The sequence below is a fragment of the Lissotriton vulgaris genome, chromosome 4_1, assembly GCF_964263255.1.
Source record: "Lissotriton vulgaris chromosome 4_1, aLisVul1.2, whole genome shotgun sequence".
Lineage (NCBI taxonomy): Eukaryota > Metazoa > Chordata > Amphibia > Caudata > Salamandridae > Lissotriton > Lissotriton vulgaris.
The window spans coordinates 569404280-569476368 of record NC_141691.1 but is presented as its reverse complement, the minus strand read 5'-3'; positions in this window follow the sequence as shown (position 1 = coordinate 569476368).

The following is a 72089-nucleotide window of genomic DNA, read 5'->3' as shown; positions in this document are numbered from 1 at the left end:
GCCGTCTTCAGCCCAGCTTGCTTGAATCCAGTGGCAAAGTGAGCAAGGGACTCACGTCTGAGCATACCCTGCCACACTTATGGCGGCCAAAAGCGGTACAAAAGGGGGTGGTGATGGACGGAGCATCTGAATCAATCAAACACTCACACCCAGTCAGTAGATCTGGGTTTAATCCATCACTGTTCTTTAGCCCACTCTGCCACCCCAGTTCAGACATGGCTATATGCAAATCAGTCTGGCCTTGTGCCTCATGGGAACAGTCCAGCCCGAACTGCCAAGCCATGTCTTCCCTGGACCGGAAACAAGCTTCAGAGGACCGGTTTCTGGCATTGCAGCCGTCTTCAGCCCGGCTTGCTTGAATCCAGTGGCAAAGTGAGCAAGGGACTCACGTCTGAGCATACCCTGCCACACTTATGGCGGCCAAAAGCGGTACAAAAGGGGGTGGTGATGGACGGAGCATCTGAATCAATCAAACACTCACACCCAGTCAATAGATCTGCCACTTATGGCAGCACATCAAACACACAAAAGGTGATAGGAGAAATGCTTGCAATTTGTCTAACCAGTGGCAGTTGCCCGGGGTAGTATCCTCACAACAACTCATTCTTTTGCTCCCCATACCACCTCAGTTTGAACCCAGCCATATGCAAATCAGCCTAGACCCTGCTCTTCAAAGAAACAGTCCAGGCTGAACTGCCATGCTACTCTGAGCAATTGCCAAATCCGCCCGACATCGAAAACGGCCCCTTAACGTAGAGCAAAATAAAAAAAATACTAAACTACTACTAACTTAATTTTGAACTAAATATTTAATTAATTCAAATCTATAAAAAAATAAGCTTTAATAAACAAAAACCCACTTATGTTAAAATGTTTATATTTATATATTAAGTATTAAACACTACACGTTATGTATAGAAATCATTTAAATTAGTGTAATTTTTTTACAAATTAAAGTTACATTTAGTTTAAAATGAAAAAAGGTTATTAAAATATGCTATCAAAAAATATATATTTTTAATTGTTTATTTTTAACATTAAATTAATGTTCATATAAGCAAGTTTTATTTATTTCCTATTGGGTTCTATTTTAAGTCAATGTCTCTATTATTTATTATGGGCGAGTGATGCAGTAGTTAGCCCTGTGTGGTGCTGGGCTTTCCACTGCTCTTTATTTTTTGGATGTATTAACTTTACACTCAGAAATGTGTCTCCAACCCTGTTTTAGAGGGGGGAGACATGTAAGTGCACACTTGTGAGTAACTTTACATTCGTAAATGGTGAATAGCCAAAAGTAGTAAAGTTATTGAAAAGTGTAAGAGTAAACTTACAGGTGTAGATTTGCTCATGTGTAAGTTTATCTTTGCGAACAGGCCCCTATGTCTCCCCCTATTGTAATTGTCCTATTTTTATGATTGAGCAAGAGCTGTAGTCCTTTTAATTTGAAAAGCATTTGTCACTACTTGATTCCTCGTAATCACATTGACATCAATTATGGCTGCAGGGCCTCTGAACGTTTGTAGCAGAGAAAGGGGATTTTCTAAGAAGAAGCCAGGCTCACCTGAACATCAACTCAATTTAAGTAGAATTTAAACATTGTCTAGCATTTCAGAGATTCATTTTATAACAATTGGAAACACACACGTATAACATTGTGCCACCACATTTAAAATGTTCCTGCACCAGATGAGTATTTGCACCTTAAGAATTAATTTTGGGGTGTAAGTGAAGATTTCGATATTACTTGCACACATAACGTTATTATGCTAACGCTTCACCAGCTCCCAAGCACATTTACCACCATCTCCACCTGCACGAGTGGCCTGTTTAACACGATTTTGTTTGACTTATTCTTGTAGTGCTCCTGACTTACTCCTAAATTAGAGGGATTCAGAAGTTAGCCAGAAGTACTAAAATAATCCTTCACACATATTTACAGTAAACCATTTGTGAATTGGGCCCTATATGTTTGTTATAAATGTGCACATTTTACAATGATATCTCAACTGTGCTATAAAGGGTTATGCCATTATTGTGTCTTCTTTTTCACAGCAATGCTTGATTAAGCAGAGACCCATTTTCTTCTCCTGCCCATCACATAACAATATATCTATGGGAGCTATTTTCTTTTTATTTCAAAAGACAGATGTGTTAGGTCATATAACAATGAGTAAGAGTGATAAAACTCGCTGTAATTATTTTCCACATCCGAACACAATAGCAGTTTTTTTCTTTAGTTCACAGCTACACCTGTTGTTGGTCTTTGTTTTTAACTGCAATTTCTGCATTTTAAAGTAGGTGCCTTGGGGTATTTTTCCTATCATTACATCAAGAATTGGACTGGTTAATGGTGCTGCAACCCTGTGCGTCACAGATACATTTCCTGTTTCCAATAAAAAAGGGCCGAACAAGTCAAAACTTCCATACACATAGGTTATCTATGTGAATCAAAATAAAAATATATATATTTTGTAGTTAATCTTTTAATAAACATGGGCATATTGTTTACACTCCCTGCTTTCTAATTCTACGCCAAGGGCACTCGAAACTCTTTCATCGAATATTCTAACAAGAATAAATAATGCTGTCCTTCAATACTGGGTGGTATTTCAGGGTAGGTGGAGACAAACAACTGTTTCTGGAGGGCACAGATGTTTTGGTCATCTCCAAAAACACAACATGGTTCAGCGAGTTATAATATCACGTGATATCTAAGAGAATTGTAGGTTACATGTTCGAAGCAACCCAGCCTTTCATCCTGCAGAGTCCAGTAATGAGTACCTTTAAATTGGGTAGTAGTCGGGGCTTTAAGTGAGTTGTAAAATCTGGTGAGTCTCTCAAAGGGGCATGACCGATGTAATTAAGGGAGTGGCTTAAAGGACCAAAGCTGAAAACCTATGCTTACCTTAGTGGGCCACCCGATTTCTATTTTGCCACCTCTATCATTATCTCCAGCTATATATATAGCACAACATGTACCATTACACTTACAAAAAGCAAGGACTATGATGAGACTGAAAGCACTATAACAAGTCTGTTTGAAGTCACATCAAATGAAGTGAAGAGTGGTACTGCTGCAGAATTAAGATTTTTGTTTTCATCCCCAGGGTGAAGGCAAAAACTGAGAGCCCGAAAGGGACCCGTTTCCTGCTATTTAGAACTGCCGGTGCTGAGCACCGGCAAGACCTGGCCCACCTAAAGCCCTGGTAGTTGTTCATATGACATGGCGAAACAGCACCATTTAAAAAAACACACAGGGGCTTATTACTATATAGGTGCTACAGCCATCCATGTGGGTTGCATGTCAGAATAATGTAATCAGAAATATTCTCTATTCATTTATATAATATAATACGATGAATGTTGTGTGCTAAATATTGTTCACAATAATATCATCCCAGTAGGTGAATTGTTTCTATTTTAAGCCGAATCAGATGATACTTTTGTAAACAATATGTAGTGCACATTATGTGAGGCACACTATTATTAACGTCAGGTGATATTCTGGTACCACACCTTTCTGGTATATCCCTAATTGCATCACAAAGAGAGGAGAGGTTAAAAACACTTAAGTAGGCCAGTTAGTGGTAATACTATGCAGATGAACTGGGCATAGAATTCACACTACAGCTGTTTTTAGGTACGATGTATGTAACTTGGTTTGTGACAACAAAGATACATTAGGAAAATCAAATGGCAACAATGTTATTTCTGAGAACGATAAACATGGAACAAAGAAAAAGAAGCTAGCAGCAGCATCCTTTAAAAAAACGTGGAATGCAAACACTGGAGTGTTAAAACACATAGTGCCTGATTACTAATCTGGCGGATTTGCGACTGCCAGACTCGCGTAGGCGGTCCGCCGTCTGGCGTATTATGACTTTCAAAGTCCTGGGGACGGTGGGCGGCTGGATGCGACTGGGAACAATCATTCCCGGGCGATGGGGCAGGAGTGCCACAACGCAATGTGCTGAGTGGGGACTGGTGCAGACCTTCTCAGCATATTACGAGTTCCTTGATCGCTAGCCTTTTCATGGCAGTGCAGTAGCCCTGTAAGGCGCCCATGTCCCCCCGCCATGGAGATACATTCAGGGGAGCACAATATGTGCCCCATCTATATTCCCAGAATATATGATTTTACTACGATTACAAGTTCCACGCATGGCATTACCAAACAAATTTTTGTTCGCAAGTGGCTTTACCACGCTGGAATTTACAACAAAGGATTATACCACACGTAGAAACGTCCACTAAGCACAAATGACTCTGTAATAAACATAATTAAACTGATAGGCAAAAAAAGTATGTCTAGAGTTTGTAGTAACTGCTTAACAACCCAATCAATCGTTTTTTTCAACATTCAAAAACTACAAATTACCTTAGATTTATAAATTCTTTTATTTTACTGTGCGCTTAAATATATATATATTTTTAATAAAGATTTTCTTACCTTACACCTTCCCGTCTTTCACCAGCAGCCCTTACTTCCATCCACCATGGAAACAAGCGTCAAACCACATCTACCAAAATTAAAAAAGGACTGCTATTTTGACGTACACGGCACGTCTTTGGGGGAGGCACTTTCCTTTTACTTCAGTGGTACTGAAGTGCGTTTTTCTATTTTTAAGTAACCCGCTCCTTTGTTTTTTTTTGGGGGGGGAGACCCCCCAGCCCCGCCAGCCCCTCCCCAGCCCCCCCAAGCCCACGCAGAACGACTGGAAGGAATACCACGTCTCCCCCCCAGCCCACGCAGAAAGTACTTGCGTGGTAAAGTCGGTCGTGGAAGGCACCCGCGTTGAAAAGACGTTTGCGTGGTAAGTGACCCGTGGTAAACGTTATTAGTGGTAATGCCTTCGTAGTAAATGATGTTTCCCATATTCCCACAAAGTTCAAGCATGGCATGGACGTGCCATGCTGGAACTTTTTTGCTGTTTCCATTGGGGTGTCTGTTTTCCAGGTACCCCCATGGGAAAGTCAAAGGATGGCCGACCATATCATGAGTTGAAGTCGTGTAACACAAGTTCAATGCTTGATTTGGTCAGCGATCCTTTCGCGGGTTTGGGGAAGCTGTGCCGTCGTAGAGCCGGCACAACTGCGCCAAACTCATCAGTCCCTTAGTTTTAATTAATAATAATTTTATTTAATGAACTTGAAATATGCGTGCTTCAATGACATGTTTCTAAAATTCAGATACATTGCAAAGGTTTATGAATGGCAACACCACATAAAATGAATATCTAATATACTTATCAATAAGTGTTCTAAAATTCGGGGAAATAGGAATACAGCTGTAACTCACTCATATCTCTTGTTAGAGGAGTCACAATTGCAGAGATATTACACACATGACTCTACAAGTCCTTTTTAGCAGACCAGATGTTTTTCTATAATTTAGTTCTTGTTTGAGGCAGGGAGGATAATTGATAAAACCTTGATGAGATAAGAGGATAATTTAGAAAACCTTAGTAGAGGTGACAGGCGCAGTTTTATAGCAGACAAACGTTAGGATGTGGCTCGCTCAGGCTCACCTGTGTGCTGATCTGAATCTCCTTAACATGCACGACAATAGGAGCTGAAGAAGATAGAGAGGTGCATAGCGTATGTGGGCACTGCTAGGACAGTCTCGTGTCGTGTAGACGCACTACATTAAACACTTGATTAAAGGCAAGAAAGACCACATGTTGAATGGAGCCACGGGATTTTTCACTGGACTTTCAAAACGTGGTGGCCATTTTCTTGTCTAAAGTGTAAATTCCCCGGGGTCCACAGTCTCCTTGCTAGGCAATCGTGATAAATTAAGAAGAATTCACTTATCATGCATTGCTTCTACTAGGAGGTTTAGTAGAATCAAGTTCTGCACAAACTTTATCATTGATCTTCGAACAAGTATGGCATTAAGGTATTAATTATAACAAGTTTATGATTGTGGAGTTTATAGTTAAAGTACATTATATGAATTAATGTCTTTAATCTTACAGTTATTAACCTGTTACCTTGAATTTTGTCAGAGTCATTAAATGTTATCAAATAATATTACAGGTAGTTCTCTTTTGGACCAGCAAATATTTTATTTAGAGTGTGGTAGTTAACATATCAATTTTTATTATATTTAAGCTCTCGAAAAATATTGTTTTGTTTTTGAAAAGAGAGAGAAAATATGTACAGTGTCAAAAGGTAAATCATATATAATCTCTGAGTTTAATGCTAAAGTCAATCCCATATCCATACCAACAGTCTTCTCTTATCTTTAGATACCAAGGGGGGTCATGAGGATGGCGGGTGGACTTTGTCCGCCTGCCATCTCGACACAAAAAGGGACCGCCCACCATAAGGGCAGAGGTACCGCTTGGGCCATTCAGATGTGCCCGCCACAGTGGCGGGCACATCCCGTATTTTTAACATTGTGGCGGGTGGTGCTGAAAGCACCGCCCGCCGCAATGCTAAAAATGCACTCAATCAGTTCAATGTACAACGTGACAGGCACCACGAGGTGCCTGGCACTTTGTATATTGAAATGAATGGGCGTACCATAGGTACCCCCCATGTGCATCCCCCGCCCCCCAGGATCCCTGGGGGCCCGCAACAGGCCCCCGCAAGTGATTCCTGCATGCCTTTACGTGGCGGCAATGCCGCCACGAAAAGACATGTGTCCGTCCCCATCATAACATGGTTGGCGGTGTCTTACAGACAGGCCACCATATTAAACTCTTTTCCGCCCGATCAACCTGTTGACGGGCAGAAAAGCGGCGGACGGTCTTTCCGTCCGCCGTGGCCCCCCCGCCATAGTAATATGGTGGGGGGGAAATGGGAGGCGGGCGGGGGCGGATGTCGGGCAGATCGCCACCGCAATGCGGGCGGTGGTGATCCTCCCGACATCCTAATGGGGCCCCAGGACTCCTACAATGCAGATCAAGCCCAGCTGTTCTATCCGACAGTGTGACAATATCCAGTGTCTCTTTTACTCTCTCTCTCTCTTGTCCATTTCCATTTCCTTGGATCTACTTCTAACCTACATATTGTGTGTGTAAGGTTGACAGGGGTTCAGAGCCGTGTTCAAGCTCACATTGCTCCCACTGGATTGCAAGGTTAGTGCATTTTACCTGACTGCTTAGCCCACATTATTATTTAAACCCAACAGATGGATTCTGATCCCACGCTGTCTAAAATGTATATGTAGTAACTAAACTATAACAGTAGGTCATTTCAAAGACATCTGAAAATAAAATTCTACAACACTAATAAATACACATTAAACAAGAAATAGTTTATATATTATAGCATGACAAGAAAGATCTTAGGCAGGGACCGATACCTGCAGAACCTAAACTGATTGACTCTTGGGCCTTGCCCCCTCATATAAAATACTGTAAGTCTAATGTGCAGTCATATTCTCATGTTGTGCCCATGAAACCTTAAGCACCGCCTAAGAAATTTAGTGGAGATGCTACAAAATGTAGATTGTTCCATAATCTGGGCCTATTACCTTTTGCAAGCAAACCAATGACATTTCCAGATGATCAAGTCAAAGAACCCTTTATCTTATCTTACTTGAGTTTGAATGCTGCGATTTGGAGTATTCTATTAGTAGAAAATATTGATCCATTCGTATATCACTTTTCTGCCTTCTGCAAGCAAATGCAGACATTGTCTGTTAGGAATTAACATATTCCTTCTTTAGATAATGGGTTGTTGAATCTGAATTAAGGTCATCAAGGCTTAGTAATCCTTATTTCCCTACTTCCTACGTGATGACTGGCAGTTTCTATTGATTACTCCTGATGGTCTGTTTCGGGTCTGGCTTAGACGGGATGGATGCAAGCTCGCTATGATGGTACTCTGACACGCCTGAGGGGGTGGGGGGTAGGGAGAGGGGCAGGGGGTAGGACTGGGAAAGGGGGGTTGGGGGAGCTGGGCAGGAGGGGGGATGTTGTTCGGGGGTGGAGGGGAGGGATTGTCTAGTTTGTTAGGGAATTACGGAGATGGGGGGATGGGGGGACCGAAAAGCAGTCCTGCCATCTTCCGGACAACTGGTTGTCGCTGAGCCATACTAACTTTTCCAGCTCATGACTTTCTTCGTTATTACGCCGCTCGACCTCCGGGGTGTGAGCTAAATGGCTGTGTGACACATGCAATGGAGAATCATATTTTACAACAGACAACGGTTGGAATGGTATTTGACCTGTTTGTACAATTTATTTTGCTGTAATAAAAATATATTTACCAAAAAAATAAAAATCAAGGCTTAGTAATTCACTTACCCACCTTTACCAATTTAGTAGTTGTATGAGTCCCGCTAGCCTGAAGAAAAAAGATGTTCTATGTACAGGCACAGGGAGTCAATCTTCGTACGAAGCTGATAGATATGGTGGTGAGGTTAGATCCTCATTTGACTATGTGTCATTCAGAGAAAAACAAGGCTGATTCGAAGGTAGTGAATCCTAGAATAGATGACAACTGATCCTAAAGTGCTTGTGGTGCATCCTAGAACAGATGATGGTAGAAATTCTGAAGGTCCTGAGGCTATGCAATAAGGTAGTATTAAAGATCCTCTCACTAAAGAAGAAAAGGAAAAAAAGACATGCAAAATGTGTGTATTTATTGTGGTAAATCTGGATTATTTGTGAAAAAGGATGTATTGTTTTTGCTTTTTTAAATAACTACATTGACTTTTTTTCAAGCAGAGGAATTCATCAAAATCCATTCATCAAAATACAAAGTGTATTTATTAGTCAACATAAAATACAAAATATTCTATAGTAGTTAAGAATTCATTCCAAAGTCATTACTGTGACCCCTTATAAAGTGCTACTATGCATTACTTCATATTATCTGAATAACACATCACCCCTCTATTTAACCCAGCTGTTAAACACCATCAGGTTCACTATTCCTTACCCCTACCTCCTCTGACAGTGCCAAAATCCATTTCTTCATTGGTGCCCACACTCGTAAACGTTTTTTCTTGGCCGCTCTGCCTTTCCAAGCAAACACTGCCTTTTCTATATGATATATAGATAGAAGCTGAGCCATCCATAAATGACACGAGGGAGGGACAGGATTTAACTACGCTGTAGCTAACCTGAGCCTTAGTACTGCTGTTGCATGAAATATAAAATATTAGGCATAAGGGGGAACTTCTCTCTCTTGAACCCCTAATAAGATTAATAAGATTAGTTGAGGAGTGACCTCAATCTGGTAGCCCAGTTTCATCTCCAGAAATTTGCTGATATGATGTTTTAGACAAAATATCGACAAAACAAAAAAGTCTTTATTGCGATTATTCATCATAAAAGACAGAAAAGATTAATAAAATTCAAAATACAGCTGTGGGCAGTCATAAATACACATAACATTTATCGTTGCAAACTACCGTTAAAAATATATATCTTCAAGGTATATAGATGTGGAGTTAAGTATAGTAAACATATACTTACTTATTTGCACATGCCTTCTCGATATTTTAGTCTTCAATATTATTGACATGATAATCTGTCCACAAAATATTTTTGTTACCGATATTCAGTCAGTGATCTGTGAAAAGACTGTTGAAACTAAACTAAACTGCCTAAGAGTCAAGCAACAGTATCAACATTAAGGGAAGAACATCAGGAGAAGAAAAAAAAGTCCTCAACAATGATGGGACCTGCTTTGTTGTGTAAAGAAATGAAGTCAGTTCCAACTTGGGTATTGAATACCATGCAGTCTTCAGTTGCTCACATGATAGGTACGATGAAATTGACTCTGCGTCATGGACATGAAAGATAATTTCAGGACCCTTATATTCACGGGCCTCAGAGAACTGTATCAACATTAACATTGCTTAATCATGACAGATATCAGTGAATAAGAAAGAAGTTTCTGAAAAGGTCAAAGTAGTAGTTAGTTCAGTGTTGCCTTCTAGGCCAGTACTTTTCGAAAAGGATATGGTTCCTTTACTATCCTTTAAAAGTTATCTTAAAAAGATTTGTTGATGTATCTAAATTTAAAGTGGCCTTGGTCATGCCTTTTTTGGTGCTTCATAATTCGAACATTGATTGGGCACCAAGGGCATCACAATTAAAATCTGTTTATTGTATTAACAGTTAAGCAGTGAACTGTCCCATAGTTAGCCTGCCACTGCATTGCAAGAATTATAAATAATCATGTTATTGGTTGTGTAACTACTTTAAGTGACTATTATACATGATTTCAGTAGGTCTTTCAGAATGCTGGCTCCTCAGTTGTGGAATTCTCTACCGCTGTCTTTGCGGTCCACTTCTAACGTACTCACTTTTAGGAAGGGTTTGAAGACCTGGCTTTTCACAGGCTAGAGTTTCTTTTAGTCTTCTCCTCCGGCTCTTCCTTTATCTGTATTTTTGTTATGTTTTACCAGTTTCCTTTTATGGGTCTGGAGCACAAAGCGCCGGGACACTCCTTTGGAGTAGCCGCGCGCTATAGAAGACCCATTATAACATTATAACATAACAACATGTGTTTCACAAGAAAAAAAGCAAGCATATTATCTCAACAAAGCGACTATGATGACTGCAAGATGTTCCAGAACCCGGAGCAGCTATACCCGTTCATCGAGTATATGCACAATCTGAATCTGAAACACAATATTTTAGACAATATTTAGATAAACATGTAGCTAGTGAGTTCATTAAGCTATCACAGTCACCCCCTTCTTTACTCCTGTGTTGTATGTCTTAAAAAGAAGGAGAGCTAAGGTATATGTATTTTGATTATAGAGCAACCAATAAAGTGACAGTAAAACAGATATCTATTACCTTTGATATCTGTCTTTTTAGATAATATCAAAGATGCAAAGATTTTTACCAAGCTTGATCTCAGAGGAGGTTATCATTTAGTCAGAGTTTGAGCGGGCAATGAGTGGTAAACTGTATTCAACACCAAGTGTGAGTAATTTGAATATCTGCTCATGTTCTGTGGACTTTGCAACACTCAATAGGCCTTTTAGTAGTTTATTGATGAAGTCCTAAGGGGTTATGGCTGCGTTTTGGGCGTTTACTTAGATGCTGTTTAAATTTCCTCTGCTTTCCTAGAGTCTTGTGTACAACATGTTAAAACAATGCTGCCTTGGTTAAGAGAACTTCGTGTTTTTGTTAAAAGCCCTAAATGTGTATTTCATACTTCTTCTGTAGAATTTCTGAGCAGGCAAACAGAACGAAGCCACTACTCCCAATTTAGGTGGGAGAATCCCCATTCTCTAAGCTAAAATAAAGTTATTTTAGCTATCTCCCTCTTAAACACTCTTTGCTCCAATGCAAGTAAACGGGGACATATAATACCCCCACCCCATTTTATTCTCCAAATCTCCATTTTTGCTACTCCCAAATGATAACATGTGTATGAGAGGCTTACTAGTGTGATGAAGATCTGACCTGCATTTTGTGGTTCCAGCATCTGTGGGACTTTTTCAAATCAGCACATACACAAAATAGCTTCCTATGGGGCACAGCCCTACCTGCCAAGTGACAATATTTCATGTGTGACCCATCAACCTGTCCTGAGTTTTTCTTTTTTTAGCTTTAGCCAAAAACACTTTGCACTCTAGGACTCTACAGACCATACAATGGGCTGAACATGTGATTATTTATCTGTTTGCTCTGCTTTACCATGGTGGAATAAAACAATTTCTAGCTGACTCGTCAAGAATTTTCATTTCTATTATGGACACGGAAACGAGGATTATGCTTCTATTTTTTTACTGAAGCAAATACAGCAGCCAATAAACTTTAAACTGCGTAATCCAGAAGGACTGCTCCTTCCCTGCACACATCAATCACAGTTCTTCATATGGGTATAAATGTCCTGAACCCAAAAGTCCGTCCTCTTTCTTTGCGAACCATTAATCACAGTCCATAAACTTGAACCAGTGAACCAGAACTCAGTCTATCCACTCCATCGACCTGAACCATAACTCCAATGAAGATAACTCTCTCGACGAAACTCGTCAGTGATTCCTCAAGACCCTTCAAGTCGTCTTTCTCTGATCTCCTGAAAATAAAACTTAAGTCGTAATATTCCAATATCTGAACATACTTCAACAACGTCAGGGGGAAATCCATTAACAATTCTCTTAACAAGTACTAATACAATATTTCAATCTTTTGCCAGAAAACATAACAATTTATCACATGTTTTACATGCGTATCTAGGGTGGGATAATCCTCGCCTCCATGTCCTGAATAGGATTGAAAATTATTGATGTGTCAGCTAGAACATTTTTTATTTTATGTCAGTACACGGAGGCTTCGTATAATGCTATTTAAAGTTGCGCAACCACCGTAGATGCCACATCAACAATTTGTTTATGATAAAACTTTTTAAATGTCGAATCAGAAGACCAATACGCTGCAGTGATGATGTCCTCGAAACGAGAACCTGATAAAAAGGCATTTAAAGCCATAGCTCCCCTTACAGAGTGACCTCAAAATACAGAAGTATCAACACCAGCTTGACTTAACAACCAAGTAACCCCCCTGGCTAAAGTCGCCTAAGAGACTGGGCGAAAAGGTTTCTGCAGTGAGATTAACAATTGACCTGCTACGTCATTTCTAAACTCACAAGTACAATCCTCATAACACTTCAAGCACTGAACAACACATAACTTGCTGTGGTGTGGAAAGGCAGGATATGTCACACATCTGGAATTAGTCTTTGTTCTTTTTGAAATTGTAAATGAGACCCCCGAAAGAGTAAATAGTCTACCTGCCAAATCCAATGCACATACATCCGAGACTCGCCTGCAGGAGATTAGACATAATATTAGCGTAAGTTTCTCTGACAGCTGTTAGCCAGATAGACACTCATTCGTTGGCCAATTCTTAAGAAAATGAAGTACCACAATCACGTCCCACAAAGTGGAATATCTAGGTTTAGGTGGCTTTACCAATCTGATGACTCTCACTATCTTGCATACTAAAGGGTGTTTCCCCACTGGCTTACCATCCACATGGGTGTGACCAGCCGAAATCACGGAACGGGAATTATTAAGCGTCCGGTAAGCTATACCTTAATTAGCCATTTCAGATAAGAAATTAACAATCATATGTATTCTGGATCCCACAGGATCCCCCTGTCGTTCAGAACACCAACCAACCCATTTACACTAAGCTGACTTGTATCGCTTGTGCGTAGCGGGGGCCTAAGACTGTGACAGGAAAAACATTACCTCCTGCGAAACTCCTGGCACGTGCCAATGTCTCCTGAAAGTCTCCATGCCATGACGGACAACTGATCCTGTACCGCCAGTGGATGAGGATGACCCAGCGGGTCCAGAAGTATCTCTCGGAATGAGAGCACATGTACTGGAGGAGCACACGTCAAGGACAACGTCACCAGACACCAGGCTTGTGCTTTCCAACATGGGGATATCATTATTAATTCCGCACTCTGTCTATGGACCTGTACCAACACTCTCTGGATCATGATGAACAGGGGAAAGGTATAATGCGTGCCCGTCGTCCATGATTGAAGGAATGCGTCCGTGTTGAGCGCCTGAGGATCCGGTTGCCAACTGTAAAACAGAGAAAGCTGAGTGTTCAGCCTGGACGCAAAGAAATCTATTGTGCATGGGCCTCACTTCTTGTTCAATTGCTGGAATACTCTGGGATGCAGGCTCTATTCGCTGAAATCCCATAGGAATTGCGAGTTCCAGTTTGCCACCACATTGGAGCTGCCCGGAATATACTCCGCTGTCACTGAGACGTGGTGTAGCAGACAATAGTGCAAGAAATCTTTGGCTATTGCCACCAGTAGCCGAGACCTCGTGCCACCCGATTGATTGATGTATCTCACTGCTGAGACATTGTCCATCCGCAGAAGGATACAAGAACTCGCCTTTTGTGGAGAAAGTGTTTGGATCGCAAAAGACCCTGCCAACAGTTCCAGGCAATTTATGTGTAATTTGCGTTCCTCCGGGGATCATCTACCCCCCGTTTACATTGAACTGCACCAGGCTCCCCAACCCCATCGGGTTGGCATTGGACTCTATTACCACCTCTGGGCCTGACGTGAAAATGGCCCTGCCATTCCACATGTCCATGTGTTCCAACCACCGGGATATCTCTGTCTTCCGTGGATAGCAGAATCTGTTCTGCCTAGCTCAGACCCTTGCGCAAGTGCATGATCTTTAGTCTTTGAAGTGCTCGGTAATGGAGAGGACCCGGGAAAATCACCAGAATAGAGGAAGCTAACAGGCCTACCAAGAGCGCCAGAATCCTCAAGGATATAGTCGGTGAGGCAAGCGCTCTCCTCAACTATTTCTTGATCGAAATTCTCTTTTTCAATGGGAGTAACAATTGTGCCAGCACCGAATGTACCTGAATTACCAAGAACTCCATCGATTGGGCAGGGTTTAGAATGGAATTGTCTGAATTGATGACAAACCCCAAGTCTTCCAGGAGTTGGGTTGTCCAAGTTAAATGTAGTAGTACTGTTTCCACACTATGTGCCATAATGAGGATGTTGTCCAGGTAAATGAGTCTCACCCCTCTCTCCTTCAGATACTGTACCACCGGCTTGAGAAGTTTGGTGAAACATCAAGGGGCGGACAATAGCCTGAAGGGCATGGCGGAAAATTCGAACCATCGGAGTCCCCATTGGAACTGTAAGAACCTCCGATGTGGAGGGAAAATCGGTACCGCCAAATAAGCGTCCTTTAGATCGAGGCGTACCATCCAATCTTTTTCTAATAATAGATCTCTCAGTAATTGTATGCCCTCCATTTTGAAATGAGGATACACCTCGCAAGAATTGAATTCTTTGAGGTTCAAGACAAGTCAGAATCCCTGATCTTTCTTTGGTACCAAGGATATTTTACTGGTGAAACTGTGAGGGTGGGGTACCGTCTCTACAACTGGCCCTTATTTCATCAGTGGCCTCACTTTTTCTTCTATGGAAGACTTCTCTACTCAGGAAAAATGTAGAGGTTGGGGACTGCAATTCTGTTGAGGGGAGGAATAAAATTCTATCTGGAAGCCTTGTCAGTCTGAAGTATCCATGGGTCTTGTGTTCATCTCGCCCACATGTGAAGAAACAACCTAATTCGGCCTCCCACCAATACATACCCAACCTGAATAAGGCTTACCTGCATAAGAGGAGTAGCTGCAATTGTTTTATCCTCTATAACCACCTCGGTTTTGCTTGCCTTTGCCACCTTGGTTATGGGTGGGGTAGAGATCTGAGCGGGTGGCAACGCCACAGCCTCGCTGATAAAAACCTCTGGAGGGCTGGTTATATCTTGGGCCGGTCACTTAACCCCTGAAGCATCCGGCACTGGTAAAAAGGCCGGTGTGGAACACCTTTTTAATTGAAGATTGGGCCTTGTCTAGTGTGGAAAAGGTAGCTATATATTTTCCAAGCTCCTTGACAAATTTGTCGCCGTATAACAATCCGTTAGCTAATGTGCCTGCCTCTGTGGAGGCCATGTCTGCCAGTTGTGGGTCAATTCTCATTGATAAGGATCTTCTGCACTCGGTCGAAAGGGCACAATTCGCATTGCCCAATAAACATAAGGCTCTTTGTGCCCATTCTAAGATTTCAGTTGGATTAGAGTCCTTAGCTCTGATTGCGTAATCGAGGATTTTTGTGAGGGGTTCAGATACATCCAATGATTTCTCTTGGCATCCCCTTCATGCCCTGCCCAATCCAATTTTTTCTTGGGATTTTTAGCGAATTTCTAGAGGAAGGTTGACATGTTGGGGGCTAGCTCTGGGGTGTCTGCTACCTTGCTTAAAAGGGAGGGGTCTAGGACATTCAGATTTAAGAGTAGAGCGCACTTCGCGCTCAAAACCCTGTCAGAGGTTCTCTTGGCTGTAATTCGCCACTTCAGCACAAGGCACCCATTCTGTCGACCTCGGGTGTACAATATTCTTAGGATCAAATAACAGGTTTTTATTTGGGGTTTTAGAACTCATGTTGTGAGTTTTACGTTTGCATTTGGCTGCTCTGTTAGGTAATTCAGTGTATTGGTCTGTGTCTGATGTGTCCAGCGTGGCAGGAGAAGTCTCGTCAGCCTCGGCTCAGAAGGAAGGTAACCGCCATACCCATGATTCATAAGGACAGACAATGCCACCTGGGATAATATTTCTGCTGAGGATTGGAATGAGGATTCACCCAGTGAGGCATTAAAAGCTTGTCTCCCGTGATTTTTTAGGGGTTTCATGAAGTTTTGTAGGGTTAGATGTACCACCCTATTTTGCATGCGCACAAAGGTTTGCAACCCATTTGCGCATGCAAGGGCTAACTACAATTCCTAAATAGCAAGTCGCAAATTATTTGTGAGTCACTATAGCGACCCGAACATCATGTATGAATGTTTTGCGATCGCAAAAGGACCACTCCCCCTTTGCAAATGCAGAGGAATTTTTTTTTTAGGGGCAGGCAGTGGTTCCAGGGACCACTGCCTGCCCTTAAAAAATGAAATGAAAACGTTTCAGAATTTTTTTTAAATGCATCCTGTTTTCCTTTAAGGAAAGCGGGCCCAGCAGGCCACCATCCCTGGGAGGGCCAGCGTTCCCAATGGGGTCGCAAATTGCAAGTGGCTCATTAATATTCATGAGCCACGCATTTTGCAACCCCATTGGGAATCGCTAACAGTGTCTTTGACACTGTTGTACATTTGCTTTTGCGACTCACAATTTTTCGCAATTTGCGAGTCGCAAAAGCAAATGGTCGTACATCTGGCCTGTAATGCCTTAATCAAAGCCCTGTTCACTGAACCCTGTACATGGGAATCCAGGGCTTCTACTAACTGCTCCTCCATTTGGTGTTCAAAATGCACCTCCTCAAACTCAGCGTAGTCATTGTAATCAGCCCATTGATCAACCTCCTCAGCGTAGTATGCCATCTTACTAAAGCAGGTATGGAGGAGGTTCAGGGGGAGAGCTTCCCAGAGGTGACAAACAATTTTTGTGGGGTAACGCAGACTGTCACTGGCTACAGTTTCCCATCCTTAGGCTTGGTCAAAGGGTTAAATTCGCCTGATTTATATATACATTTATATAAATGTATTGTAGAGGGAGCCACCCTTTTTAACTCTCCTGAGGAAAAGACTTTCACTGTTTATTCGTCCCATCGGGCGTTCTCTGGGACCGAGGATTTGAGGCAGCAAACACCAGTGCTGACGCTCGGAGCTGATTGGAAGATAATAGCCCAATCCGGCTGCTCGTGCACATGCGTGCGTGTTGATTGGCAATGAAAAGAGGACTGCCTCCTTGAGTGCACAACGTGCGTCTGTCCCGATCCCTCTCCACCAAATGCCAGGGAAGAATACCAACAAGAGCCGCTATAAGCGCATAGCACGCTTACAATCGTGCTTAGCAATCAATATTGCAATATACTATAAACATTCAATATAACACCAAATCATCACATAATAATGAAGAACTTTGCATGTACTTAACTGGCTGCTGCAGCAGCAAAGAAAGAGGATGGACTTTTGGGTTCAGCACATTTATACCCATTTGGGGAATTGAGATTGGTGTATACAGGGAAGGGGCCCCCCTTTCGGGTTATGCTGTTTAAAGTTTATTGGCTGCTCTATTTGCTTCAGTAAAGAAAGAGAAGCATAATACGAAGCCTCCGTGTACTGACATAGAATCTTATTCATCACCTGTCATGTATATTATGCTAGAACCGATCTACTTGTGTAGTGGTTATTGCAGTAAGAAAGTCCAATTGAGGCTTCATCTTTAAAAATGTTTTTTGCAACTGTTAGCATTAGCACTGTGGTATTATTTTTTGTCGTTGGATATGTATGTTCTTAATCTTTTTAAAACATCTTTTTATTAAGTTATGCAGAAACTGGTTTTACTGCCATGTTATCCGTTCCCACAATAGTAAGGAGGACAATATTGATCCTTTTTAGGTCTCGGCTAGTAACGCGAGAAGCGCGTTCTCACCAGAGAACTATAGCTGGCGTCTCAGCCGACAACGAGCTGGAATGTGGCTACAAGACCTGGCCACGCGCGCAGTGTTGTCCCATAGGATAACGTTGTGCGCGGCGAGTTCTTCTCTCCACAGCATAGACCGGATTGCGTCGAACGCCTCTCTGGAATGCAGGGGGAGTCTGCAGAGAGTCACGCGGCGCTGATAAGCGCCGAAGCTTGTTGTTGCTCTGTGGTGGATATCGGGTTACCGGTGCCTCCAGCCCTCGATCGCGCCAGCACCTTTAAGTACGTGGTATCCCATTGCTTGTTTATTGAGTAATTGCCCGCGTCCTACTCACCTTCCAAGGCTTCTAGCAAGCAGTGCAGGAGCCAAGACTACTTTCACTTTATAAGCCATTCACACCAGGTTCAACTCAAACAGCGCCCAACACATTCTCCCACACGCCTTACAAAATATGATATATTTCTCAACACTCTTTGATTTGATGGCTTAATAGCATGGATACTTAACGTGAACACCCTGCCTGTTTTCACTTAAGCCTTTTCAAGAACAAGCTGGAAAGTGATACCGTGCGAGGTCAGAGCAAGCCGAGGGAACAATGGAGAGGCAGGTTTAATGCATTAGGCACGGATTATGAGAATGTTTTGCTGCGATTCCCCCTCAGGAACCATTGAAGGTCCGCAGGGGCGAGTGCCGTGGGCACACTCACGCGCTTTTCTAAATTCGTAAACAGGAGGGCAAAGAAAAGAAACCTGGAGAAAGTCAGTAAGCGGTTTCGATATTTTATGTAAGAGCGTTTGCTACGAAGTCATGTGAAGTGGCGTCTCCCTTAGCACTCCCGCGGTGAGCTGCAATGAAGTGGCGTCTCGCTGTCGGTAAAGTGGCGTCTCGCTGTCGGTTAATCGGTGTTTAAAACAATAGGTGCATGCTAAAGAGGCTTGCTACGAGCTGATGTCCAGTGGCGTCTCGCCGGCGCCAGAAATTGCCTTTTACTTCTACTAAAACAGGAACAAACAAGGTTTACAAATAATGTTACTTTGTTTTAAACGTTTGAAAACAGTTCCTATGTGCCAGCCTACGTTTAGACAGCTTTGTGAATAGCAAACTATGGTCACACACCTTGTAAGCTCATGTAGAACCTCACTAAACAGCTTCAGCACTAGAAAAGCCCTCTTTGTCGACAGGCGCCTAACACCCATTGCATTCTGCGACGCGCTTTTCGAAATAGGAAACATGAGGGCAAACATAGAAAACAGTGAGTCAGCATAATGTTATTTATGTAATACTTTCGGAACAGTGCATTTCAGAGTAAACAGACATAAAGCATGGCAATGGTGGCACTTGTGTAAGTATCTAAAGCAAACAAAAAGTGTGAGGTAGCATACAGTGTATTACAAGAGAAAAGTTATGTGTGCAAGTTACCAAAGGGTACCATACACAGGTACAAGAATAATACTGCAATAAATGCAGGGCCGGACTGGGATCCAGAACCGGCCCTGGCAAAGTGCTCGGCTGGCCCCCCTCCCCCTCTCCGGGAGGAGGGGTGGGGGGGAGGGGCGGGGTGCGACCGCGTTCTGTGCCAGGGCCGGTTTTCAGCCGTTTTTGTTACAGGGCCGTTTTTTCAGCATAGCTGCAAAAACGGCCCTGTAATATAAAACGGCCCCCAGGGGCCCAAAACCGGCCCCCAACCATGCGGCCCACCGGGGGATTGCCCGGTGCCCACAACGGCCAGTCCGGGCCTGAATAAATGGTAAACACTCAAACTGCCAGGACACACTCGGAAGGCGCTTCAAGGACACAAGACAAGTTGCATTACTGCACACACAATGAAAAAGAGCGGGAACACCTAAAGTATGAACACACAATCAAGTAACTGCACAGACAAGGGAAATCAGGAGATACACAGAAAGCATGCAAACACAGTCAAGTGGCATTACTATACAAATAAGAGTCATGCAGGGCCAATGGTGAGCCATAAGTGAAAAGCCAGTGGCATTAGTGTACAAATAAGAGGCATGCAGACAAAATGGTAAGCCATAAGTCAACAGACTTCATGAAGCACAACCTTAAATACAACACACATAAAGATACATTCAAGAAACATAACGGTACAAACAACAGGCATAAGGCTAATACAGGAGACATGGAAACACAATCAATATGCATACGTTCACAGACAGGTAGTACAAAGGCATGTACACAAGGGGCATAAAGACATAAACAAGAGGCATGAGGGCAAATACAGTAGGCATAGAAACACAATTAAGAAGTATAAGTGCAGACGCAAGAAGCACAAAAGTAAATACACTAAGCAAGTACACATACACAGGGCCAAGGCACTCTCATATCACCTGGCTTTAAGCACTCTCACATTACCAGGCTCCAAGCACTCTCACATTACCAGGCTCCAAGCACTCTCACATCACCACCCTTTAAGCACTCTCACATCACCAGGCTCCAAGTACTCTCACAAGACCAGGCTCCAAGTACTCTCACATTTCCAGGCTCCAAGCAGTCTCAATTCATCAGGCTCCAAGCACTCTCACATCACCAGGCTCCAAGCACTCTCATATCACTAGGCTCTAAGCACTCTCACATCACCAGGCTCCAAGCAGTCTCACATCTGTGGCTCTGTGTGTGTGTGTGGCGCTGTCTGTGTGTGTGGGTCTGTCTGTGTGTGTGTGTGTAGGTGGCTTTGTGTGGGTGGCTCTGTGTGGGTGCAAATGCAATAGGTATCGCATTTGCGAGCGATTAAGCTATTGGCATTGTAAATGACAATGCCATTTATTTATGTTTTAAAAACAAAAACATAAATAAAAATAATGTCATGAGCAATGCCAATAGCTTTAACTTTAACAATGCCAAGACCATTGCATTGTAAATGCTTGTTTAAATCAGTTTCTGATATTTTAACATGAGAGGACCATCTTTCCTATATGTCATCATAGTACTTACTGGGTGATTTCATAGTGTACTTGATTTTCCGTGGCATCATTTTGTATAGCACTATATATATATTTGGTGCTGGCCCTTGCAATGACCAGGATTGTAAAGAAGCTGCCATGGCTTCAGAAAAAAATCTGTGGGCCCCTTTTTTAACTTTATTTTCAATTTTAAACACGGCAATACAATTCAAGATGATATCAACAGCGCTTACATTAGCTACATGGTGTTTGGCACTATAAAATATACAGTTGCGTCTTATGGGGACCAGAAATACCACACAAGGAACATCAGTAAAACACAATCAAGAGTGAGCATGTACTCTTGCCAGGTAAGTTCGTAGAGGTCTCCAATGTCTTGCGGATGTGACGAAGAAGGCAATAAATCACTGTACGCTTCAGCAAGTTCACTGCAACTCATGAGTTCCTTCAGCCAATTTTCATAGCACAGGATAGAGTTACTTCTCTAATGCAGTGCCACTCTTCATCGTGCCATGCTGCCATGAATATTCTCTGCTAGATTCCTGTAAAATGCTTTAATAGACATTAAGCCCCCAAGTTAAACCATATTTAATCTATAAGCCTAAAACTTTACAAAATGCGCACACTGCTGTAAATTAGCCATTGAGTTGATCATGTTTTGACCAATATGTGTTACTTATTTATGCACAACTGGTAACTGAATTTAAACCACTCCTTCTGCGTATGCCTGCCAAGCACCCAGATCTCCAATTTGCCCAACAGCACCAGGCCATTCCTCTGTTAATGTTAATGGGGGTCTTATATAGCGCACAGCTACTCCAAGGAGTGTCCCGGCGCTTTCTGACCCATGGCTGAAAAGAGAGATGAGGAAACAGGGACATACCAGTTATTGATTATAAAGCCAGGTTTTCAAGGCCTTTCTAAAGGCCAGCAGATTGGGAATGCGGCGCAGATCGATGGGAAGGGAGTTCCACAGTTTAGGGGCGAGATGTTTAACAGAGCGACCACCTATCCTGATTTTCCTAATGGGTGGAACAGTTGCCAGACCAAGAGATTCAGATCTGAAAGATCGAGTGGGCTTATAGAAAAAAAGCTGTTTCTGAATGTAGTAGGCACCTACCGAGTGGAGTGCCTTATGGGCCAATGTAAGAGCCTTAAATGTAATCCGCTTCCTGACAGGAAGCCAGTGAAGGGAGAGAAGCAACTCCGATGCCCTAGCATGGCGGGGTAGGCCAAAAATGGCCCTTGCCGCGGAATTCTGGACTACCTGAAGTTTGTGCAGGAGGTAGTCTGGCAAACCAAGGTAGAGGACATTGCAGTAGTCGAGCCTGGAACAAATTAAGGCCTGTACCGTCAACTTCCTGTGGACCAAAGGGAGCAGAGGGAGGAATTTGCGCAGCATTTTTAACAGACCAAAACATGTGCTGGTAAGACCTGTGATTTGGGATTTCAGTGAAAGGGTGTTGTCAATTTTAATCCCAAGGTTTTTAGCCACCGTGGAGGAAGAAGAAGGGGGTGACATACTCACCGGCCACCATTCCTGCCAAGGGGGGTCAACCTGACAGCCAAAGAAGAGCACCTCCGATTTGTCGGGGTTGCACTTGAGGCTGCTTCGCTGAAACCAGTCAAAGACAGTCCCAAGGCAGCCGCGGATGCTCTCCCCGTCGAACTCTGCACCCTTTTTACAAGTGAAGAATTCCTCTGTCACCTCCCTCTTCAAAACTGGCTCTCAGTAACACAACCATCCCCACACTGCTGAAAAAACTGCCCCCACCCTCCCAGGGAAATGCCTGATGCCCGCTATGGCCAGTCCGGCCCAGATTGTGGAGGCTTCTGGGTGTAAGGACATAGACTCCCCCAAAGGCTGAAACGTGATAAAATGCGATTGAGCAGTTGTCGTAGTGTAAGTGTTCATCTGGAACTTAATGATCGGCAGAGCACTGCCCATCGACCATTTAAGCTTTTGACAAGCGCCAAGGGAAAGTATGCTAGCTATGTACAATGAAGAGCCACAAACTTCAATACAAAGCCTAATAATTTCAGTAACGTCTGTCTAATATTTGCAGTCAATATTTGTCATGTCTAATACAGTCGATTATTCTCTACTTTGTTCCAAGAAAAGTTGCCATCTTGTAGCCTTTGCTACTCTGGCAAATTACGATGTTTTGAAATATTTGCCCACTAAATGTTAAAAGTCACACAAGGATTTGATTTGGACATTGTTAGTGACCACTAGCACAACTTTCCACTGATTGACACAACTTGATAGATATGTTGTGCTTCATTTTAGTTTTTGGAAATATGTTTTTTGCTGTGATGGTCTTTCTTTTTACTCAATTTGTATGTGCTAGTATCTTGCTAGCATTGAGCAGCTGCAATGAAACTGTTGTTTTTGGATGTGTGTCACAAAAGAGAGAGATAAAATATAATTCTGAAACAACATCTACCTCAGAGGCCATTAGAGCATTGCACTGGCTCCCTGCTCATCATAGAGGTAATTTTAAGTCTCTGTGTCTAGTACATAGGGCCCTCTACGGAGGGATCTCTGGGGAAGTACAGAAACTTTTTACTAGATACTTTCCAGCAAGAACTCTTAGATCCTCCACTGAGGGCTTGGTATGTGTTCCAAAAATTTCGTAAAGCCAGATGGGGGGGCTGCACACTGTCTCTTTTAGCGGCAAAACTCTGGAACCAGATGCCTTCTGCTTTACGTCTCCAACCAAACAAGATGAGGTTTAGGAAAGAACTAAAAAGCTGGTTGTTTGCTAAAACCTAAACACCGATGAGTCAGTTTGTTCCAGCCATATACGTATCACAGTTAGCGCCAAGACCCTCGTCATTCGTTGCGCTTTATAAATAATATCTCAAATCAAATCAAATCAAATCTCAAATCAAATACTGGTCTTACTGCAGCTGAAGTAGTCAGCCTTGGAACAGTAACCTGGGGTTGAGCTATTACTGGTGAAGTAATCTGCAATATTTGTAAGGGTCATTCAATTTGGGTTGTACCTTGCAGTGCAGGAGCAGTTGGCATTATTAAACTAGTACTAGCACCTGATTCACTCTGTTCTGCAGGTGTCGCATGTGGTGGTGGTCTCAAAGCAATATGTGTTCTAATATCTCCTAAATCATTATCTGACTTATACCTTTCTTTCTTAAAGGAATCTTCGTACTTTCCCTTCTTAGCAGTCTCTGGCGTGTGGACTGGATATAATCAAGTCCCTTCTATAATGGCTTTTCTCCATCTACACTGCTCCTCATCCCATTGGGCATTCGTTGAATTTTTCACTGCCCTATTAGTCCTCCTCTGGTGTATTTCCCTCTCTTTTTCCCTGGCAATCTATTCCCATGCATTAAAGGCTTCATTTTGATCTAGGTGGTGGCTTCATTTCGTACAATTTTCCTTTCAAATGATCAAGAATCCTGGTGTTACATGTCCCATATCTAGGAAAACTTGAAGCACCCTCCTTCTCAGTATTCCTACTCCAGTGGCAAAGCCAAAGACATATCCTTAAACCAGGCTCAGTAGGCATACTGTATGTAGGCGTACACTCGGAAGATGCCTTTTCATCTTTGGGTACTGGAATAGACATCCCCTCTCACCAAATTACCAAAATATTTAAAATATTGCATAATGACATACCAATTTGAAACAATACGATTAAACTAAATGTTATAATTTTGTTCAAAAAATCATTTTTCTATTAAATCAACTGAATTCCAGTTCTTATTTTGACAGGATCTTGATAACAAATCCAAATTCAGTATTCACTCTTTGCGATGCAATCCCAGTGCGAAACACTATGACACACAAGCTTACTCCTCACAGCAGCTCTCCCTCCTTTACATTTTTCTTTCTACATACACAACACTACTTATTGACTTTTACAACACTGTGTATGCTCTACTAAACGCAATAAATTTTGCACACATTCAAGAATATCTTCAACATTCGCAAGTGAAATCTCGACCAGTGTGAAATCACCCAAATCAATGCAGTTTCCCTTGTTTGCGCAATTAGGCTTGATTGATCAATGTTAATTAGCCACAACAACCTAATAACCCTATTTCACTCATGTAGGTCATGGTACCTGACCCACATACCTCAAAATCTCAGCAAACAACTTTATAATTATTATCTTATCCCGGGATCTTTGGATTACAACAAGTTTGAAATCTTCTAACAACTTTTCAACCACTTATCGACTATTTTTCTCCTCATCCAATCGTTCTAATCAAACATTCAAACCATAAAAAGGCACAATCACAATACATTTGCCCTATTAAAACTCACACCTTTAAAACCACAACTGCCTTCGAGTACCGCTTTGCCGGATCTTCAAATTCTGGGCATTGGATTCAGGAATCAGGAATTTTACATTAGATTTCTGGGTAGTATTTTTATAGCTCCATTGAGTGTGTTAAACCTATACTCTACTACCAGATTTGTGAGCGCAGAAATCTCATACAAATTTTATAAATAGCTCCACTTTAAACTTACTAAACGGACCTTCACTTTCCACAGCTCATCGGGTCAATTAATCTTTGCCACTGTATTAGAATGGCGTGTCACCCATACACATCATCAAAATAAACATTGTTTTCAGCATCAATGTTCAGTCAATAATGAGAGGTTTGGTGGAGTTTTACAAGTTTTTTTTCTCTTTAAGAGAGTAATCTGTATTTTTGTATTTTTATTCAGATTAGTCAAATAAATCCAATTACAGAAATATCAAGACAATTTAGTTAGAACAAGCATGGAAAATAATTCTATGTTCCATAAATAAATTAGTCCCTATCCTAATTTAAGGTTCCTAACCAAACCTAGCAATAACCCATAAAGAAATATTTATGGAAACGAGCAAGAAAACATTTTGGAGTAAAAAACTGTTGGAAAACGAGGCAGCATCTGTGAGGCCTGCACAAATAACATGACACATTTGTCCTTCACTGGAAACCAAACACCCTAGGGCAGCGCCTGACTCTCAGAGGGTAGCGTTGCAGAGCAGTCTGAGGCTTACTCAAGGGAGGTGGTGTGGGCTAGTAATCGCCATTTGCAGGTGCGCAAAAATAACACTCAATAATTGATTGTCCAGTCTGTACTTTGCTTTATGAAAGTAAGAGTACATTTATTAAACACACACATCACTCAATACTAAACACCAATTTACAAATATACATAAGCTGATGGAATTACTTTGTGACATTGCATAACATCTCCACCCCTCCCGCAGGGGGGGTGGGGTCTAGTACCACCACTCCCATGTATGCACATCATCTTGCCCCCAATGCAGTGAATTGGTCTTAACCTGGAGCGAGGGCCCTGCACACTGGCACCATCCCAGTGGCGACCTCCCCCATCATTACCTCAACAAGCATTAAACAGGCTACACCAGCCTTGGTGCCACATGACCCTGATTGAGCATCTCTTCATCTTAAGGGCTAAGGAGCAGATTTATGTTAACTGGCACATCCCCAGGGATGCGCCAGTTAATGTGCGCCACAGTGCGCCACAGTTCCGCCACCCATGGTGCGCTGCATTTACAATGCGGCGCACCATGTGGCAAAAACAGCACAGATGCGTGACGCATCTGTGCCGTAAAGGTGGCGCATTGCTGGAGTTAGGTCGCAAGAGCGACGCAGCTCCAGCAAGGCTCGGGGGTGCCCCATCTTCACAATGCTGCGTCAAGACCCACGCCTGCTTCAAGCAGGCGCAGGGTTTTGACGCAGCATTGGGCTGAAAGTGACTGAGTGAAATCTTATAGATTTCACTCAGCCACTTTTAGGAGGCGTTCCTGCGCAGGAACGCCCCCCCCCTGCGCAGGAATGCCTCCTTATGGCGCAGGGCTTTACAACGTGACGCATCTCCTAGATGCGTCACGTTGTAAATAGGGTGCATTGTTTGCGCCGCCGTTGCGTCAAATAAAGTGACGAAATTGCGGCGCAAAGAGGCGCAAGGGCCTCATAAATCTGCCCCTAAGAGTCTGGGATCTTCACCTAAGCGGAGCAGCAAGAACACATGTTTATGCACACTTTAGAATGAGAGTAATCAGCACATTTGGATATCATTAAAAATGCAGTGGGATTACAACCCCCTAAAGGCATCACAGATGATCACAGGATTAAGTAAATACAGTCAGTCACCCTAGCCGGAGTGTCTAGCCACTTAAATCCACTTTGCTTATGACATCACCTTAAACCAGTACTTCACATTGATCCTCTGTGCCTTGAAAATAAATAACCAGTAATAAATACATTTCGGTGCAATTACTCTCTTCATCTCCAGGGGATGCCCTTCTCCAGACACCCCCAAATCAGCTCTTCATTCCTTGATGCAATTATCAAAACACAGAAGGTGTTTAATGCAGGTTGAGCCCTGTGGGGGTTATTCTTTTCAAATCCCCAGGACACCTAGGGTGACTTGTCTCTTCATGCTGGGGGGGAGACTGCGCTTCTCCAGCAGCTCCCCCCAGCACCTTTTCATCATTGAGGGTGACCCCCCCCTCTGGGGAGCCACCATGCACCAGAAAAGCAGGCTTCTAAACGCCTGGCAAGGCATTATGGGGCGATTTTGCTCCGTTTCCTGAATATTTGATGAGCGGCTCTCCAGCAGTGCTGGGGAGAGCCACGTTAAACCCGCTGGCAGCTTCGCTGCATCTTCAGGCCTTGTTGGGGGGCCCGGTCCCACCCGGACCCCCAGGTAATGGTACGCGGTGCGGGGAGCCCACCCCCGGCCGCTCCGCGCGTTGGTCGGGGGCCCGGCCCCAGCCGGGCCCCTGCCTCCTCCTCTTCTCTGGGGGCACCAGTCCCACCCGGGACCCCCGCAGGCTTTCCACGTTGGAGGGCAGTCAAGGGAGCCCACCCCTGGCTGCACCCACCGGCTCCCCGCTCGGCCCACACCCTGGTGTGCGACCGCGGGAGCTGGCCCTTCAGTTCTTGTCTGCCCTCTCCGGCGGGCAGCAGGGAGACCAGCGCGGCTCCCTCTGGGCTCGGGGGAGGACAGCGGCACTCCCCCCCCTCCTTCCTCCTGACTTTGGGGCCCAGGGATGAGGTCCGGGCCCCTCGACATCTTCAGAGGGGGCGTGACGGCCCCTCCTCCCATCTTTTTGGCGGAGGGCGCGACGGTGCCTCCCGCCCCTGCCTCCTCGCAAGGGGCCCGGAGTTGGGCTCCCGGGTCCCTCTTCCCGCACCACTTCACGGGGTGCGCGACGGCGCACCCCAGCTTTACTTCTTTGGGGAGGCAGCCCCCGGGACCTGACCCACCCCGGGGGCATGATTTCCACCAGCGGCGGAGCCCCACGCGCTTCGTCGTCGGTCCCAGGCGGGGTCAAAGGTCGCCTACCTTCTCGGGGGCATATCTCGGCCCCCTGGAGTCCGATTTGCCCCATGTTTGCACCTTCTCGCTCCTGGTGATGTCCCTCAGTCACTGGGAGCACTCTCCTTTATCCTCCGGGTTTCCAAGAGGGTGTATTCTGCAGGGAGCGGTTTTCACTTGGTCCCTGCGCCTCTCTTCTTCCTGCGCAGAGGCCTCCTCTTCTGCACCTCGATCCTGGGCTCTTCTTCTGGTGCTGTTAGTGGCCTGGGGGGCAGTCAGGGGTGTCCTCCTTCCAACTGCCCATTGCACCAGGCTCAAGCACCTTTCGCCTCAGCAGACCACACTCCAGAGAGAGCTTCTCTTTATGTGCAAGTACTTTTTAGTATTAAATCTTTTTATTGAGCAGAAAATAATCACACTGCACCTCACAAAAAGCATCAGCGCCGACTCCGAGGGGAGGCAGTCTAAGCCGTAGGCATTGCTTACGCCCAACATGGTGATACCAGACGTACTTAGTTAACACAGCAAGCCGCCTACAACCCATCCGGGCCGGCCGCGTCAAAAGAGGTGCCCAAGAGGTGCAAGCGGAGCTAATAAGAATGCAAGAAGTAACAGGGGTCTCCAACACTAAACAAAACTATCCCCGCCCCCCCCCCTCCTACACCCCCCCTCTCCTTGTCCAATAGTCAAGCATAGGGTGACACGCCAGCGCTGCCTCATCTACGAGCCAATCGGAGCCACACGCGCCGGGCCCTTGCGTTTGTGTGTGAGTGTCTTAGGCTCCGGTAGTGGTGTATCCACAAGGCGCAGCAGCCGCAGATACCGGGGCAACTCACCTCCCGGAATTCCCCGGTCAACAGGGAGAGGAAGGGTTGCCATAAAGCTGCAAAGTCAGACCCTCTCCCTGCCGCGGTCAATGATAGCTTCTCCATGCCCAGGATCGCCCATAGCCTATGCAGCCAGCCCAGCTGCAGTGGAGCCTGGGCCGCCCTCCAATGAGCCACAATATTCTGTACCGCCGCCCCCAATGCCAGTGCGATCAGTTTTCCCCTCCAGGATTTCAAGGGGTACATAAGGGCGTTAGGCAGGCCTAGTATAATGTAGGCTGGGAAACGGGGCAGCTGTGTATCTAGGTGGGGTTCAATTAAGTCCAGAATGGGGGTCCAGTACGGACGGAGTTTGTCGCAGCCCCACAGTAAATGCTCCAGAGTCCCCAGTTCTCCACATCCCCGCCAGCAGCGATCGCTCACCTGGGGGTCCCACTGGTGCAGCCTCTCTGGTGTATGATACCAATATGTGGCAATTTTGGTCATCGTCTCAGTGAGACCGGCGTGGTGTGCTGAATGTCTGGCCCTGTAGTAAACACCTTCCCATTCCTTCAGTGTGAGTTGGCGCCCCAAGTCCCTTTCCCACCTGATCCTACCCGAGTTGTATGTGTAGGTGTTGGTGAGGAGCAACTGTTGGTAGAGATCTGAGATTAATTTCTTGTCCGATGTGCGGGTCAGCAGCCACTTCTTATAGTGTGTGAGATGTCGTTGGGCGCCTGGCAAGATCGAAGGGTGAAGGACCCAGTGCCGTACCTGCAGGTATCGCAAGCGGTCCGCCTCAGCGACACCATAGTCCTGCTTCACCTGGTGAAATGGGAGTATACCCTTAAGGTCAAACATGTGGCCCACATCCCTGCAGGGGGTCGCCCGCCAAGCCGCGAATGCCCTTGTGTCTAGTCCCGGTGTGAAGTCTGGATTATCGAAAATCGGTGTCATCGGCGACGGAAAGGAAGTCAACCCTTTCGTCACGGCCACCCTGTCCCAGACGCCAAGGACAGTGCTCGTGATTTCCGAGGCGTACAAGTTGGAGGTCTGTGGCGCCGTGGGAGGAATGGGACTCCCTGCAGTGGGCGACCGGCCACTGCCTGGTCCTGAAAGAGCCAGTGCTTGCCCGACTCTAGTTGATGCCACTCCACCAGCATGCGCAGTTGTGCCGCCTGAAAGTATAGCGCGAGGTCGGGTATCCCCACTCCCCGATGCTCCGGCGGCAGGGTCGCAATAGTATGTTTGAAACGCGGGCGTCGACCGTTCCAGATAAACCGTGTTAATTCCGATTGGGTGTTCTTTAGCCACTCGCGTGGTGGTCGCAAGGGGAGCGTCTGGAACAGGTACAGAATCTGCGGGAGCAATGTCATCTTAACCGCTGCGATCCGGCCAAGCCAGGACAGCGTGAGCGGCTTCCAACGCCGCAATTGATCACGGACCTTCTTCGTCAGGGTCACGTAGTTGGCCTCCGCGGTGGCCCGCACCGTCGGTGCTAAGTGGACCCCTAAATAGGAGACGGAGGTGGTCGACTACTGTACCTTGAACTCCGCTTTGACCTCCGCCAGGGTGTCGGGGGATAGCGAGATATTTAGGGCCTCCGATTTCGCCTCACTGATTTTAAAGCCCGAAGCCTGCGCGAAGGCGTGGAGTTCCACAAAGAGCGCTCGCATAGATTGCATCGGGTCAGTGAGGGACAGCAGTACGTCATCCGCGTATAAACTAATTTTGTGCGTGTCTCCTCCAAAGCGGATACCAGAGATGCGGTCGTGTTGTCGCACTCTCTGTGCCATCGGCTCCATATAGAGGGCGAACAGGAGGGGAGAGAGTGGGCAGCCCTGCCGAGTGCCCCTGCCAATGTCGAATCTCGGGGAGGTATGGCCGTTGACCCGCACCGCTGCATTGGGACGCCGTTAGCAGTTGAATATGCGGTGGCGGAGGGTTTCCCCAAACCGGAAGTGTTGCAACACCTGTTCAAGATAAAGCCAATGCACCCTATCGAGCGCCTTTTCTGCGTCGATGGTGAGGAGCATGCAACCTGGTCTCGTACGCGAGCCGGCTTCAATGAGGTGGAGGACTCGCCGGGTATTGTCGCTAGTCTGCCTTTGGGGGATGAAGCCCGACTGGTCAGGGTCGACCAGTTGCTGCATGTACGGCACCAGGGGACTCGCGAGGATGCCGGTGTAGAGCTTCAGATCTACGTTCAGCAAGGAAATGGGCCGGTAAGAGCCACAGTCTGCCGGGTCACGGCCGGCCTTAGGAATCACCGATATGGCCGCCTCGAGCAAGTCAGGGGGGATGGCACCGGGTCGATCAAAGGTGTTAAACAGGTCGCGCAGAATAGGGGCAACCTGTGGGCAGAACGTTTTATAGAAGGCCGCTGTGTAGCCATCCGGCCCCGGGGATTTCCCCACTTTAAGGCGAGATATTGCCGATATGACCTCCTCCAGGCCAATGGGCCGGTCTAGGAAGTCCGCTTGCGCTTGGGTGAGGGTGGGAAGCGTCGCGCCGTGCAAGTAGTCCAGGCCTGCCTTCGGATCAAGGTAATCCGGGTCGTAGAGGCCGGCGTAGAATTTGCCGAAGGCCGCCGCTATAGCTGCGTCCTCCGTGACCTGTGTCCCGAGCGTGGAGTTGAGGGAGCGTACGTGGCGTCTTTGGTCCTGCGCCCGCAGTCTGCTCGCTAAGAGCTTCCCGCAGCGGTCACCTCCGGTGTAATACACCTGCTTGAGACGGATGGCGGCGTATTCGGCCACATCCTGGTCCAGCGCTGCGAGCATCTTTCGTTCAGTGCACAACTGGCGCCACGCCCGCACGGCCCCGGTTCGTTGGTGCATCTGCTCCAATTCCGCCACTCGCTGAGTGAGTTCAGCCCTTTTCAGCGCCCTGTCCTTATTATCAGCGGCGGCGATGGAGATGATCTCGCCCCGCAAGACTGCTTTGAGCGCCGCCCACTGAGTGGCTTTGGTCGTGTCGTCGTTGGCATTGTGAGCCAAGAATTGCGTGAGTGCGGTCTTGAGCCTGTCTTGTGTGGCGGGGTTCAGCAAGAGTCCATCTCGGAGCCGCCAGTGACGCCGGGGTGCCGGCGTGGGCGCTATCCGGAAGGTCGCTACCACCGGCGAGTGGTCGGACAGTGAGGCCGGGAGTATCTCTACGTCCTCAGCTTGCGCCGTCAGCTGTGAAGAACACATGAAATAGTCCAGTCTCGCATAGGTCTTGTGGGCCGCCGAGTAGTAGGTGTAAGCCGCCATGTGTGGGTGGAAGTGTCGCCATAAGTCAGTGAGGGCCAGGTCAGAGAGGTGTGCGTGTCCTGTCGCTGAGAGCGCCCCCACTTGTCCAAACCTTTGGCCTGTGCGGTCTGCTGTGTTGTGGAACACCAGGTTTAGGTCCCCCCCAAGTAGTAAGTGTGGGTGTGTAGTGGCCGTGGCAGCCTCCAATGCTGTGAGAATGAACCTTTCCTGACCTTCGTTCGGTGCGTAAACCGAGCCCACTAATAATGTCTGACCCGCCACCTGAAAGCTGTGGATGAGGAGCCGCCCTTTGATCTCAGCTTCTTTCTGCATGACCCGCCCCTCAAAAGACCTGGCAACCAGTATAGCTACCCCAGCAGCTTTTTTCTGGGTGGAGGAGAAAAACTGCCACGGGAAGGAGCGGGACTTCAGCCTGTGGTGGTCCTTGGTTGGACACCAGGTGTGTCTCTTGCAGGAGGCAGATGTCGGCTTTCGAGTGTTCTAGGAAGGACAAGACCGCCCTGCGTTTGACCGGGCTGTTGAGGCCTCGCACATTAAGGGAAAGTATCCGCAATTGGCGTGTCATGGTGGGCGTAGTGAGTGGGAAGCTGTGGCCAGCGCTTGCGTTGTGGCAGCATGGTGTGGGGCAACCCCTCGTTTAACGCACATCCAGCTCGTGACCCCCATTAAAGAGCCCAAAGTCCCTGGACAAGGAGAGCGCCCTCCCACCCCCAAACCAACTCCCCTCCAATCCCATCATGCACAACACCCCCTTCCCACCCCACCCCCCCACCCCTCTCCCCAACTGTGAAAAAAACTCGATCCAACATAGTCCCAAGTCCAGTTAGCAGGCCACTGGACCTGTGGTAAAGTGAGTCCGTAGAATCGAGGCAGTGGTGACGGAGCGAGCGAGTCGACCCATCCCCCGTCTACCACTGTAGGTGAAAAGTTAGTGTCTCCATCAGGGAAGGGCGGGAAGCACTCAGCCACCGCCCCCGCAGCCGGCCCAGTCAGGCCCGGCCTTACATTGCTCGTCAGGGCCAGTGTGCCGTCCCCCCGGTGGTCAGCCATTGTCTGATTGCACCAGGCCCTGCGCCACGGTCTCCACTGCAGCCCGCTGCCCCTCCTCTATCTCAGTAGCTGCGGGCGTCTTGGCCTGCGTCGGCGCCGCTGTTGTTGCCATCGCCCTGGGGCCTCCTCGCCAGAGGCACCCTCACCTGTGGGTCCCCCGTCGACCGTCGGCTCCTCAAGGCCCAGCAGGCGGCAGGCGGCCCTGAGGGAACGCGGCTGGTGGAGTATATTGCCAAGTCGAAACACCAGACGAAAGGGATGACCCCAGCTGTAAGAGATATTGCGCTTTCTCAGTTCTGCTGTAACTGGTCGAAAGATGCGTCGCTTCTCTAGGGTGATCGCGGCCAAATCCTGAAACAAAGTCGGGGAGTGGTCACCATAGGCGATCGGTGCCGTCTGGCGCGCCTTGGCAAGGATCTCCTCTTTCGTCCTGAAGTCCTGTACACAGACCAGAATGTCCGCCGGGTGGGCTGCGTTGGCTCTAGGTGGACCCGTCCGGTGGGCTCTGTCCAGTCGCAAGGGGGTGTCTGCCGGACGGGCCAGAACATGGTTGAAGAGACCCTGCGTGAACTTAAAAAGATCTTCCGTGTCCGGTGACAGCTTCACACCACTGATCCTAATGTTGTGCCGCTGGGAGCGGTTCTCCAGGTCTTCGGCATGTGTCTGGAGGTCCACTTGCTGATCATGTATGCGGGCTAGTTCCTGCCGTAGGGCCTCCATCTCCGTATCCCGTGCGTCGCATTTTGTCTCCAGGTCCGCCACTCTCTCCCCAATGGCGTCAGTGTCACGGCGGACCTTTTTTATTTCCTCCTGGAGCTCCTTCTTCAAGGCGTGGATGTCCTCCCTCAGGCCGGTGAACAGGGACTCCAGGAAAGACGGTGTGACGGGGCCCTCGGGGTCCGTTCGTCCAGAGGGCGGCGTGGCCACCGCTTTCTTCTCCGTGTCCCCCGGTGGCTGGACGTCGTGGGGTCTGTCCGCTTCCCCATTGCGTTAGGGGTGAAGAGGTCCTTTATGGTGCGGTCCTTCCGGAGCCTCCCGCCGGACATGCCCCTCCCGGAGCCCCTCCGGAGCGCCGGCCGACTGCCACCAATGTCAGCTGCTTGTGGGGCTCAGGGCCCCGAGTGTGGACCGCCCCACAGGGTCAGGGGAGCGGGCTGTCCGGGACCCCCGCGCTGTGCGAGGGTGTAGGGCGTGGACGCGTTCCAGACTCAAGGCGGCAAACTGTTCCCAGGGGACCCGGGCGGTCACCGGTGAGACTATCAGAGCGGGAGGCCTCGCCGGTCCGGGACCACGCGGCAGCCCCCAGCCAGCAGCTGTCACTCAATCCGTTGGGCCGCCGCTGCCCTCCGCTGGGCCTGCAGTCCCGATGTCGCGGCAGCACTCGGTGGACTCAGTGTGATGGGGGCAGAACTGCCGGAGCCAGCAATGGGGGGGGGGTGCAAGACTAGGCCCGGTCAAGGCGCGCTGTGTCCCAAGATGGCTCCCGCGGCCTTCAGGGTTGTGCCACCAAAGGGACGAGGAGGTGCGGCAGGCCCGCAGAAGCCCGGTCCAGGGATCGCAGGGGGCCTCGTGCACCGCAGCGCGGGTCGGGCCTGCCGGCGCTAGGTGCACCCGAGGCGGCGCCCGCCGATGAAACAGCCAGAGCAGGAGGCCTCGCCAGGCCAACCCCACGCGGGAGCGTCTCTACGTGTCCCCCAGTCAGCAGTCGCCACTCAAGCCAACGGGCCGCTACCACCCCCTGCCGGGCTCACAGCCCCGATACCGTGGCAGTGTACAGGGGGCTCTGTGTGGTGGGGGCAGAGCTGCAGGAGAGAGCCAGCGATGAGGGGAGGACACGAGACTAGGCCCGAGCAAGGCGCGTTGCGTCTCAAGATGGCGCCTGCAGACAGTCCCACCGTGCCGCCGGGGCCCACAGCGGGGGCCGCCACCCCCAGCTCGTGAGGGGGTCCGTGTGACCGCCGCTGTCCCTCCGCGGTCTCTGCCCCACAGATGTAGGCTCGCTGGGCGCTGGGGGGCCGCCCGTCCAACCCCGCTCCTCACCTCCGACCTCAGGGCGCTCGCCGGGCTCTTCCACACGCCCCCCCAGCAGGCGCCGGTGATGTCCGCAGCAATCAGAGCCGAGCCGCCGAGGCGACGAGAAGATGTGGCAAGCCCGCAGAAGCCCCCGACCTGGGATCGCGGGGGGGCCTCGCGCTCCGCAGCGCGGGTCGGGCCTGCCGTCGCCGCAGCCGCCGGGTCCAGGTGCACCTGAGGCAGCGTCCGGACTCCGCCCACCACGGCCTCGCTTTCGCTGCACCGCTCTCCTCAGGCCGCAGCGGCCGCCACAGCTCCGGGCAAGGTCAGCGGGGAGCACGCGCCGGTAGCTGGTAATGCTGCTCTCCCGCACTTCTCCACAGTAGTGCCGGTGTCAGGCCCGCTAGGGAAGCGCTCGGGCCGGGACGAATGCTGTGTATATGCTAGTAAACGGAGGCCGGCGGCGGGAGCTCGGCAAAGCATGTCCGCTCACACCGCCATCTTGGCCACGCCCCTGCAAGTACTTTTTAAAAGTTGAGTAGGGGGTTGGCAGGAAGTCTCTGTGTGTCCTATCAAACAGCAACACATCACTTCCCTGCCCCTGCTCCCTCCTTCTTGTCTAGCCTCTTGGTTTGTTCAAAATGGCGTTGTCCACATGGCATCTGAAACCCAACTCCTTCCCCCCCTCACTGCCTTCTCTCCTGGGTGCACTAGCACCCTGCGACAGCAGTTGATGGATTGGCTTTTAGCTCCACCTATATTTTCTCTTTGAAGGGAAGATCTTCGCTCTGGGAAGAAAGGTCGTTAATCTAACCTACCATGGCCAGTCCCCAGCCAGGGACTCAGAGAAATATGACATTTCTGGACGACCCAAAAGCAGTACAATTATGACTTTGGACTTTGCAGAATACTCATTTTCACATCTGCTACACTGGACATTAGTGCGTGTCTGGAATCTGTAGGCTTTGTGGAAGTCATTTTAGCCATGGGCCCCACATCCCCATAGGGAAATAATGAAGTGAAAACACAGCAAGATACACTGACTTTCCCTGGCATGTTCCTCTCCAGTGTATAAAGCCTATTCCATGTCACCCCCAATTCTGCATAAGTCCTGCTACACCATTCACTCTGTAGCGGCTCCTGGACTGCGCACGCTAGGAATCTCCCCTGCGCAGCCCCTACATGTGTGCACACACATGTACACCTGCGTCTGCATGTAACCAGCACGGTGCCCCATACTCCAGCTGCTGCGCAGCGGCCTAGTCAAGCCAGGGGGGCACCAGTAAAATCTCCATGCAGTCTCCTTCATTATGAGTGCACCATGGGTGAGTCCCAGATTATGAGGCTCCCCGACAGTAGAAGCTCAAGAATTAGGTGCTGAAAAAGCAAAAAATCCAGGCGGCCCATATTGTCAGAACCACCTTCTAACAAAGACTGATAACTATCAAAAAGGTCAAACTCCCCATAAAGAGTAGTTCTGGAAACTCAGCCGATTTCCCTAACAGCTGCAGTAGCAACCGTTAAAACAGGATGAAGGACTGAATCACAGCAGTAGCTATGATCAGCGTAAACAAATAGAAAATGTCCTCACTAAGTGTAAGGGACCAAAAGAAATCCCTGTTAGCAGTATGTCAGGAAACCCATGTCCCAAACGGGGGAGTAAAAGAGAAGGAGTATGATGATCTTATCCCTTCATACATCTCTCCCCTCCTGCATTTACAGCCCCCCTTCCTCATATAGCATGATGCCCATCCACATGAAATAGATCAAGAGTTACAGACAAGCGTCCCTTGAAGTAAGGCTCAAGCGAAAGAAGGACGGCTGACTTCAGGAGTCACGCATATTATGAGGGTGTCCCAAAGAGACCAGCGGGAAGTGCCAGAGGGGAATTCTGAAATGCCAAGAAGGGAAACCTCGCGATCAGATAACCACCCAGAGAACCGGAGACCCGAGGAAGAGACACCACCAGTAACTGGAAGAAAAACCAGGCCCAGAGACGACCGCATTTTACACAAGACTAGAATAGCTGATCCCGGTAGAGAAGAGAGAGCTGAAGAAGTCGGTGACTAGACGTCACAGAATAGAGCGGACTCACCTCGCCACGGCCCCAGAGGGACGTGGCTTTCCCAGGTGCGTGGGTATCTGCGCGGTTACTTAAAAGGGGGAAACTAAATAGTAGATAGGGGATCGGGGAGGGAGAAACGAAAGGAAACAGGAGATTGAAGGGAAAGGATGGGAAGAGCAAGAGATAGCTTAGTACTTTACTCTCTCGGATTTTTGTCTTTGTTAGCTCCATCCTCCCACTCCCTTCTCATTATACTTTTAAATATTTATTTATCCCCCGACTCCCTCTCCTGTTTGCTCTATATATCACAAAAGACTTACCTGAGCCTTTCTTCTGTCCAGGGGACCAAGGTGGGCAGGAAGACTCCTCGAAAGGGACTGATAAAGAAGACCCTGCAGAAAAGAGGAAACAAGAAAAGAAGAAAAAGGACTTTATAACTCATTAAAGTACTAATAAAATATACCACAAAGAATTATCACCTGTATTGTGCCCCTTCTTATCAGGAAAATTCTAGACAGTAGTTTATGGCAATTCGGCCTAGCACACAGAGTGCTATGGGACATGGCAGTGTAGGGATGCATAGAATGCCTAAACTCTCAAGCTAGGAACACTTACTATGTAAAGAGCACAAAACATGTTGCAAAAACAGATGGTTATGCCCGCTAGAGCCAAGGAGAAAGGACCTTCCGATGGTCCGACGTCTTCTCCCTCGAATCCCATGGGAAACGTCCATATCGGCATGTAGTTATTTGAATAGGCTACAGCATATTACCAAAAGATAAATCTAGGAAGGTTCACATGAGAATCTTTGGCTAGCATACTCTGTTAACTGCTCAGTGTCCCATTGGGTAACAATGAACTGCTCTATGAAATGAAACATTAACAAATGGCATGTCCTGGTTAGATCATGGAATTCAAACTATAGCAAGCATTCTCTTTCATGAATATACTTGTTCATAATAAGCATGTGGCAGAGAAAACTATATAAATACAATGAAATCATATGTTGTGAGGTGGGAAGAAATACATTTTGCAGCAAAACAGCATATTTCACGAAGATGTCAAGTTTTGCAGTTCAATCATAACATTTAGTCAGCATTTACAAAAAGCATTAATTTTATTAAAGGGTTAGTAAAGAATAAGAATATGTTTAGGCCTAGCAATGAAAGAACAATAGAAATGGGAGTTTTCTGCAGAAATACCCAGCATTTTTACTTTTTGCACTTTTAATAAAATCATAGTTTCTAACCACTATTTTGATATGCATTTTCTTTGCTAACATTAAAGCACATTTCTATATTATTATGAGGTTAAATTTACATAAATGTTTTCAACTTCCACAGGTGAAAGGTCAGAGCAGCGTTAGGGCGGGGATCAGAAGATACATAAGTCAAGCGAGAGGAAGTGAAGGAAAGCTTCTAGAGTTCTATAAGCAGAGTCAGTAAACTTACCTAGCAACTTCTTACATGATGAAACATCCTGCTTGGTCATATGAGTTTGCACCCTGCTGTGTATCCTTGACATTACGCCCCCTCTTTTGTTTCATAGGTCTACCTGTACCATCTTATCTCTCTTACCTCTTCGTGTTATATGACACTGTCCTACTTATCCCATGTTTGACGGTAGGATGCTGGTCACCGTTGAGGTTATTGGCATCTTTACCTTTGGATCAACAGGTATGGCCTTAAACAGTTGGTCTCATATACATTGATGAGGGAAGGTGGTTTAGTTCAATAGCAACCTTACAACATTATACGTTTGGCAGTATATAGTGTGCTGAAGTTACTCAATCCAGCCCATTGATCCACTGCTAAAGCTGCACTGCATATCTCCTCAGCTGTGAACTCAAGACTCTTGTTCCAGTCGAATACAGTCCACCCTATCCCCTCTTTTTCCATTTGTATATACACATCAAAACAGGTTTCTATTTCAATGTTGGAGCTATTTAACGGAGAAAGTTTGGGTCTGGGATTCAAGGCTTACTGTACAAAACTCTGATCCTCACATATATAAGTGTAAATTTACTTTCCATAACTTAACATTTACATATCCTGAAGACATAGATGTAGAGTTAAGAATAGTAAAGTTATACATACCTTAGTATATTTACCTTGATGGTGATGATGTTCATCACCACCCCCTTTTCTGAATCGTTTTTGGCCACTATAGGTGTAGCAGGGTATACTCAGACATGAGTCCCTTGCTCACTGCACCATCAGGATTCAAGCAAGCCGGGCCGACGACGGCTGAAATGCCAGAAACCGGTCCCCGGAAGCTTGTCTCCTTTCCAGTGAAGAATTGGCTTGGTAGTCTGGTCTGTCCTGTTCCCATGATGCACTGGGCCAGGGACAGACTACTTTGCATGTAGCCAGGTTCTGAGCTGGGATGGTGCAGTGAGCTAAATAACGGTGATGGATCAAACCCGGATCTTTGGACTGGGTAAGAGTGGTCTGCTTAATTCAGACACTCTGTTCATCACCACCCCCTTTTCTGAATCGTTTTTGGCCACTATAGGTGTGGCAGGGTATACTCAGACATGAGTCCCTTGCTCACTGCACTATCAGGATTCAAGCAAGCCGGGCCGACGACGGCTGAAATGCCAGAAACCGGTCCCCGGAAGCTTGTCTCCTTTCCAGTGAAGAATTGGCTTGGTAGTCTGGTCTGCCCTGTTCCCATGATGCACTGGGCCAGGAACAGACTAATTTGCATGTAGCCAGGTTCTGAGCTGGGATGGTGCAGTGAGCTAAATAACGGTGATGGATCAAGCCCGGATCTTTGGACTGGGTAAGAGTGGTCTGCTTAATTCAGACACTCTGTTCATCACCACCCCCTTTTCTGAATCGTTTTTGGCCACTATAGGTGTGGCAGGGTATACTAAGACATGAGTCCCTTGCTCACTGCACCATCAGGATTCAAGCAAGCCGGGCCGACGACGGCTGAAATGCCAGAAACCGGTCCCCGGAAGCTTGTCTCCTTTCCAGTGAAGAATTGGCTTGGTAGTCTGGTCTGCCCTGTTCCCATGATGCACTGGGCCAGGGACAGACTAATTTGCATGTAGCCAGGTTCTGAGCTGGGATGATGCAGTGAGCTAAATAACGGTGATGGATCAAGCCCGGATCTTTGGACTGGGTAAGAGTGGTCTGCTTAATTCAGACACTCTGTTCATCACCACCCCCTTTTCTGAATCGTTTTTGGCCACTATAGGTGTGGCAGGGTATACTCAGACATGAGTCCATTGCTCACTGCACCATCAGGATTCAAGCAAGCCGGGCCGACGAATGCTGAAATGCCAGAAACCGGTCCCCAAAGCTTGTCTCCTTTCCAATGAAGAATTGGCTTGGTAGTCTGGTCTGCCCTGTTCCCATGATGCACTGGGCCAGGGACAGACTAATTTGCATGTAGCCAGGTTCTGAGCTGGGATGGTGCAGTGAGCTAAATAACGGTGATGGATCAAGCCCGGGTCTTTGGACTGGGTAAGAGTGGTCTGCTTAATTCAGACACTCTGTTCATCACCACCCCCTTTTCTGAATCGTTTTTGGCCACTACAGGTGTGGCAGGGTATACTCAGACATGAGTCCCTTGCTCACTGCACCATCAGGATTCAAGCAAGCCGGGCCGACGACGGCTGAAATGCCAGAAACCGGTCCCCGGAAGCTTGTCTCCTTTCCAGTGAAGAATTGGCTTGGTAGTCTGGTCTGCCCTGTTCCCATGATGCACTGGGCCAGGGACAGACTAATTTGCATGTAGCCAGGTTCTAAGCTGGGATGGTGCAGTGAGCTAAATAACGGTGATGGATCAAGCCCGGATCTTTGGACTGGGTAAGAGTGGTCTGCTTAATTCAGACACTCTTTTCATCACCACCCCCTTTTCTGAATCGTTGATGATATTGTGGCAGCTGAAATGCTGTACTCAATATTTTGTTAACAGAACACCAAACTGAGGGCTAGATGTGATAAGAATTAATTCGCAAAAAGTGGTTGCAGATTGTATACTGATTTTATGTGACTCAATTCTGGTTTTTCAAACCAACCTATGTACTATTCGTTTAGTTTAAAAAATACCATTCAGAGTGGATCACAATATAACCCACCTCATCACTATTTATGAGGTAAGTTGCAAGTTGCGACTCACTCCAATTGGATGCCAACACAACAATGGTGGTCTGTCGAGTTCAGCAGACCACCATGCCTCTGATTTCATTTAAATACATATTTTTTTTATGCCGCCTGTTTTCCTCAAAGATAATGACACTATGTTTAAAAAAAGAAATACTTATTTTTATAAAGTGTTTAAAAATTGCCAGTGGCTCCCTGGATCACTGCCTACTCGCGAACAAACTCTTTTTTTAAATTCACAAAGAGGAAGGGGTCCCAATGGGACTCCTCCTTTGCAATTGGGTTCCCATCTCCTTTGAGGAATGGGTCACCCATCAATGGTTTATGGCCGAAATTGCAGTCACAAACCATTGTGATACATAGCATTCCAAATCACAATTTGGATGAATTTCTAAGCATACCCCTTTCAAATTGTGATTTGATATCCATTTTTACCCTTATTCTAAACATTTTGTGAACCATTTTCTAGTTCTTATACATTTGTAAACCAGCATTTTGATTCAGAAAGCACTCTGCAATTGTAAGTAGAATAGAAAAGCAATGGGTCTCGAAAATAACTCCAAGATCAGCCAAAATCAGCCGCACTGAAAGAAGCTGGTGAGACTCTGAGAAAATAAGTGTACATAGATAAGAACAACACGTTATAAGGAAAGTCAAGAATTGAATTAATACAGATCAACAGGGAAAATTAAACACAGAAGTAAAGAATCAGCGTGTTAAGAAGAAATCAAGGCAAAACATTCTGAAATGTTTCTTAAAGCTACAAAGTACTTATGAACGATTGGAAAGAAAAGTAATAGTACTACCTAAATAAAATAATGTCAAATGTCCCAGCATGTCTAGGATAGCCAACAGACCACAAGGGAGATTCAGTAAGCCATCTTGCTAACTGATGTTTAGCCAGAGTGTCTAAAATTGGGATGATCTCAGAGGAATGGGAATTTGAGAGGGGCATGCAACAGTCCTATCTCACCCCGTCTGTTTGCTCTAGCGAAGAAACCTCCAGCAAACCAATTTAAACTTAAGGTGGACATGTCGGCAATACAAATAGGAGATTGCAAACACCTAGCTTCTTATAATGCTGATGATTGAAAATATTTGAGAAAACCAGCTGGGGCAATGCTACCATTCTCATCATTGCTTGGAGATTTCAGAATCCAGTCGGGCTTCCGAGAAAAGAAACAAAAATTACTGATATAACCATTAGCTGAATGATCTCGGGTCCCACAGCAGGATATGCCATTGCTTGACTTATCATTTAGTAACAGATACTTATCTGATTGAAGGACTGCATAGTAGTTCTGGATGTCACTCCCTCTTTCCATAGTCGGACAGATAGCATTGCTAAAATGTTAGCACTACCTTCTTGATTGTACCTGTTCCAATGCAGTTTGTATGTGGTCTTTGAGCATTACATTAACAGTTAACAACCTGTCAGTTAGGTTGCGGGACTGCACACCACAGCTCTCCATTGGACAGACCACAGCTGCGTTCACTTCAACTACAGTAAGACTACGACCCACAACCACCCACAACCAATTCCCCGCAGAAACTGGAACAAAATTACCACCGACCAACTCTTCACATCGCTTCACCAAAACCCTCCTGCAAAATCATCGGACCCAAACCTTGCAGCCACCAACCTCACACAATGGATCACCCACAGCGCTGATGAACTAGCACCCTTGAAAAAACATCAAATCAAGCAAGGTAGCAAAAAAGCCCCCTGGTTCAACGATGACCTTAAGAAATCCAAGAAGTTCTGTCGCACACTCGAGAAAGCCTGGAGAAAAAACCCAACCGCTGACAATCTGGCCACCTTCAAGAACGCCACCCGCAAACACCACCAGCTGATCCGATCCACCAAGAAATCAGCATTCAAGAATCGACTCGACAACAACGCCCACAACAGCAAGGAACTATTCAACATCGTCAAAGAATTTACCAACCCCACCGCCGGCACCAATGACATCACTCCATCCCAAGACCTCTGCGACTCCCTAGCCTCATTCTTCCACAACAAAATCGCTGACATACACAACAGCTTTGAAAACCAGTCCGGAGACCAGTCCACCCCACCCACCTCCGAACTAAAACCCCCCTCCAACAACCTTTGCGCCTGGGACCCAATCACCACTGAAGACACCATCTGCCTGATGAGCTCCATCCACTCAGGATCGCCTACCGACCCATGTCCCCACCACATTTTCAACAAAGCAGACTCGATTATCGCACCCCATCTCCGAGACGTCATCAACTGCTCCCTCAACTCCGCTACCTTCCCGGAAAGCTGGAAACATGCCGAACTCAGCGCCCTTCTGAAGAAACCCACAGCAGACCCCACCGAACTTAAGAACTACCGCCCCATCTCGCTCCTCCCATTCCCGGCCAAAGTCATTGAGAAAGCCGTCAACAGTCAGCTCGCCGCCTTCCTCGAATCCAACAAATCCCTCAACCCTTCACAGTCCGACTTCAGAGCCAAACACAGCACCGAGACCGCCCTCATCGCAGCTACAGATGACATTCGAACACTACTGGACAACGGAGAAACAGCTGCCCTCATCTTACTTGACCTCTCCGCAGCCTTCGATACAGTCTGTCATAGCACCCTTATACAACGCCTCAGCAACATCGGAATACAAGGAAAAGCATTGGACTGAATCATCTCATTCCTCGCCGGAAGAACCCAGAGAGTCCGCCTCCCACCTTTTAGTTCAGAGGCCACCGAAGTCATCTGCGGAGTACCACAAGGATCATCACTCAGTCCCACCCTCTTCAACGTATACATGAGTCCCCTCGCATCCATCGCGCGCCAACACAACCTCAACATCATCTCCTACGCAGACGACACCCAGCGGATCCTCTCCCTAACCAAAGACCCAAACACCGCCAAAACCAACCTACACGAAGGGATGAAAGAAGTAGCCGTGTGGATGAAGAACAGCCGTTTAAAACTGAACTCGGACAAAACGGAAGTCCTCATCTTAGGTTCATCCCCCTCCACCTGGGATGACTCATGGTGGCCACCGGCCCTGGGAAACGCACCCATACCTACGGACCACGCGGGTAACCTGGGCTTCATCCTGGACTCCTCCCTCTCGATGACCAGACAAGTCAACGCCGTCTCATCATCATGCTTCAACATTCTACGTATGCTCAAAAAAACCTTCAGTTGGATCCCCACCGAAACAAGAAAGATGGTCACCCACACACTGGTCACAAGCCGACTGGACTACGGAAACACCCTTTACGCCGGAACCACAGCCAAACCACAGAAAAAACTCCAACGCATCCAAAACGCCTCAGCCAGACTCATACTAGACATCCCCCACCAAGCTCACATTTCCAGTCACCTGAAAGACCTCCACTGGCTCCCCGTCAATAAGAGAATAACGTTCCGTCTCCTTACCCACGCACACAAAGCCCTCTACGACCTAGGACCCGAATGCCTCAACACGCGCCTGTCCTTTTACACCCCCACTCGCCAACTACGATCGTCCAATCAAGCCATCGCCGCAATTCCACGCATCCATAGATCCACCATAGGGGGAAGATCCTTCTCCTACTTAGCGGCCAAAACCTGGAATTCTCTCCCCACCCACCTCCGCCCCACACAGAACCACCTCTCCTTCAGAAAACAACTAAAAACTTGGATATTCGGCAAATAAGATACCCCCTTCCCTCAAGCGCCTTGAGACCATCTGGGTGAGTAGTGCGCTATACAAATGTTAAACTTGAACTTGAACTTGAGCCGCCAACATACGGGTAGGGCCATGTGATGTGGAGCCCACTGCCCAGATGCGTGGAGCAGGCGAGAAGCCAGGAGGCCATCGGCCAAATAAGGCACCCAGCCATGCTCCTGGAGAAGCGTGGCTATTCCAGGTACTCGCAGATCTCCTGGGGAGGTCAGGGAGGTTGGGGAGGCGATTGTCACAGCTCAGGAAGAAGTACTGGGTTCTATTCAGTGATTTCAGTCAGGAGCCTATACTGAAAGGGCCCCCACACCCATTGAATGATATTGCATACTTCCAAAGTGAGAGTTAGTCACGGTTTGAGACAGGCTGGCAAACCATCTAGTGGTGTTTTTTTCTTTCTTTCTCATACTGTGGTAACAGATAAACAACCACTTACGTTTTGTCTAGTGGATCTAACTAGACGTTATGAGTGCTCTTTTCCCCTAACCAAATGAAGCAAAGGAAAGCTGGAGATAAATAGAGCCAGTCTAATCTTTTTATTGTTTTCACACAGTGGCGGGGATGAACGCGTTAAGTGGTGACAATCCCCCACCCCCTATTAGACACCCTATAAGAGACCTTATCAGTTCACTTACCTCTGGCATTTCTCTGTTTTTCTGAGATCCAAGTGCCATCCCCGTAGTCCTGACTCCCCTGCACCTTGTAAAGAAGGAGAAGGACAACCGCACCCTCTCCATCGTACCCGCTCTAGTTAAAGATGTGAAATCCATAAGGAAAAGGTTTTACTCTAAATGGGGGTATTCCAGATTCCATATGTCTCAGAACTACGAATATGGCAGCTGCCACAAGTTTTCTCAAGATGGAAAAGAGGGGGACCCCTGCCAGTGAAGGACATATGGGAATGAGAGGTCCTGTTGTTGCTAAACACCACTGTGGCAGCCTTTGGGATACCATAAGGGCCAATTCTTGCAGTGCAAAGCTTTACAAGTTCCACATCGCAAGTATGGGGAACACACAGGACATACCCCGAACATCTTTGCTACTGGGGACGAGGGTCGGTCATCATCACTAGGAGCCTTATTATGACTTTGGTGGTCCTACAGCGGTGGCGCCAATGTGCCAACTGCTGTAGGACTGCTATAGCTGCGATGCACCGCCCACCACCCACCAGATTAGGGGTCAGCTCTGGAGGGTTGTCAAATGTGGAGGTCTGACAGGGCGAGCTGTTAGGCTCATAGTGTCAACAGCACCTTCCTTCCACACCATGCAGGAACTGGGGATGCAAAACCAGAGGGGCACTATATATGCCCCCCCCCGCATGCACCCCCAGCACCAATAGTGGCAGGGGGCCCTATTATGACCCTCTTTGTTGCCTCTCCACCACCCGTCCAACCGCCACATGTGTAAAAATGGGTGTGGACCCACAGTGTGGCGGTGGTCTGACTGCCACCGCTACTACAGCGGCCCTATGGACTGTCATACTCGTAATAAGGCCCTAAGTATTATACAAGCATTTGAGGACATGGAGACAATGGGATACGGATTGTGAACTTGCCTTCGCAGGTACCCACTGGGCAAGCACACTTGCACTCACAAAAGAGGCATCCAGTAATGCAAGATTTGGTTGCATTTTTAATTTTGTCCACAGAACTTATGTGACTTCAGTTAAGCTGCATAGAATTTGTAGTGACTGGCTGGTCATGGTCTAGTGTTTGTATAATCTGTGTTTCCACCAGCCACTCCTGTTGGCTGTCTTCAACACTCACCCCACACCCATCCATCACAGGTGTCACTGGTCAGGTGACCCTGCTAATAAAAGGGGGCAAGCGCGCATACCCTGGCCAGCTCCAGCCTATACCACCAGGTGTCTGCGTCATGATTATCTCTGCATGAGGACACTGGGGGCGGCCAGACACCTTGTGAAATGGCTCTATAGAGCTCAGATAGAGATGGTCATGAAACCTCTGGACAGAACACGTGAAAAATGGTGTGCGATACTTGGGAGAGAGATACAGTATGGAAAATGGAAACAGGTGTTGAGGAGTCCAAAATGTGCGTCCATGAACTCCAAACAGAAGCTTATCCAATTTGCCTATGTTCACGTGGTGTACCTGACCCCCCACAGGTTGCACATAATAAACAGAGGAGTGGATCATTACTGCCCCAGATGCAGAACTCAAGATGCAGGGTTTGCCCATATGGTCTGGAAATGTACCAGGTTACAAGGATTCTGGAGGTCAGTGATGGGCGCCGTCAACAGGGTGTTGGCCCGCCCAGTCCATTGCATGTCAGAGATTTGCCTATTGGGCTCTACAGGCCCAAGGCTAGAAATATGGACTCCAGATTTGCAGACCTGCCTTGGTCCTGGCACGCAGACAGATAACCTTGACTTGGAAGTCCACGACAGATCCTACAATGACAGCATGGGGAAAAAATGTAGACATGTGGGCCAGGGCAGAGGAGAGGGCACTACAACATGAGGATGCCAGAGTGGTGCATCGTCGCCCATTAGCGGGGCTATAGACAGAGATTCCACAAGCATGGGATACCATTAATGAAGTGCAGTTGAGTGAGAGTGTGGATGATACAGGGAGTGAGGAAACTATTCCATTCCTGGGCGGAAGGTGCTGAATGAGGGAAATGCTCATGCGACAAGGCCCCCCGCCCTGATTGCACCCCCTTGCTTTGCCCCTGTGCCTCACCGGAACCCTTCTGTTAGTGTCTGACCGACACGTCCCTTACGTGGAGCCCAACCACCAAAATACTGAGAAATGGTCCAACAGATGACACACGGTTAGATGGTTTCTACTTTGTTTTTAGTCTTCCTATTGCCGGGGAATGAGATTTCGATACCTTTTCTGATCACCTAGATACCTATCTCATTCTTCCAATTTTGGATCGATTATTGACTGTCATTGAGTAAAAGGCAAACCCACATAAGATTAAATCAACCCCATAAACTGACGCAACTCTGAAGAACCACATACGACTGATAAAGTTTAAAAGTTTAATATAAAATCAGAGTCAATTGCATATACAATCCTCTCAGGATAAGATTCAACAAGTATACAGGAACTAAAAGGAACATAAATTCTCTAAAGAATCTTAGTCTACAAAAGAAAACGATTAAAACCAATTCCAGAATCAACAAATTGAATAGCATAGACACAAAGTGGATCTGTTGCGTCATCTAAAAGAAGAAAAAAACAAGTTAAATCTGTCCCTACTCTATGCTAAGTGACATCCCTACTTCGCAAGTTCTTTACCTAAAAAGGTGTCAGCAGTTTGACTTCCAAAGAAGTTCAAACTCTCTTAGTCTCTGATGGAATTCTATGTCGAGAAACAGTACCCTTTCTGCCTACCCATCCGCTCTCTATGGGTCCTCGGCCTACTGCTCTCTTGCGCTCTGCTCTTTCTCCCTGACTCCTCAGGCCATCTGCGCTAACTTCTCCCCGGGGTGCTGTCCCTAAATACAAAATCACAGTATGGGTGGAACGCCCCTTTGACGCCCACCACGTACACATTTCACGTGATCTCATTCTGGGTTTTTCCATAGCTTCATCTCTTTGCGTCGTCTGTTAAGTTGACCTTGCTTCTTAGGCGCCATCTTCGTCATCGTGCTGGTAACCTCATGACATTCCAGTTGACACTTTCAGAGCAAAGTCTATCACCTCAACAGAGTTCCATTCATTACCGTTGTGATCGTAACCTCTTTTGGTCCTGTGAACCGTCACTTCGTAACAAGACCCCAAATTCCAAGCGTCCCTTATCTCACTTAAGCCATAAACTTCGTCCAGCATTGTCACTTTAAATTTAACAAGACCTTTGACTCTCGTCTCGCACGTACAGATCAAAGCTATTCCCTATTCCTGTGAGCCCACTAAATTACATGTAGTGGACTACACTCTTGCGAACCCTTGGTCCGTTAGGTTAAAATCACATATGACCACACTATTCTAAAATTCCTACAAACTTCTTCTACACGGTATGTCTTTTAACACACTTATATATATAATCGAATTAGCAAACTATTCATTATAAGCAAATCCTTGTTACATAAAATACAACGTTATACTCTCGTTTCTACACAGTGCTATATAGTCTGCACATTTCTTTGCTTTACATTTCACCGCTTTCTCCGTCTAATGATTACATACGTATATGATTTCTTGTTTAGCACGTTCTACTGTTCTTTAAGCATTTTCACATTTCTTATATTAGCCCAACCTATGTATACGGGCCTTTCTGATTCTAATGCACATTCTAAAATACATACGAATACATTTCTTATTACTTAAGTTACATGTACTAACTTCATGCTACAAGTGCTACTTCACGTTACAACTTCTAACTTTATGCGATATGCTTGTAAATATGGTACGGACATGTGTTTCATTCAAATTGCGCTCTCTCAGTTCCCCCCTTTGATGACCTCTAGGGGTCATCACTAATTTCAATTTGAATGACACTTTACACAGAACTAGTTACAAGGTTCCCTCTTTTTATCGTTTCGAGAGCTCTTAAACTTTTATACTGTTGATCTTGTAAAGCAGCTAATCTCCTTTCTTGCTCTCTCATGGACCTTTGTAACCGGTTTGACCTATACCATTTGTACAGTCTCACTAAACCCAACAATGTGATTATGCAAATTAATATTATTAAGACAGGTTTCAATATGTACCAAATAACGCTTTTACCAAGATTGGTAAACCAATTTCCAACCTTTCCCATTCCATGACCTACTTTCTCCCAAACATTTACTTTTGTTAAATCTTCGATTTCTTGATGTATCTCTGTAATGTTCCGTATGACTTTCTAAAGTGGTTTTGAATTGTCTGGAATGTAAGTACAACATTCCTGGACCTTCAAAGCCTTGCAAACTCCGCCCTCTTTTGCTAGCAGAACATCTAAAGCAAGACGGTTTTGAAGAACCATTGCCCTAATCGACTGCATCTCTCCTTCTACTAGCATCAATGACCTTGCAGTACTAGCAGACAATCTATCCACAACTGTAGCTAGTCTCCTGATCTTAACATCATTAAGTATTAAACCTAAAAGAGGAAACATTGCTCCAAAAATGTCTCCAACTACTTCAGCATCTCCTACTTCCCTTTTCGCTCTTTTCGAAGCCTTTCCTTCTATGATCTCTAAATCCTTTGCATGATATATTTTGGGGAAGACAATTGCCAAATAACACGAACCATACCAATTGTCAGGCAGTTTTACATAGGCATTTCTTCCACATACAAAATATACATTCGGAATCGCTTGCATCCCTTTCATAAAATCTTTCGTATAGTACTGTAACCTAAAAGCATGCTCGCAATTAACTTCACCTACAAATACACTCTCATAATATGTCTTGCTTCGAGTTAAACATAACTTTCCTTTCTGCGTTCTATCCAAAGCTATTGGACCATTGCTACCCTTCTTCTTGTGTGCTTTTTCTTCTTCGGTCCAATCTGTTTTCCACTGTCCTGACATTTTTAGAATCTTCTGCCTTCTGTACCGGTCATCTACCTGTCCAATAAATTTCTTCTCAACCTCTGACACTTTGCAAGTCAGATTATTTCTGCGTGCATATGAAGTATCTAATGTATCCCAAGGAAGAAAGAATTTTGCTAATCTATCTTCCTTTTTGTGATAGTCCCACTTATTCATTTGTTTATAATTCGGGACTTCAGGCAGTACCGAATCATAATTTGAAAAGTAGTACTCGAACCCTTCTCTACCATAAAATATACTGAGCAATAAACTACATGTTATCCCATATGTCAGTGGGAGATGATGATATCTGATGCCTTCATCTACGGAAGCCGGCAATTGCATGCAAACATAACAATCTTTGGCCTCCATGGCATCAATATACTCGTACAATAACTTGGCATATGCGTTTGATCTAAAATTTCCCTGTGACTCGTCTACGTGTAACCTACGAGCTTCATCTGCCAGTAACGCCTTTTCACGAATTACATTGCTCTCCTCCTTCTTCCCAACAAGAGCAGGTTTCAAAGTCGTTACAGGCTTTACATCTGTTGTCTCCTTTACGCTTGTATGTCCTACCATGTATGATGTGGTAACTACTGTAATAATGAGAAAAATTACTACTGCTATTAGTGTACCTATTATGCATTTGGCTTTTCGGTTTGGGTTGCCATTCTCCATGTTATCAAAACAGCGTAGCTCTTTCTTTTTCGAGGAAAAGTTTTCTTTTTCAGATCCTTGTTTGCTTTATTTGCTTTCTCAGTCTGTGAAGCGCTCTTAAGCAACAAAAAGTCTCTTTTTCACAACAATGTCCTTTATCTTTAGCAACAGACAACCCTAACCCTTCTCCGTCCTCTAAATGTAATCCCTAATTTTATTCTTCTTTCCACTCGGCGCTAGGTTATCTTCTTCTTTATATCTTAATTATAAAAGTCTTTATGCATCTACAACAATTCTTGTAAAGATCAGTAACTCCTCAGACTCGATTCCAGGAGTCAACATCCATATCTCCACTGCCACAATTGGATCGAGATTGATCACTGGCACTTCTCTCACTCTCCCAGATCTCTGTCCCCAGGATATCTGCTAGATAAGTCCATTCTGGGGTGGCGTATCTTCTGCAGGGCACACGTACCCTTCTTGATCTTCTCGGACTCTCAGAGCCTGAATCCGTAGCTTCTTCGTCTGGATCTGAATCTTCAGAGATCGGGACAAGGGTGCTCTCTGGATTTGCTCTCAAGGTTGACCTTCTCCTTCTTTCCGGCCAACTAGCTTCTCCATTCCTTGTCCTCCTGCTCCTTGTTCTTGGACTCGTCTCTTGATCACTTACAGCTTGTTCGGTATCTGACTCGAACTCCCAGCTGTTTTCTTCTTCTGAGGCAATTTCGGTATCACTGGTGTCCTGACCGTCATCAGCCTGTTCCGACACAGGCTCAGCCTCTTCGATCACCTCTACAGCTTAACTTTCCCTCTCTGTGGCTTCTCCGCTTTCTGCTGGATTTTCATCCGAGAGAGGAGCTGTTTCTTCCAGAGGTGCTGGAACTCTTCGGGTGTGTGAGGCGTGTATCCAGTTGGGCAAGCCTCCACACTTTACTGCAGTGTTCGTAACTAGTATGACTTGGAATGGTCCACGCCAACGCACGTCTAGACAGTTCTTCCTGACATGCTTCTTCACCAGGACCCAGTCCCCCGGACACAGGTCATGGCACAAGTCTTGTGCTGATGGAACCTCTGCAGCCTGGACCTGGAGGGACACAGAATGAATGGCGTCAGATAGTCCCTTGCAGTAGTCCAAGGTCAAATCGTCTGTGATGTTCAACAATGCTGCAGTCGGAACCGATGGCAGTCTCATAGCTCTCCCCATTAGCACCTCGTGTGGAGAGAGACCTGTCCTTCTATCGGGTGTGCTACGTATGCTCATAAGGACCAATGGAAGTGCATCAGGCCAACTCAGGGATGTCGATGAACAAACTTTGGCGAGTCTGGATTTTATCGTGCTGTTGATTTGTTCTACAATCCCCGAAGCTTCTGGTCGATAACTACAGTGGAGCTTCTGGTCGATACTTAAGGCTGAACATAGCATCTTCACTATTTCGCTGTTGAAATGAGTTCCTCTGTCCGATTCCAAAGAGGCTGGCACCCCAAACCTCGGTATCAACTCTCTAAGCAACAATTTTGCTACTGTAAGTGTATCGCACCTACGTGTAGGGTAAGCTTCAACCCATCTGGAAAATATACAGACAATCACTAAGACGTATCTGGGTCGATTGCACTTGGGCATTTCAATAAAATCCAGCTGCATTCTATTGAAAGGCCCCCCAGACCTCCCTATGTGACTCAATGTGACTGGTGTTCTTTTTCCTACGTTTAGTTGCTGACAGATCGCACAACGCTGACATACTGCTTCTGCCGCTACTCTAAACTTCGGATTGTACCACGTTTGTCTGAATACTCTCACCATGGCATCTCTTCCTATGTGTGCTGGTCCATGCAATCTCCTTGCCATTGGACTAACAAGTTCGTTTGGTAAAACTGCTCTCCCATCTGCAGAAATCCAAAAATTCATCTCACTTTTGATACACCCAGCTGTTTCCCATGCTTTTTTCTCAACATCTGGTGCATTTTCCTGGACACACTTCAGTTCGTCCCACGTGTCTACAGTGTCTAACAACATAGTCAATTCAGTTCTTTCTTGTATTCCCCCCACTTCTACATTGGTGTGAGAATACCCCTGTTCCGCACAGTAACGTGCAACTTCGTCTGCGTATCGGTTTCCTTGCGACACAAAATCTGTATTCTTTGTGTGTGCGGCGCATTTAACAACCGCTATAGCTTCTGGACCTTGTAATGCTTCTAACAATAATCTCACGAATTCTCCATTCCTAATAGGAGAACCCGAGGAGGTCATGTAACCTCTTTGAGACCACAGCTGCCCGTAGTCGTGAACTACCCCAAAACCGTACTGGCTATCGGTGTATATGGTGACTCGAATTTTGTTGCCTGCCAAACAAGCACGGGTCAAAGCAATGATTTCAGCTACCTGAGCGGAATGTACTCCTTCCAGGCAGGCGGCTTCCACCACTCCGGTGATAGTACAAACTGCATATGCTGCTCTCAGCTGACCGATATCGTCTCTTACGCATGAACCATCAACAAAGAATATTTCATCAGGGTCAGTCAATGGCTCATCTACGATATCTGGTCTTGGTTTGGTGCATAGTTCAGTCACATCAAGGCAGTCATGATCTGTACAAATTTCATCATCAATATCATTTGGAAGTGGCATCAAAGTAGCAGGATTCAAGACAGAGCATCTCTTTAGGGTCACATTCTCAGCAGCCAATATGACTTGCTCATAGCGTGTGAGCCTACTATTCGTCAAATGCTGAGTCTTGGTCCTGGTCATTAACAATTCCACAGAATGCGGTACGTACACCACTAACTGATGTCCCATCACCACATTTTCACATCTTTCAATGCTGACACCCGTTGCAGCAACGGATTTGAGACATCCGGGCAACGCTGCGGCTACTGGATCTAATGTAGCCGAAAAATACGCAACTGGTCTACGCGCATTTTCGTGTATCTGGGCCAAAACTGCTAAAGCACAACCTTCCCTTTCACAGCAGTAAAGCAAGAATGGTTTTTCGTAATCAGGCATTCCCAAAGCCGGGGCACGACACAAGTCCTCCCTCAGCTGCAAAAATGCCATCAAACAATCTTTGTCCCATGGTACCGGATCACTCACCCCCTTGTGCGTCTGTTTTTGTAAAGGTTTTGCCTTCAGTGAAAAGTTTGCTATCCACTGCCGACAATAACCGACCATGCCTAGAAACATCCTGACTTCTCTTTGTGTCTTAGGCGCGTTCATTTTCATGATCGCCTCTATTCTGTCTGGAGACACCTTCCGTTTTCCCTTTTCAATCCTATGGCCCAAGTATTGCACTTCGGTCAAACAATACTGCAATTTACTTGGAGACACCTTGTGTCCGTTCTCGGCCAAGTGATTTAGTAAGGTGATGGTGTCTACTTTGCAAGCTTCCTCAGTTTCTGACGCCACTAGAAGGTCGTCTATGTACTGGACCAGAACCGAGTTCTTGGGCAGTACTAGACTTTCAAGATTTTTCTTCAGCAGCTGGTTGAAAATCGATGGGCTTTCTGTATACCCCTGGGGAATACGACACCATGTTAAAACGCGATTTTCCAGCTTAAAAGCGAACAAATACTGGCTTTCCTCATCTAAAGGGATTGAAAAGAAAGCCTGGCACAAGTCTATCACTGTGAACCATTCAGCTTGGAACGGTATCTGAAACAATATCACTGATGGATTCGGTACCACTGGACAACATGAAACAACGATATTATTAATCTTTCGAAGGTCCTGCACTATTCTGTATTTCCCACTAGGCTTCTGCAAACCCATAATCGGGGAGTTACATGGACTTCCCACGATCTCCTTCAGTATTCCCTGTCTAATCATGAATTCGATCACAGGCTTTATTCCTGCTATTGTCTCCGGTGTCAACTTATATTGTGGTGTTCTTGGATACTCGGCATTTGGTTTTACCATGATCTTTACCGGTTCTACCCCTTTGATCAGTCCTATTTCCTCTCCAGTAAAATCCCACACCTCAGCTGACACTGTCTCCTTCAAGTCCTGTGGAAGCTCCTCCACCGTTAGGGTAGGATATAGTTCCACGCATTCCTGCGAGTTTACAACCTTAAAATCAGCATCATCATCGTTAGTCTGCACTTCTACTCCTTCAGGTGTGCAATATATTGTGCAATTTAGTTTACACAACAGATCTCTTCCTAGCAGACACACAGGGCTAGAATCACAAATCACAAACTGATGTTCATCACTGTAATTTCCTATCTTCACTGACACTGGTTCTGTCAGAGGATTCGTCATTCTCCTATTTGCGACTCCTACCACCTGAATCGTCTCTCCCGACATTGGCAGACCTGGGACTACCGCCGATCTCAAAGTGGATCGAGTGGCCCCCGTATCCACCAAAAAGGTCGTAGGACATCCAGCCACCTCAGCCTCTACGTATGGTCCTCTCTGGTCTACCTCTAGGGCTGCTCCTAGGGTACAGTCTTCTTCCCTATTCACTCGTTGCCCCGTAAGAGGATCAACGTAGTAGCATTCTTCTCCTCCTACGAACAGTGGCAGTTGTCTATAGGTTTTTCCTCCATTTGCAATCCGAGGCTGTTGAGGAAACTGAGCTCGAGGAGTCTGAGTCCCCCCTTTGATAAACTTTCCCTTCGGAACCACGGTTCCCTTTACCATGCTGGTTTGAACCTCATCCTCCTCCTGTTCTATTTCCCCCGTCTCGACATTATAGGGACACTCGCGTCTCCAATGTCCCACCTCGTTACACTGATGGCACCTCGTTGTCTTTTTCAGTGTCGCGATATCTACCCTAGGTCTCGGTTTTTCCTCCTCATCCCTGCTTTGATTATTCTGTTTCTTCCCTAGGGTTCCTGTTCCCTGTTGCCGCTGTCCACCCTTTCCAGCTGACTGCATCTGCACCAACATCAGCTTCTCCTTAAGTTTCTTTGCCTTTGAATCTATTTCATCGCTACAGTACCTCGCATACCTCAGAATCTCATCTAAAGGTTTGTTTTGCCAACAAATCAAATGCTGTTGAATCATTAAGCTTATGTCTGATCTCAATCCCAGGACGAACTTCGACACAAACTGTCCTATGTCTTTAGGATTCATCACATCCAATCCACTGTACTGTTTGAATGCTTTCAGCAATCTCTCATAGAACTCGTGAACGGTCTCTTTAGGTTCCTGAGTTGTTCGATCTATCTTAACCCAGTCTATGTCCTGCAACGGCACCTTCTCTTTTAACCATGCAATTACCCTCTCGTACTTTTCCATGACTCTCTCTGATGGACCATTCGTCCGGGCATCCCTATCTGGTTCACAAATAGGCCATTCGACACTAAGCTTACATGCCGTCCATAAATCTCCGGGTACTACGATATCAAACAGGGTGTTCAAGTCGACCCACAGCACCTTAGAGATCTTCACAAACCTCTCTACCTGTTTGTACCAATCGACGGGGTTTTCCCTTAACTTGGGGAAAGAATTGGTAAATGCCGCTAAATCCCCCCTACTCCAGGGCACATGCACGTAGCTTCCGTTCGCGATTTCTCGCAAAGGGAAAGCTTCCATTCGCATTAGCTCTCCATCCGGGGACCTCGCAAGTGTACTCCTTCTGACGGATCCCCTCTTGGACCATCTTTCCTCCCATTTATCCAAATTCCTCCACAATCTGATACTCGAGATCAGTTCCTTTATGTGTACTTTCAGCCCAATCGTCCTACGCTCATCTAGATCCTGATCCGTGCAGTTTAACCTATGGTTACCCTGTAAAGCTTTAGTTCGTGATAAGTCTATCATATACCTATCTGCCAACTCAGATAATTTTTCATGAACTGACCTAGCTTTCCGAGTAACATCCTTAGATATAAACAGTATTTCATCCTGATCATACAGCTCTATCCTTTCCATTGGCAATGTGCCGTCTATTATTTCATCCAAATCTGATTTTAAACTCATTACATCGAGCCGTTTTGCTTTTATCTCAGCTCTCAGTACCTCACTCCTAGGTGGTTCGTTTACATCCCTCTCACCCCCACTACGAGTCCTACGTCTGGGCACAGGTGAGTTATGAGGCGTCCTTCTTGCTTCTCTTTGTTCCCACCTCTCTAGGTCCCAAGCTTTCCCATCTTCCCTTGGGGTATGGTGGAACAGTGTTCTATTCCCCATCACTGCATCCTGTCTTTTTAGCTCGGCCTCTCTAGATGCGAGATAGGATCCTCCGTTCTGTTCTAAATCACTGCTATTCCCTTGCTGTCTGGTGTCACTTAATAAACGGAAAGGTCCTTCACGGTCCTCCATGTTCCCGCGATCCCGTCCGTGATCACTGGATGCATGGCGAGACCCTTCGCGACTCTCCATATTCTCGTGACTCCAATGTCGCACATTCTCGTCCGGGGCATGGTGAGTGCACCTGAAACTATTTCGGTACTCCTGCGTCCTTCGTTCTCCCTCACTAAGGATGAGGCGAGGCACTCCCCCACACCCTGTACTCTTGTCTTCACACAATTGTCTATTGCCACCGATGGTATGGCAAATATCTCCTTTGCTTCCTTGACTCCCTCCCTCCCACTCCGGGCTGCTTTCGCCAGCTCCGCAGTGAGAGAGGATCCTGTTATCTTGATCTCTCCATTCTGCTTCTGTTTCTATTCTTTTATTCTGAGTCTCTTCGGCAGCATCCCATTCTTTCAAATACTCCCTTAATTCCTTAAAGGTTTTTGGTTTCGGTCCCCTCAGATCCATCTGTCCTCTCTGACCCCCCTGTTCTATCCAGGGACCCGTTACTGGATCCAATGGGGTACTCCGACTCCTTGGTCCTAACAACTGCCTTTGGGAATTGATCGTATTATTCCTACTTTCCATCTCTGCCCTTTCCCTGTCCCATCGTGCCTGTTCCTCCTGCTGGGCTCCCTCCGGGTTGTAGATTGACACTATAGGACCTATGGTAACAGGTACTTGTAGAGCATCCGGCAGCTGATACGACCTTGCACACTGCGTTTCTGGCACCTTCTGGACCACGAATCTTCCTACTACTCTCTGTACGGGACTAGATTGAGGTACTTCCTCACCTTTCTTGGGATCCCACTCTGTTACTGGGAGCGGTTTATATTCCCCCCACCTAGCCCCGTCCCCTTGCTGTAGTTCGGGACTTTCGGCTTCTCTGTTGTACGGAGGTGGTCTATCTAATAATAGCCTCTCTATCAGATCCTCATCCGGCTCGCTATCCTCATCTTCTTCTAGAGGTTTCTTTCCTCCCGTAGCCTCTAGCATTGTATACAATTTATCTGCTTCTATTTTTTGCACCCTCCACTTTTTAGCTTCATCGTCCCATTTAGCATCCTGCACTGCTTTTACCGATCGTCTCACTCTTTCCTGTCGTCTATTCGAGCTCTTATCGTGTGCCGCCCTGAACCATGCACTAAGGGCTTCGAACTGTGTTGGCCTCGGTAGAGGTCTCGTTGCTAGCATTACCGCTTTCAGTTGATTCAATGCTTCTAACCTAAACGTCCCGTATCTCGGGAACGTCAGTTCCTCATTTCCTTCTGTTAGCTTACTCCACTCAGAGATCCATAGTATTGAGTGTAACCCTACATTCACAGCCATATAATAAGCTGGTGTGCCTTCTGGTGGGGCTTCTTCCCCTGCATACGAGCTTCCTCTATCTTTCTTAAAGATCGCCCTTAAACGCTTAAAACACTTCATTTTCAAAAATCTACGATTTTCCTTAATTTTCTTCCTTATTTACTTCCCGATGACAAACAACCAATCCCTGCGCGGCTCTCGCTGACCAGCCTATCCCAGCGCGACTCTACGCTGACCGACCAATCCTAGCGCGGCTCTACGCTGACGTCACTCGTCCCCTCTGCAGCAGTTCCCCTCCTTTCTCAACTCGTCTCACAGTCTTGCATGCGTTTTCATTCATACGCCGAAAAATGACTACTTCCGACCAAGCGATCACTTTTCTTGACTGTACGTCCACAGTCTAACTGTAATTGTCACCTCAACTGACGAGACGTCTTTCCTCTCACGTTCAGACGCTCGCCTTATCTGATAGGTTACTTACACACAGTAAACGTCCGACCAGCGTCCGTTACTCATACACTCACTCAGACATTCCCCCTATCATCGGTCCTGCGGGCGATCAATGGTACCTCATGACCCCCTTTACAATGGTAGACAATTACTCTGGGTGTTCGATACACCCGAACCACTCAAGCCCTTCTCTGGACTTAAGATTTTATCCGGTTGCGCGCGCTCACAACCTTCCCTCAATCACACTACAGGCATTCAACTCCGCTTGACATTACAACACAGGTACAACACAAAACACCGCAATCTGGCAACGCATGACCCTTATACTCACTCTCGACCGACTCTGCTGCTTTTCTCTCTCGCACCGTCAGCACCTTCTTCGGCAGGGATTCTTCTTCTGGTCGTCGATGACTAGGGACCTTGGGGTAATCTAGACCTGACCTAGGTTGCCTTCCTCAAGAAGCCAACCATCTTTCTCTGCTACCAACTGCCGGGGAATGAGATTTCGATACCTTTTCTGATCACCTAGATACCTATCTCATTCTTCCAATTTTGGATCGATTATTGACTGTCATTGAGTAAAAGGCAAACCCACATAAGATTAAATCAACCCCATAAACTGACGCAACTCTGAAGAACCACTTACGACTGATAAAGTTTAAAAGTTTAATATAAAATCAGAGTCAATTGCATATACAATCCTCTCAGGATAAGATTCAACAAGTATACAGGAACTAAAAGGAACATAAATTCTCTAAAGAATCTTAGTCTACAAAAGAAAACGATTAAAACCAATTCCAGAATCAACAAATTGAATAGCATAGACACAAAGTGGATCTGTTGCGTCATCTAAAAGAAGAAAAAAACAAGTTAAATCTGTCCCTACTCTATGCTAAGTGACATCCCTACTTCGCAAGTTCTTTACCTAAAAAGGTGTCAGCAGTTTGACTTCCAAAGAAGTTCAAACTCTCTTAGTCTCTGATGGAATTCTATGTCGAGAAACAGTACCCTTTCTGCCTACCCATCCGCTCTCTAAGGGTCCTCGGCCTACTGCTCTCTTGCGCTCTGCTCTTTCTCCCTGACTCCTCAGGCCATCTGCGCTAACTTCTCCCCGGGGTGCTGTCCCTAAATACAAAATCACAGTATGGGTGGAACGCCCCTTTGACGCCCACCACGTACACATTTCACGTGATCTCATTCTGGGTTTTTCCATAGCTTCATCTCTTTGCGTCGTCTGTTAAGTTGACCTTGCTTCTTAGGCGCCATCTTCGTCATCGTGCTGGTAACCTCATGACATTCCAGTTGACACTTTCAGAGCAAAGTCTATCACCTCAACAGAGTTCCATTCATTACCGTTGTGATCGTAACCTCTTTTGGTCCTGTGAACCGTCACTTCGTAACAAGACCCCAAATTCCAAGCGTCCCTTATCTCACTTAAGCCATAAACTTCGTCCAGCATTGTCACTTTAAATTTAACAAGACCTTTGACTCTCGTCTCGCACGTACAGATCAAAGCTATTCCCTATTCCTGTGAGCCCACTAAATTACATGTAGTGGACTACACTCTTGCGAACCCTTGGTCCGTTAGGTTAAAATCACATATGACCACACTATTCTAAAATTCCTACAAACTTCTTCTACACGGTATGTCTTTTAACACACTTATATATATAATCGAATTAGCAAACTATTCATTATAAGCAAATCCTTGTTACATAAAATACAACGTTATACTCTCGTTTCTACACAGTGCTATATAGTCTGCACATTTCTTTGCTTTACATTTCACCGCTTTCTCCGTCTAATGATTACATACGTATATGATTTCTTGTTTAGCACGTTCTACTGTTCTTTAAGCATTTTCACATTTCTTATATTAGCCCAACCTATGTATACGGGCCTTTCTGATTCTAATGCACATTCTAAAATACATACGAATACATTTCTTATTACTTAAGTTACATGTACTAACTTCATGCTACAAGTGCTACTTCACGTTACAACTTCTAACTTTATGCGATATGCTTGTAAATATGGTACGGACATGTGTTTCATTCAAATTGCGCTCTCTCACTATTATTCTAAAGCTGGATAATTAGAGTTCCTATATGGCATAAACGATAAGGATACACAACTAGAGGACACTGAATACTCCCCTGGGTATGCCCATTAAACAGGAGTGATCAAATGATGGAATGGTAAACTAGATGCAAATCCTGATGAAGACATAAGTGCACGTATAATGTAAAGTGATGTATTATCCCATGAACAAGAACTGTATTGCTCTTGTTACTGCAAATCTGTAAGTGAGTGAAAATGGCAATAAAGACATATTTAAAAAATATATATCTGCATGAGGGTCTAGGGCCCTAACCATTACACTGGTGATTAGTAGACTGACCCCCACATGTAAGCTGGCTGCCACCTCGCCATTCCTGGTGGGGGGGATGTGTAGCCTGCGCCCAAGGCACCCACACGCCTGCAGCCAGCTCAAGTGAGACCGAGGTAGGGCAAGAGTAAGACTACAGAGCAAGTATGCCGGCGCCCAATGGAAAAGCCCTGCAGCCCCTGTTGTGACGACTGGCACAGGTGAGTGTGCTGTGAGGATAAATTGATACCGTAAGAATGGCAGCCCAGCCGGTGACAGTAGAGGGACGGCATGGCCTGTGCTGAGTCAGCGGAACGGTCCCTACCGACTACCTGCTGAGTCCATCCAGACAGCAAGGGGAAGACTAAGGCGTCCCCACAGCAGGGCTTAACTTTCTAGTAAGTGTCGCCCCACATAGTGAGGAACCCCCCATGAAGCTCCAGCACCCGCGCTGCCTATGGTTGCAGGACTGCTGCGGCGGGGAAGCAGTATTTGCAGCACAGCTGTGACTGGCTCCATACCCCCCTCTCAATCACCAGGTCCGGTGCGAGCTGCCAAGAGATGTCCGGCGGTGTGAGCCTGTGGCTAGACGTGGCCTCCCCTAAAGAGTGCCGGCAAGTCACGCCAATTCCAATTTCTTTATTGTTTTATTAATCAAAATCTTACAGCGAAACAAAATTCATATAATAATCCAATGTAAACAGTTAAAACAACAAATATAAATAATGCAGTGTTTTTAAATTGAGTTGCATTTGATAACATTCATTACGTATTGTATTTTAAAATGTGGTGGTTATAGGTTTTTAAATGTGCTCCTCTAATTTTGTTTCTATTTTCAATAAAAAATGTACAATTGCAAAGTTCATGAGTATATCATCAGAGGACAGACATATTATTGCCCATGCATGTTTTCTTTTTGCAAATATTTCTTAGTTTCTTATCAGCGATAGATGATCTGTTATTTTGTTGATAGCTTTTTTAAATGATTCCTGGGTTATTGTAGTTTATTGTAGTTTCCCAGATCTGCATTACATCAAATTCTTCTAGCGCTGTATTTAAATATTTCCAGGCCTGCGATTTCCTGTTTTCACTTATTTCCTGCCATAATAGCTGGGACATTTGGTTATCATGGTCGTTTTTATTCTGTTCCATTTTAATAGCTTGTCCTTTTCTCTCATACAACTGGTTATTTAGGCCAAATTCCAGCCTTACTTGCGCTTGGGATGCATTATTAGGCAGGCGAAAAAAGGTTTTTGAGACTGCATTATTGATGATCACAGCGTCTTTTCATTTAAAGCCTCACTACCGTATGTTAAAGTAGGCAGCAATTTTGTGATATCACCTGTAGGAAGGGACGATAAGTCAAATCGCTTATTGATTTCTGTATAATCCTAAATGCTGCTGTCAAGGCGTTTGCTTTTCTGTAAATATCAAGTTTTTCTTTTTTTAGTTTTTTTAAATATTTCTTTTTATTGATGTAAACAAAAATAAAGATGTACCGGGTGTCATACAGTCAGTTAAAATAATGAGGTGAGCAATTTCAAATAGCAGGATACATGGAGAATGAAAAAGAGGTTGCTGAGACATCGACGCTAGTGATAACTCGACAATATACTTCAATACAGTTTACGACACAACCCAAGCGCTACAGCCCTCAGAACCCGCCCACCCATAGATTCAGGATATTAAAACAAGTATGGCCTCCGGATACTAAGATCTGATCAGAATAAATAGTGGATATTTATGTATACATTAAAACAAAACCGCTAATGTGCAAACCCCCACCCCCCTCCCTGCACCCCTGCATGTAGCTTATGCTCGTCCCCAACTAGCAGTGTGCCTGTCGCCCCAAACTAATCTAAGATGACTAAAAATAGAAAATGGAGGAGGACCATCGTTTAGGCTCCCCGCCCCCCTACCCCCCACCACATCTGGGCTTCCCCTATATATGCAAGTCACAAGGAGATTTTCAAAATTTACTAAGTGGGGAATCATTGTTCGCCCATCCCGCCTTCTGCAACTGCTAAAATAAAATGGAGTCCCGCACAATCACCCAATTCAACAAAGTCATGGAGCATTCGTCTCTTCTCAACCTTGGCCCGTAGGATCTGGAGCATGAATACTTCCCAACCAGTCTGTTGCCACCTCAGGTGCGCCGAAGAACCAGACCTTATCATTAAGTTCCACCCGGAGGCGAGCCGGAAACACCAAAGCATATTTTATCCCGTTCTCTCTGAGTTCCTGTTTCACCGATAAGAATCTCTGACGTTGTTTTTGAACCAAGTTCGTGAAATCCGGGAAAAAGGAAAGGGCCATTAAACCACAATTAGTCTCTGCACGAGCTGTCTGAAGGATTGCGTCACGATCTCGATTGTACAAGACCTTTGCGATCATCGGACGGGGGGCGCACCCCGTTGGGGCTTACCCCCGGGAACTCTGTGGGCACTCTCAATCACAAAGTGTTTGCTAAGGCCTTTCAATTTCAGGTGGTCGCGGATGAGTTCTTCCACAAACCTGGCCGATGTATGACCCTCCGACTCCTCCAGTATTCCCAGTATACTTGCTATCTACAAGAGCTCTCGAGGCCAGAAGCTCCCGTACCTCCTGTTTCAATGAGTTTATGTTGTCTGTTAAGCTAACTGTTTTGAGTTCCAAGGCTTTCACTTTCCCATTCGACTTGACGAGGTCCGCTCTAATTAGACCTATCTCCAGTGTTACGGCGTCCATTTTATTGTCAAGGGCTTGCATCTTCGGATTCAGGGAGGAATGTATTCCACCAATCGCCGCCCTAATATCGCGGAGCGTTGGTTTATCCCCGGCCAACTCCATCTCTTCTCCCCCGGTGTTAGCTGTTTTTGTTCCAATCGGAGACCCCTTAGGCAGGATATAACGTTCCAAATTGTTCGTTTGGGTCTTTCTAGTCCTCCTGGAGGAGCGGGCCCGGGTCCGGCTTAGATCTGTATTGGGCGCCATTACGCACAATGTATCCGGCCTCGCTGGCAGATTCTCCGGTCCGATGGTATTTTACGTTCAGCGTATAGTTTCCCCCGTTTCTCAGAACCCACCGGGTCTGTCGCCGAGTGTTCGTCTCGCAGCAATCGGGCCAAGTTCTAGTCAGTTACTGGGCCTTCGGGCCTACGGGTCCCGTCATTCAGGACACACCGAGCGCAGCCTTCTTGTTGCTGTCTTACACCTTTGATGTAGCTATGCGAGGCTGAAGTTCGCCGTCAAATTCAGGAAAATCTAGACTTCCGTCCTGACTGACCGGTATCTCCCGACTCCTCGTGACCGATGTTGTTCAACTACATGCCGGCCGCTTCATCACTCGAGGCCCCGGTTGCAAAAGTTTGTGTAGGCCGCAATCTTGACGTCGACATTTCTCCGTCCTCAAAGCAGGTGGATCACTCGAGATCACACGGTCAAGAGTTGTTTCAATTTATCTATGCGTTGGCAGGGCATAGGCACAGGATAAATAGCAGGATCTTGTGGAAGGAGAAGGAGGTCGACGGAGCCGGGAGCCTAGGCGGCTATCTTGGTCGCCAGCTTGGCTCCTCCCCCAAAATATCAAGTTTTTGAGGGAGAAAGTTTCCATTGTTATTGAATAAAACACCCAGATATTTATAAGATTCTACTTGTTCTAAGTGAACTTTTTCCAAAAACCATTTAGATTTATGTTTAAGTCTTGATTTTTTTGTAATCACCATAACTTTAGTCTTTGTTTTATTAACATCCCATTTTCTTTTGAATACAATGATATTCAATCTATTAGCCGTTGTAACCCCACTTTTGTATGACTTAAGAGTATGACATCATCTGAGTACAGCAAATTTGATATTTGTTTGTTAGCTAATTTAAGCGGATGTGCATTTATATCATTCAGTGCATCTGCGAGATCTGCTAAGAACAGGTTAAAAAGTAGCAGGGGAGGCTCGTGTCCACGGGCAAGATGGGTGTCACCCTGCCACCCTGAGGGACAAAAAAAATGCCTGATGGAACACTGAGCGGCTAGCAATAAATTGTACTGGCTGTTCGTGCTCCGTGAACAAACATGTGAAAATGAGGGTTATTCTTTAAGGGGGTGGGGGAGGATGGCCCTTGCTCTGCACATGCTTTTTTGTCTGATCAAAGATTTCTTCGACCTGGAGCCAGAAAGCATGGCAATGACGACACACATGTGGGTGCAGTCTGTGTTTCACTGCCAGATTAGAATTTTGATTTTGGGCGTTATTCCCGTGGCCCAGGGAGGAGTTGGAGGCCCTTGATTAATTTCAATGGCTGGGGGCGGGGCAGTCCGGCACGCTTAGATTTTGTGGGGGGGTGGCCGTGGCCTTTGCCCCTTCCACAAGACCCAGCAACAGTTCTTGTTGTTTTGCGAATGATTGGTTTGCTGGGGCCTGGGAGAGGAGTCCAAAGACCAAATCCAGTATTTTCCAGTTTTGGCTTCATCGTGGCATGTGCATGCTACCCTTGCTATTGCCATGCTGTCCTGTCTGTACTACAGTCCTCTGTCCTGGTCACGACGAGGAGCCCAGCTCGAGAACGTCGAGGTCACGGTAACACAGGTAAGTGAAAGCAACTCAACCACCCCCCGGGACAAAAACAACCTCCTAATTATAGGGGCACTGTTGTTTAATTGTTTTTGTCACTGCTGCGATAATTGCTTAACTTTACTCATGCCTGGGGGCCCGACCGGGGTGACTATTTCTGAGCTGTATTTCTGTGCTGTTGCAGTAGTTTGGGGGGGGGGGGGGGAGAAGGACTTGCCCTGGTGGCATACGTTGTTGTTGGTTTTGGTTTGGTGGCAGTACAGCATGTAGTGTTCCGACGCGCGAGGTGGCATTCCAGCCTACCCACGCTGACGCGTGACATCAGACACTCGCGCATATAAATAAACGGGCGTGGCCTCGGTGCGGCAGTCGGAGCCGCGTGTACAACTAAATTGCCGGCTCCTGTGGTTCTTAGCGCGAGCGCGCTAGCTACATATATAGCATCATTCAAAACGCCACACTGGCGACGAGGGAGTGGTTTTGAACCCACCAGGGCCCATGCCGGCCCACTGCTGTGCTGAGTGCTTTGCTGCCAGATGGTGTGCTCAGGGAGTGCAGGAGCTCTCAGGAAGGCCTAACGGAGGTCACTGATGGGTCCGTCGACAGCCAAGGATGTCTTCTACGAGGCCCCAGATTAGTGATGCCGACCAGCCTCACCCAGCAGGCAGTAGACCTAGCGCACCGAGAACACCAGGGAATGGTGAATACCAAAAGCAGACTCAGAGCCAAAGTCTGGTTCCCCGGCATGGATGCCATGGTTGAACAAACGGTGAGGACCTGCAACTGGTGCCAAGCGGCGGGGCAGGCGGATCGCCCACACCCAGTGGCGACGGAAGAAAGTCCCCAGAGACCGTTGGAGTGCGTGAGTGTGGATTTTGGGCACCTCCTGGATGGACGCTATGGCCTAGTCATCATCGACGATTTTACCAAGTACCCAGAAGTGGAAATAGTGGGAAGCCAGACAGCCACTGAAGTGATCGCCTAGTTTGAGAAAACCATCGCCACACACGGCATATTTGAGGTGGTCAAAACGGACAATGGACCCCCCTTCCAAGGGCAAGAATTTGCGGAATATCTAAAAGGGTGGGGAATTCATCATCGCAAGATCACCCCACGCTGGCCCCAAGCAAATGGGGAAGTGGAAAGGTTCATGCGCACTCTCAATAAAACAATACGCATTGCCTTGGCGGATGGATCTCCACTGGAGAGAGCGATTTACAGCTTCTTAAGAGAGTATAGGATCAATCAATCAATCAATCAAGATATTTGTATAGCGCGCTACTCACCCGGAGGGTCTCAAGGCGCTTGGGTGAGGGTCCGTTACTGCTTAAACAGCCAGGTCTTATGTTGCTTCCTGAAGGAGAGGTGGTCTTGGGTCTGACGGAGGTGGATGGGGAGGGAGTTCCAAGTCTTGGCTGCCAGGTAGGAGAAGGATCTTCCTCCCATCGTGGCTCTTCGGATGCGGAACGGTGGCGAGGGCGAGGCTGGTCGATCGAAGCTGGCGGGTGGGAGTGTAGAAGGTCAGGCGGTTGTTGAGGTACCTGGGGCCCAGGTCGTGGAGGGCCTTGTGTGCATGGGTGAGGAGTCGGAACGTGATTCTCTTGCTGACGGGAAGCCAGTGCAGGTCTCTCAGGTGTCCGGAGATGTGGCTGTGTCGGGGATGTCCAGGAAGAGTCGTGCGGAGGCGTTCTGGATGGGTTGAAGTATTTTCTGTAGTTTGGCTGTGGTTCCGGTGTAGAGGGTGTTTCCGTAGTCCAGTCGGCTGGTGACGAGTGCCTGGGTGACCGTCATCCTGGTTTCGGTGGGGATCCATCAGAAGATCTTTTGGAGCATGTGTAGGATGTTGAAACATGATGATGAGACGGCGTTGACTTGTCTGGTCATCGAGAGGGAGGAGTCCAGGATGAAGCCCAAGTTGCGTGCGTGGTCCGTTGGTTTGGGTGCTCTGCCCAGGGCAGGGGGCCACCAGGAGTCGTCCCAGGCAGAGGGTGATGATCCAAGGATGAGGACTTCCGTTTTGTCTGAGTTCAGTTTCAGGCGGCTGTTCATCATCCACTCGGCTACGTCTTTCATCCCTTTGTGTAGGTTAGTTCTGGTGGTGGCTGGGTCGTTGGTCAGGGAGAGGATCAGCTGGGTGTCGTCGGCGTAGGAGATGTTGTTGAGGTTGTGTTGGCGTGCGATGGCTGCGAGGGGGCTCATGTAGACGTTGAAGAGGGTGGCGCTGAGTGATGATCCTTGTGGTACTCCGCAGATGACTTCGGTGGCCTCGGATCTGAACGGGGGAGGCGGACTCTCTGGGTTCTTCCGGCGAGGAACGAGATGATCCACTCTAGTGCCTTCTCTTGGATACCGATGTTGCTGAGGCGCTGCACTAGGGTGCGGTGGCAGACAGTGTCGAATGCTGCGGAGAGGTCCAGGAGGATGAGGGCCGCTGTTTCCCCATTGTCGAGCAGGGCTCGGATGTCATCAGTGGCTGCGATGAGGGTGGTCTCGGTGCTGTGGTTGGCCCGGAAGCCGGACTGCAAGTGGTCGAGGGATCCGTTCGTCTGGAGGAAGGCGGCAAGCTGTCTGTTGACGGTCTTCTCGATGACTTTGGCAGGAAAAGGGAGGAGCGAGATGGGGCAGTAGTTCTTGAGGTCTGTGGGGTCTGCTGATGGTTTCTTCAGGAGGGCGCTGAGTTCGGCATGCTTCCAGATCTCCGGGAAGGTGACGGTGTTGAAGGAGCACTTGATGATGTCCCGGAGTTGGGGTGCGCTGACGGAGTCTGCCTTGTTGAAGACTTGGTGGGGGCATGGGTCGGTTGGAGATCCGGAGTGGATGGTGTTCATCGTGTGGATGGTGTCTTCGGTGCTGATGGGGGTCCAGGCGCGGAGGGTGGTGGTGGGGGGCATCGGTTCGGTGGTTGGGTGTGTGGTCTGTGCGCCGAAGCTGTTGTATATGTCGGCGACATTGCTGTGGAAGAATGAGGCGAGTGAGTCGCAGAGGTCTTGAGAGGGAGTGATGTCGTTGTTTCTGGCGCTGGGGTTCGAGAGCTCTTTGACGATGCTGAAGAGTTCCTTGCTGTTGTGTGCGTTGTTGTCTAGTCGTTCGTTGAATGCTGTCTTCTTGGTGGTGCGGATTAGCTGGTGGTGTTTGCGGGAGGCGTGCTTGAGGGCGATCATGTTGTCTGTAGTCGGGTCTTTGCGCCAGGCTTTCTCGAGGGTACGGCAGTTCTTCTTGGAGTTCTTGAGGTCGTTGTTGAACCAGGAGGCTTTCTTGCTGCCGGTCCCGCTGGGATGGGTTTTCAGAGGTGCGAGGTCGTCAGCGCAGTTGGTGATCCACTGTGTGAGGTTGTTGGCTGCTTGGTTGGGGTCCGTTGAGTTGGCGGGAGGGTTCTGGCTCAGTGATGTGGTGAGCTGGTCGGTGGTGATCTTGTTCCCGCTCCTGCGGGGAGCCTGTTGCGGGTGGCGGTGAGTCGTGTTCCTTCTGAAGCTGAAGTGGACGCAGCTGTGGTCTGTCCAGTGGAGTCCGGTGGAGGGGCTGAAGGAGATGTACTTGCTGGAGGAGAAGACTGGGTCAAGCGTGTGTCCGGCGTAGTGGGTGGGGGTGTTCACCAGTTGCTTGAGTCCGAGGTTGGCGAGGTTGTCCAGCAGGGCGGCGGTGTTGTTGTCATTGTTGTTCTCCAGGTGGAAGTTGAGGTCCCCTAGGAGGATGTAGTCAGCGGAGGCGAGGGCATGTGGGCTGATGAAGTCTGCGATGTCTTCGCTGAATTGTGTGCGGCGTCCTGGGGGTCTGTATATGAGGGTGCCTCTGAGTGTGGTCTTGGGGTCGGTGTGTATCTGGAAGTGAAGATGTTCGGCGGCTGTGCGGGTGTCGTCGGAGCTGGTCGTGATGTGGATGGTGTTCTTGTGGACGATGGCGATGCCTCCTCCTGTCTGGTTGACGCGGTCCCTCCGGGTGATCTTGTATCCGTCCGGGATGGCGATGGCGATGTCGGGCGCTGAGGAGGCGTTCATCCATGTTTCCGTGAGGAAGGCGATGTCTGGAGACGTGGTGTCGAGCAGGTTCCAGAGTTCCACGGCGTGTCTGTGGACGGAGCGGGTGTTGAGCAGGATGCACTTCAGGTGGTTGCTGCTGGTGCTCGGCTTGGCGGGTGCAGTACAGGTCCGGATGCAGGAGAATTTGCAGGATTGGCAGGTGAAGGGTCCGTGGGTGCGTCTTTGGGTGGCTCGGTAGCAGCCGGGGATCCGGCCGGTGTTGAGTGCGTTGAGGGTGGCGGTGTCGTAAGTCCGGCGAGAGGGCTGGCCTCTGCGCGGGCCAGAGGTTCTGGCGCTGGGCGCGGGCCAGGCGCGGACGGGCGCAGACGGGCTTGCCTTTGGCGCGCCTCTGGCGCACAATCGGCGCTCCCGCTGCGCATTCGCCGGGCAGCCTCCATATGAGGGGCTGAGGGAGGGAGGAGCAGCTGGGAGGCGGGAGCGGGGTGGCGAATGGAAACGGCGGGGGGGCCGGGCCACAGGGAGCAGCGTCGGGAATCAGAGGGCGAGGGGGGGGCACAGAAGGCAAAGGGGGAGCGAAGGGGACACCAACGCGGGTATAGCAGGCAAAACGGGGAGCAATTACAGGGAGCAGGGGACACCAGATACAAAATAAGAAAGGGGAAGAAATGCAAAAGGAAAACGATCACAGGGTACAACAGGCAAACGGGGAGACAATTACAGGGAGAAGGGGACACCAGATACCAAAATGAGAAGAGGGGAGAAATGCAAAAGAAAGCGATCCCACGGCAAGGTTACCACATGAGCCAGGACAGCAACAGCTGACGAGTGAGGCACAGCGCACTGCACGGGAGGACCGCGTGGCTAGGGGGGCGACCTGCCTGGTGACCCCTCACATCACCACGGAGGCAGCTCCAGGAACGGCAACCATGGGCCGAGCAGTGAGCGACACGCTCCCACGCCACCCAACCTGTATCCCGGCACAGGCCAGCGAGGAGAAGACCCTAGCCAACAGGACTCGCTCAAATGATCAAGCCAGCAGGCGGAGAGGAGCCAAAGAGTCGAATATCCAGTTGCAAGACCAAGTGTATGTCAAAGATCGATATCCAGGAAGCAAGTTCAGGCTTCCTTTCGAACACAAACCATGGACTGTCACCCGCCGGATCGGCACGATGGAGACCGCCCAGAGAGGATCTGAAACCGTCACCAGAGACGTATCATTCTTCAAGAAAGCATATCCCAGAGCACCTCCATGCCCCGGACCTGAACCGGAAGGACTGCACCCGAGTCAACAGCGCGAAGACCAGGAAGCAGACCAGTGCCCGGAGGACGAAGAAGATCTGATGGACCGTAACGCCCCGTCCCTGCCTGCCACTCCCAGGGGTGACCTGCCCAACTCTCGCTCATCTAGGGGGGAGCACAACACCCCCGAGCACAGGTCCCCGGAGGGAGCCCTGTCTAGAGACGGACAGTCCATATATGTCCTGCAAAGGAACCCAGCACCATCTTCTCAGCTGGCCGACTATCTGGTGTAACCATCAAGAACTGAGGCTGGCAGACTGGTAACAGATCCATCGTTTGATTGTCTACTATGCTTTGATAAATTTTGTTGTTTAATAAAGGTTGGAAGGAATGTAGTGTTCCGACGCGCGAGGTGGCATTCCAGCCTACCCATGCAGTCGGGAAAGGCGAGAGCCGACGCGTGACGTCAGACGCTCGCGCATATAAATAAAAGGCTGTGGCCTCGGCACGGCAGTCGGAGCCGCGTGTACAACTAAATTGCCGGCTCCTGTGGTTCTTAGCGCGAGCGCACTAGCTACATATATAGCATCATTCAAAACGCCACACAGCAGATAGTTTGAGGTCCTGTGCGCCTTCGTGTGCACAAGCACTTCCCAGCAGGACTGGTGGTGCTTGTTAGTGTTACACACACA